The sequence below is a fragment of the Trichomycterus rosablanca genome, chromosome 1, assembly GCF_030014385.1.
Source record: "Trichomycterus rosablanca isolate fTriRos1 chromosome 1, fTriRos1.hap1, whole genome shotgun sequence".
Classification (NCBI taxonomy): domain Eukaryota; kingdom Metazoa; phylum Chordata; class Actinopteri; order Siluriformes; family Trichomycteridae; genus Trichomycterus; species Trichomycterus rosablanca.
In genome coordinates, this window is record NC_085988.1 from 61,907,101 (window position 1) to 61,979,189 (window position 72,089).

Genomic DNA, 72,089 nt, shown 5'->3' on the forward strand with positions numbered 1-72,089 from the left:
TCAAGATGATTTGATGCAGTGCTGTCGGAGAAATCGAATGTTTGAGGTATTTCTTTCTAGTTTTTGGTTTTGCTCTATTTGAATCTTTTGATTATGTTATTGGCTGTAGAAGGTAAAGTATCGATTGCTGGCAATCATGCATTAAGAAAGGTTGTTTTTAAACTGTTGGACTATTGATCTATGCTGTTTTCCTCATACTTACTTGTACACTATTAAGCTTTTCACTAATGTTTCTTTCTTTTTTCCCAAAGCATTTTTAAAAGACAGTTATCAAATGCTTGTATGCATCCAAAGCAACTTACAGTTATGAACAATTAAGGGTTAGGGGTAGGGATGTACACTACGTTTTTTTCCCCCTATTTTTTTAAACAAAATGAAACTGAAGACAAAGTATGTTAAATAAATAGTTTCCTTTTATTATTTCTCTTTTAAAAAATAAAATAAAATACTGCATTTGTGCTTATCTTTCATTTATCTAAATAATGAATGCCCTTTTATTCCTGAGGTAGGTACAAACTATGCAAAACAATGCTGCACATTTCCCTTTTTGTGTAAAAAAACTGAAATTAAATTTTAAAACAAATCCCACATTATATAAATAAATTAATAATACAAATAAAGAAAGTACACTGTTTTTGTTTTGTCCATTATTTTCTCACCTTTTTCATTTTCAGTCTTGAAGAGGCCAAAAAGCTGCCACACTTCTGATTTGAAAGAGGAGGAGGCATCCTCAAGTTCCACATCTTCACCTGCCGTCGCAATTTTACTAAAACAGTGTAGTGACAGGGTTGCCAGATCAGACTGAATTCATTGAATTAAGCCCAATTTGGCTGGAAAACCCCGAACCTGGCAACTCTGTGTAGTGACGTCAACCAGGCGAGGTGGATAGCGCCAGTGCACTCTGCTGTTTAAAATGAATATTGATTCAATATTGAATATATGAATATTTGAGTCGTGGCATATTTGCATCGATTATTGACTGTCTTGTGGTGCATCGTTACATCCCTAGTTAAGGGTCTTGCTTAAGTGCCTGAGGGACTAATCCATTACCTTAAACCACTGAGTTACCACTGCCCTTACTTTTTTGGAATTAAGAAACATAATATTCCACAAAAATATGGTTTGCTTTGATGAGTGTTTCGAGTAAACAGTTGTACCTGCCTGTTTTTGTAATGTTGCACAGCTACAGACATTTGAAAATTGCATCATGCAAACATTATATCAGTAGGGATGTACATGTCAGTGAGACAACTAACTGATTTGTCTTGTTCAACATCAAACTCTTGCCTGTCTTGGAGCCAGGACGCGTGGGGTGCAGAGAGATGCCAAGAGCATGAAGCAAACAGCAAATGCTTGGGCATGTGTTCAAGTGATTCATTACTTTAAAAGAGTGTTTGACTCTCCAGTACATCCCATTATAACATAACATTCTTGGTTTTTACATACCAGTGACAAAAAGACTTGATTTTGATTAAGATGAGTTTTGTAACATTTCTTTTATAGACACTCGTGTAATGTTGTAAATGAAATGTAATCTGTTCTCTATTGTAAAGTGACAATCACAAACATTCCATTGGGTTTGACTTCCTACTAGACGACTTCCAGAACAAATACACAGTGTTTTCTTCTATGCAATAAACCACAATAGCTCGTGTGTTTGTTTATAACCGTCATTATTGAGACTTGGCCACTGGTTGACCTGGCACCTCCGTAATGCCAGCATACATTAATTTTATTGTGTAATTATGTAAATAAGCAAACAGCAGGCATGCAATGTGGCCAAAATGAGCAAACAGTAAAGGAATTCTCTTACCCATACACAACTGATGTAAATTACTAAAATCACTAAAAAAAAAACTAAGGCTCAGATAACCCACGTCTCGCAGCCAAGCATACACCGATTACAGTCAAGTCAGTGACATAAACAGGACACTGTTTACAGCAAATGCTTCCGAGCACTATTCCTGAGCTCACTGTGTGATAGTTGTGCCTGAGCTAGAGCAGATCACATTGTTTAGGTTGAAGAACATAAAAAGATCATTACTAAGTCACAAAGCATCAAGGAGCAAAGTCCTGGAACAAGAGGTGAACAGAAGAATGCATTTAATGGATACTTTCTTTAAACAGCTGCCAGCTGGTGTTTTGAAGTATACTGGAAATAGATGAAGGTGGATAGCAGAATGTTTGGAGTGTCTCCCGAACACATTTTTCATCCACCGTGCCAACACAATGAATTTTATATTTTGCTTTGAAAAAATAAAATAAAAACAAAAGCATAAGAGTGCAGTGTAGCATATCAAGGTGTGGATGCTGGTACATACCGTTCTAAATGTAGAATGTAAGGGTTAGGCAGGGTAATGATATATACAGACAGAGGGAAACTAAGGGAAAACAACAGTCAATCTTAAGGCTTTAGGCTACTATCAGTCCAAAATCTCATTTGCATATTTATCATACTACTAATTAACCACTTATGTTTTGTAGCCATGGCAAATGTAATACTAGCCCAATCAGGACAAAAATCTTTTATGCTTTTATATAAATTACAGTAATTTTGAAATGATTTGCTGTGAACCTTCCATCCAAGGGGACATGTAGGTTCAAGGCATGCAAAAAATTAATACTAAAAATAATTAATAATTATTAATAAGGTAATAAGGTAAAAAATAATTAATAATAAGGTTTGTTTTGTTTATTAGGATTTTAACGTCATGTTTTACACTTTGGTTACATTCATGACAGGAACGGTACTTACTCATTACACAAGGTTCATCAGTTCACACAAGGTTATATCAAACACAGTCTTGGACAATTTAGTATCTCAAATTCACCTCACTTGCATGTATTTGGACTGTGGGAGGAAACCGGAGCACCCGGAGGAAACCCACGCGGACATGGGGAGAACATGCAAACTCCACACAGAAAGGATCCGGACCGCCCCACCTGGGGATCGAACTCAGGACCTTCTTGCTGTGAGGCGACAGTGCTACCCACTTAGCCACCGTGCTGCCCTAATAATAAGAAAATAAGTTGATGAATGGATGTATTAAATATTATAGTGGGTTTTAATTATTGCTGTCAACTTACAAATCAGTTACTGTTGCAGCATTAAGTAGACGTTTTAATTCAAAGCAGCTTATGGTGCATTCACATGAGAAGCAACAAAACCGTCTTTGCATCGGCTGTGCCATTGTTTCCTATGGAGTTGGACTTCTGCAGCATTGGACTCACGAGTTTTGTTCTTGCCGCACCACTCAAAGTTCACCTGATTGAACTTTGACCCAGTTTCAATGCGCCTCCAATGAGACGAGCTGTTTGATATGACGTAGTAAAAGCGAACAACGTTTAACATGAACAAAACATAAAATGACTTATTGTATTTAAACAACTATAAAGAGGAATTCAATTAGTGGAGAGAACTTATGAACAGTAATAATTAAGAGAAGTTTAGTGTTTCTATGTCAGTTTTTTTTGTACATTAAGCCATGTTAAGCATTTTAGACTCTCAAGGAGAAGCTGATTCTCGTAATTTCTCAGCACTGCGAGCTATAACACAAGTTTAAAAGTGAAACTAAGGAAAATACAACTAAATATCGATGTATGTGGATGCCTACAGAGTGGATTTGACGTTTTTTTTTTCCACACAAATGCATATTCTTGTTGTGGTGCACTTTGATGACGTTTTACTGCACCGCTGAAGCCAAGCGGTGGTTTGCACTGAAGGCTCGCGGTTTTGCTGCTTCTCATGTAAATGCGCCCTTACAATTATGACTGAAAACAGTTAAAGCAATGAAAGGTTAAGGGCCTTGCTCAAGGGCAAATTGGTGGTAGTATGGCTTGACCAGACAACCTTCTTATTATTAGTCCAGTTTGTTTATTAGGATTTTAACGTCATGTTTTACACTTTGGTTACATTCATGACAGACATGGTAGTTACTCATCACACAAGGTTCATCAGTTCACAAGGTTATATCAAACACTGTCATGGACAATTTAGTATCTTCAATTCACCTCACTTGCATGTCTTTGGACTGTGGGAGGAAACCCACGCAGACACAGGGAGAACATGCAAACTCCACACAGAAAGGACCCAGACCGCCACACCTAGGGATCGAACCCAGGACCTTCTTGCTGTGAGGCGACAGTGCTACCCACTTAGCCACCGGCCTTAACTGCTGAGCTACCACTGCCCTCATGTACAACCATTATATACTTGGTGGCTGCAGTTTGGAAATCCCCTTTCCTCTCTAGCAGGACTGCCCCCCTCTGCACAAAGCAGGGTCTATTAAGACATGGGTTGATGAGTTTTGTGTGATCTGGACTTCACAAAGCCCTGGCCTCGTCCCAATTGAACACATTTGGGATGAATTGGAACATCAACTGTGAGCCAGGCTTTCCCAAACACAAAGCTTGACAGATGCCTTTTAGAATCTTGTTTTAAGCTTATCAAAGTCTATTTTAGACATGTGGTTATGGTTTTGGAATGGAGGTCAGACAATCTCATGGTCAGGTGTACCATGAGACTACCTGTATCTCAGTACCAAGTAGGAATCTTGTCTTATTATGATGGTTTCAATGAGCTTAAAGTTTTCCTTTGAAGCACAATCAAGAAACTTAGTAGCAACAAGAACAAAGAACACAAAGTCAGTTTTCAGATGCATATCTTACACAGACCTTTATTGTTCCAATAACTGTTTTTACAGACAGATTTACACGTCCACTTCATCCCTCACACATCAACATATTCTTGGCATTTTTTTCTTTTTTTACAAACTGATACAAAGTTTCTTTGACATTCTTTAACCTTCAGTAATTTCATCTCATATTATATTCCACTTGCTTTACCTTCTAAAATCGTGCTCTAAATCCCACATACATGCTTTGTTCAAGGCACTGCAATAAAACAAACATTTGGACCAAATGCTCTGATGATGTGCAGTGCTTAAAACCAAATTCAGTCTACTTAACCATCACAATCTCTATTTCCATCAGTTTCTTGTGTCAACATCTCATAATCCTTCATACAACATTCTAATTCCAGTCTAATCATCAGTGACTGCTGTCACTACACTCCTCCACTTAAACAAGCATTTACATGCAAGGTTATATCCTGCTTACGCAAGATGGGATTTCCAAGTAAAGCTCTATGCAAGATGCTACATTGAAAGATATATCCATTTCCTGTTGGGAGTTCGCTTTCTTTTCTTTAAAAAAAAAAAAAAAGCCAACATGGCTCAGTTTCAATTTTACATGAGTAAAATAAAGTCAAATAAAATAGCACATTCGGTTCTTTCGACAGTGTAATTTCCATCACAAGCTGACTGTGATTTCTTTTGGTTTTTTTAAAAAGAGAACAACGTTGGATTTCAATTATTGCGCTTGACTTACAAATCACATGCAACCATAGAACGGGTTGATGAAACAGCAGATTTGCTAGGAATGTATTCCAGGATTTCAATTGTGGATCTTCCCTTATTGGTTTTTATATTTTACTTAACATTTCTTGAATTTTTAGCTGAAAGCTACAGTGCTGTTTCCACGTTAAACAAAGAGCTACAGTAAACAATTGAGAAGATATTTATATATATGTATATATAAAACCTTTTTCATTACAAACGATCAATAATACACCACCAAACAAACAGTAAACAGGGCTAGATGTGTGATCTGCTGCTCATTCTTACACACAAGCACAGCAGTCACTGATTGAAAGTGTGTAAGAGCACGTAAAACACTTCGGAGGCCGATGCCTCGAGATCCAAGCAGTCTGCCCTTTAAGTACTGCGTCTCTCTGGTTCGATTTGCCCCTGTGGGGTTAGGAAAGGCGTGTCCAGGGGTAAGATAGCTGCCATTAAGGACAGTAACACAAACACTGCTGATGTGCATGGCTCTAACACACTTAAATACAAGAGTCCAGTCGAGTGAGAGAATGACTCTCTACACCATGGTCTCCTTTCGCTTGCCCAGTGAACACAGCATGCGCTTGTCCTTTTTGGTTTTCCTTGGAGAGGTGGATGACGAGGAGGATGACGAGGAGGAGAAGGAGGAGGATGAAGCCGTGGAGGCGGTAGAGGGAGTGGGGCTGGGGGGCTCGCTGCGCTCCGGCTGGTTCTCGTCGGCCTCCTCCATGTGGACGACGCTGGAGGCTGTGGAGGAGCGGCGGATGGAGCTGACTTCGAGGGACGGATCGTTCTGGAAGACGGATATGGCGCTGCGCAGACAGTTGAGCCACTGCTGCTTGTGGAAGATGTCGTTCACTTGTAATGTGTGTGACTGGCCTTGTGACTGGTCCTGGAAGCGCACGCGGAAGATATTCTTGGCTGTGAGAGGAGAGAGAAAAAGTTAAGAAGTGTTTGTGAGGACAAAGGATGGTACAAACAGGTTGAGGATACTAATAATTGCTATGTATTGATTTTGGAGGGGGGGGGGGGGTGGAATTGATTACTTTTGCACACTGACCCAACCTGTGAAATACATTTTGATGACTGCTGAGTAAAAATCTGCACATGGTTCAGTTCTGTGACCATTTTAACTGCACTGCAAATAAATACAGCATCATGGCCCCAAAGCTGTGACACATACCAGTGACAACAGGTGAGGTTTTAGGTCAGGTTTTCCATTAACAGTCCAGTAACCCCATAATATGCACGGATTTCCTTGAATACCTACAACTGAAAAACTGTGTAGGGTGGCTTTTACATAAGGTCTGTTACAAAAACAGTGTGGTCTGCCTCACTTCATAGGAAACAATGGCACAGCCAGGACAAAAGCAGCTTTGATGTGCATTCTGTGAATGCCACCTAAGGCAAATGATGTTTTGAGGCATTAGTAATGTTGCCTATGTGTGCTTCTGGTTCTATCTTACAGCAAACACTATGACAGCTTAACATATGGCATGAATATCATATATGCTGGATTACCTATGATTAAGTATGGTTCTTACCTTTGTCTGAGTTGCTGAAGGCCCCTCTGAATGAGCCACCCATGCGCACGTCTCCATCCTGTAGGTCCTCCAGGACAAGGTCCTGCACTGGGATGGGCTGGCGGAAAACCTGGAAACACTGGCGCTCATTTCGTATCACGGAACGCGTCAGGACGAGGACTTCGGTAAACAGGAAGACGTGCAGCTTCTGCCAAGGGACAAAGAGTAATGAGTTAATGGATTGGTTACATGATTCAATGCTAATTATTTAAGAGTTAGTTACACCATTAAAGAGACTATTAGGCAAAGTGGTGGTTTTGGTTATAGGAACTTCCCAACTGCTTTACAAAATTTCCTTACATTGTTTTCCATAGAGCAAAAACTGAAAACAGAAAAAGCCTTTATAGCTACAAGGCAGGGATTCAGATCAGTGAAAGTACACTGTATATGTACATTATTTCTATTTTATATAGGCTGTGTAAGGTGCTCTATCATGCTAGCCCACCAACAGGTTTGAAGATCAGCAGTGTTACCGGCCGGCCAGGCTTCTACACAGACATGATTGGCTAGTAGAGGGGGAACTGCAATGGATTGGTGCCCTGCCTAGGGTATTCCTGCTTTTATACAACAGGTAGTTCCGACCTTACAATCTGATTGGTTGAGAAGCGTTCTAGCTGTGCTGATATTCGTGATAACAGCACGGTCTTTTCACACCACAATGGTATTACTCCGCTGACGCGTTGCCATTAACGACAAGCTTCATGCACACTAACGCGCACGCAGGCGACACAGACTTTTTTTTCCCGGTCACGTTTTAAATCCGTGATCTGATATACAATCTAGCGCACTGTGTAGGGAACATAACCAATTGTCTAATTCACTATCTAGTGCACTATGTAGGGAACATATATCCGTGATCTGATACACAATCTAGTGCACTATGTAGGGAACATTAATGTGTTTGTAACGCGAACAGTTAGCTTAATAGCCCTGTTAGCAGTATCTAGAAGTTCTGTTCTCACCCATATCCTTTGGTGTTTTTTTGGGAGGTTTTTTTATTTCTTTTTTTTCCCTTCGGAAGTTCTTGACTTTTTCTTGTTCTTGTTCTTACCTCCCTGAAATGAGTTTTTGCAACTTGGGATGTCTGCTTTGTAGTGTTAAACTTTATATTCGTTGTGGAACTACTTTTTGGTGGAAGGTATTGTCAATATTAAAGCATATTTATTATGAAATTCAGGGCTTCTTTGATTTATTTTCTTTCTTTATTTTGTAAAAACTGTTGTATAAAAGCAATAGAACACTCGAGGCCGTGTGTTATCTCGAATAACATCACGGCTGTGATGATCTACGGCACTCGCCTTCGGTTCGTGCCTGCGGCCGTGATGTTATTCGCGATAACACACTCCCTCTCGTGTTCTATTGCTTAATTATAGTGAAACTGGTCCCACTGTTATTATTCAAATCACATTTATATTGTTATATTCTTGTCCATATCACTACTGCTTTTATGTATTATGATTTATTTTTCTGGGTCAGGGAAACACTTCCCCCTATATAACCGTTGAGTCTATGGGTTTGAATATCAGGTGATAGCTGTATTATTGATTTTTACAAAGCGTGAGACTCACTGTGCCACTTTTGTTGCGCAGCTCGCCGTGGCAGAGCAGACTCTTGCACTGCTCTATGCGTGGATCTTTCTGTCTGTCATCCAGGTACTCCAGCTTATCGATGTAGTATTGGCACTCGGACTCGCCCTTCTTCATGTTGATGTCTGCCAAGACTCCCTGAATAATGCCGACCTGCACGAGCACAAACACACACACTATTATTTCAAATTCCATTTGTCATGAAACTCTTGTGTGTGCACACTTAATGCGCATACTCACAGCTTTTTCAAGGTTGGCACTGTCTGGATGGTCGGCAGGTGTGTGCCTCAAGATCTCTCGCAGCAACAGTGGGTATTTGACCAGCCTCGACCGGGGGATGTCCAGGAAGCTCCACAGGTCCAGCTTCCTGCTGAAGGGCGACTCGAGGCAGCGCTGCAGAAAGTCCTGCACTCTGGGGTCTTGCTTTTTCTGGTCTAGCAGAGCCTTGGCGGCTAGCTGGTTGCTGCAGTATGCCCGGTACGCGTTCAGTCTTGGTAGCTAGAGAAGATTGGATGGGTTAATTTTCACTGAATTCTATTTAAATCTGTAATCTTTTTAGCTTTGATTTAAATTTTTTTTTTAATAAATAATAGAGTGGCTGCTCCTTACCCAATCCACTACAATTTGGCCGATCTCTCCGACAGTGCCGTCAGGGCCTGTAGCTTTGGCCAGCTGTTCCAAAAGATCTGGTTTGGTAAAAAGAAAACGATTACGCATTACATGATGATACTTACATCAAACACAAATACAGACATGAGATGCTACTGGAGATTTATGCTGACCTTCATGGAGCGGGATGTAAGCATCCAGATCCCCAAAAATGGCTGTCAGCTCCTCTTCGGACATGATCGATAGCTTTAACATTGGGTCGTGGTACGCCTGTAAGCAAAGAATCAGTTTATAGCAATACATAAGATGTTACCCAGACTTAGAAAAGCTAAAAGGTGCAGTCACTCCATAAATTTGGAGTTCTTGTCAAGGGAGTGTTTAAAATTTGAGAGACCCGTGTACTTTGTGCCAATGATAGGATTGGTGCAACAAATAATGAACAGCTCAAACGTAAAGGCTACACCATCTATTCCAGCTCCCCAATTATTCCCCAATGTTATGGCCTCCTTTATGGACCACCAAGAATCATATGTACAGGAACACAGTGTGTCGCAGTATTGACAAATACTGGTGTGACTGGGGCTTTTGTAAATACTAACCTTGCGAGCAAGCTGAAGGTCTTCGATCAGGTCCTGTTCTCCACGAGACAGCTCAAAGATTGCCTGAATGAAAACCACAAATATGTTCTTTATAAGTCTGATGCATTTTTTATACAAAAGAGCAATATGGACAGAATAACATATGTTGTGTTGTGATAGTTCACTGCTGTGCTGGGTGACTGGAAGGACTGGAAATCTAGTCAACAAAGCCTTTTTAAATTAGGGTTTTCCAGTAGAAAAAAAACTCAGGCAAGACGATCCGGTTCCACTCAGCCAGCACACGCAAGTGAAATAAAAGCAAGGAGGAACAGGAAAGCGTTCAAGCCAGGCCCTTAGGGCTTAATAAGTCAGCACAGCCTGATTCAGTAGTGTCTGGCTAGGAGAATTTACTAGTCTGGGCTATACGTGACCATCTGTTTTCATAAACTCCTGCTGTACTCACCTCTTGCCTCTTGATTTCCTTTGTCGAGAAGGTTCCTTTCTGGTGCACGTCCAACGTCTCGGACCACAGCGTGCTGTTCCGTCGTTTGGGTGGCGTGGGTGCAGCTGTCTTGCTGGTCTTGTGCTGGGGCACGCCCGGTGAGCGCCCCTCGCCCCGCAGCGAGGCCTGCAGGGTCTGACCGAAGCGCCGGACGGCCCCATTCTTCGCGGGGGAGATGAGGTTCGCCAGCGAGGTGACTCGGCCCAACGGCCGCACACGCTTTGTACTGGGTTCCTGCACAGAACAGACGAACAATAGAATGAATACAGTAGACTGGAGATTTTTATTTTCGCTGTTGAATTACACAATAAAGGGCTGAGAAAAACAGCCAGAGGATAGATGAGGAAAAGTCTTTTATGAAAAGAAGGGTAATGCATGACTAGTCACAGGATATGCTCTCGCTTTAGACTCCTCAGGCTGCATGTGAGCAGGTCACGACAGGGGAGCGTGATGGAAGTATTGGATAGAGGGGAGAAAAGAGGGAAAAGTGCTGCTGGAGGGATTTTGGCTCAGGCATTTCCAGGGCTGCAGACATCCAGGCAGACGTTGGAGTCTCTAAAGGCAGCAGCTGTTGGACACATCACACGAGGAAAACCCCTCAGCATGATAGTGGAATAACATGTGCTCAGTGGCCTCCTTCTGCCCTCAGCCAAATAGTTTAGGGGGTCTACAGGCATTTTAAGTAGGTCTACAGGCGTTCTCAGCTGCCCCTTGTACATTCAGTGCACTTTATAAATCACTTCATTTTCTGGCTTGATTCACTTTTTGAGTGATTGGACTGTGAGTGGGTTCACTACTCATTCAGGACAAGGAAAAGACCTGGGTCTGCAAAAAAAGAGAAAAAAAAAAAAGCACGTCCCACCCCACCCCCCACATCGACCTCCTAACTTTTCTCAGCTTCTCTCTTGCAAACCTCGAGCGAGGCTCACAGGCTCGTGTTCAGACAAGCCCTGGAGGCCTCTTGCGTGAGAGGGAGAAGCACACCTGACCTCCTCTACAAACAACTTTACAGCCCCAAAGCCATAACGACTGGGCACTGAGCCAAGCTTAACAAATCAGCAAGGGGAGGACAAAAAAAAATCAAAGCAAAACAAACCAGGACATGATGATTTCAAATTGCTGTGCACAGCAGGATTACATTGCGCTATAATCACAGTCCTCAGCCGGCCAGACTGTTTAAAAAGCAACACTGTCCGACTGAAAAATTACTGTGTATACTCTTTGAAGGGCGCTATTAAATATGTATACTTGGCGTGCTTTCGGTGACAGGGAGACAGGCGCACTGTGTTCAGCTTGCCAGAGCGAGGCAGCCGGACAGACCCGCTATTCAGGCTTGGACCGGTTCAAACAGCTGCAGAGCAGACCGGCACGTTTACATTAGCAGGAACAAATTGAGGTTCATCTGGATTTAGTATGTAGGATGTCTAAAGAATGGGGATCTGGATAAGACTAGCTAACTGACCCTGATTTCACTTACTAATGAACACTGTAAATCAAACACTGAACACAGATGGTCCTGTTCTTTTAGATAGCATCACCATAACACTGAACAGTTAAAACAGTCTAGCATTTAATAAAAAAGCAACATTTAAGTTAGTGCAGAATGTTGAGTAGGACAGAACTCCCAACAGAGGGAGCTTAACCAGTCTCAGGACACCCCCCCCTCCCCTCCCCTCCAAAAGATTTACACCACTGTGTGATTGTGGGGGCTGGAGCTGAATGATGGGGGTATCTTGAGTGTCCCCTGCTGACAGACCATTGACTTGCAATGTAGACCATACAAACCTATCATAGTGATCAAACAAGAAGTGGGGGTCACTGGTTCCTTACTGTTGCTAAACTCATTCACAATTCCTGTTAACTTCTTGTTCTGTTTTCCACAAAGCCCGAGCACTTCTGCATTTCAACTTCCCAATCTATAAAACTTTAACCACAAATAGGAAATGGACTCTTAAAGTGCGGTCAGTCTTCAATTGACCATTTCTTTCTGACAAAGTTGGCCTGGGGCTAGCACACCTTGGCTTTAGGCTGCAATATTCTATCATTGCTGTGCAGTTAATGGAATGCTTTGAATTGAAATAGGGGTTCATCCCTGCAGCCCTGGAAGCTGGAAAGGCTGGATTTGTTTGACCTGATTTTCAGGTCTACAGTCATTCATAAGTAAGTGCCTGTTCAGACACATCTAGTTTGTCAATACTGACCATTAAATCTTAACGCTCAAACACCTCAGCTCAAGTCTTATAACTAGGCATCAAATCCTTAAACTGTGTGATTGCAGGTAGACGTCTGTTGGAAGCCTGACTCAGTGATACACACACCTTAGAATAACAGGAGTAGCACTGATGTCTTAAGGAGATAAGACCAGGGCAAAGTCCTGACTTTAGTGCTAATATTAAAAAATAAATAAATGAAGCATTATCGTTCTTAAGATCAAACCTCACCTCAAGTTCTTTACAAGCTTGGTTCTGGTAGTCTATGTTCTGTAGAGTCCGTTTGATAGGCACCAAACCAGGTTCATCGTAAGCCACCATTTCTTTCAATAAATTCCACTAATAAGGTTCTGCTATTCCCAGGAGTAAGTGATAATCCACGGATAATAAATAATAAATAAATACATATATATATATATAAAAATAAAGAAAGTAAAAGGGGGTATAAAAACAATCCTGTGTCCCCCTGATTCTTCTTTGTCCGCCTCAGCGGAACAGACTGACTTCTACAGGCGCACACGTAGTGTGCTTTGACAGTCTCAAACTTTGTTCTGTAGAGGTGGGAGGGGGGAAAAACTCAAATACTCAGAGTTTGGATGAGGGAGGGACCTGAGAGTTAACCTCGCCCATTTTTGCAGCAAGAGGTGGGAATACGCAAAACACCCTGAAACAGATCGGCCCTTCTGTATCCACAGTTTTACAGAGCCTGGTAAGAGAACTACCTGGTTAATAGGAATTTTTAAAGACACTTTGATGTCTGGCAGGCACCAGAAGTTCAGACACTACAAAGCCTACAGATGGCTTTCTATTATCAGCATTTAACAGCAAATTACTTTTCTATACATATTAATAAAAAATAAAAGACTCTCTTCATTTAGTGCAATTAGGAGCATACGGTTAGCTTTGTGGGCAATTTCCTTTCATTTTCAGGTTTTGCTAATGCTTTGAACTGGTCAGGATTACAGTGGGTCCAGCTTCCCTGGAATCACTGGGAGCAATGCAAACACGCAGAACAGAATGCCAAACCATGTCGGACCCTGGCACCCTTCTGCCTCAGACATAGTCAATCATGTTTGCACTTAGATTTTCGACCGGCTGATAGCACCACTTCGAACCCTGGATCCCAGCAGTAGTGGGCTAGAGTAAGTTACTGCTGTGCCCTACAGACAATCTGTTATTTTAATAATCATAATAATAATACATTTTGTTATAGAATCTAGAGTAAAACTGACCTAATTTACAATGTGGCCCTTTTTTGTGGTCCAAAATGCCTTTATGTCTACTTACTGTGATAAAAAATAAATAGAATATATAAATAATTGTTGGAGAAATGGGGTGAAAAGCAGAGCACTCAACACATAAATAACTTAACTAAAGTTTAGTGGAATTTTCTTATCTGTCTGCACAGACATGAAAAAATGTAGTTGCTTAGATATACGTACATAGTACTATATACAAAATATGCAAGTACTTCATCATCTCTTAGAACATATGTAAAATAATGACAATAATATTTCCGTTCCATCATCTGCCTTAATAAGGTAAGGGTCACAGCAGGTTCGGCTCCATCAAGAAACACTAGGCACACAGCAAAAATACTCTGGTCAGGGTGCCAATCCATCACAGGGCTTTGGCACTAACACCTCCCAAACCCACTATAAAGCTATTCTTGTCTGTGTAGATGCTTGGCTGGCTGATAGCACCAGTGAGATTCAAACCATGGTAATAATATAATTTAACTAAATAAATGCATGCTTTTAAAATACTATAGCAAATTGTTTTTTAACAATACTTAGCTAAACGTCTATAAACATTGTGTGCATGAACAGGACAGGTGTGCAAACCACAATAAAAGGCAACGCCAAGAAGTTATGCCCCAACATTTTTGAGCACATTTTTATTATTGCTAAGAACGATTTACTTATGTTTTATCTGCTATATAATCAGGGCTGGTTTATGTTTTCTATTTTGAGGGTTACAGGGTATTCACAATGATGTCAAAATCTAGATCACTGGGTATCGCACCATTATTGACTTTAATATGGGTACACCTCCCACCCTAACTTAAGGAGCGTTTAGCTTTTAGATCAAAACTAATTTAAATAAGAGCAATCAAAACTTTTCTAAGCCGACAGCAAAAACCGAGGGTTTCAATCACCACACCCTCTAATACACCATCTGGTACGTACGACCTATTACTTTCTCAATAAAATCATTACTCTGTTAGCACTTTTATCAAGATCCTAATAACACCTCCACATCAACAGGTTTTACCACAGCTTTTATTTTGCAGACTAGTGAGACCCGAGAAGTGCTAAAGCATTATAGTGAAAGTGTGGCCGGGGAGGGGGGGGGGGGGGGGGTTGAGAGTCATTATCATCGGAGTGTGTGGGGGAGTGGGGGGTGGTTCGGTCTAAGATGATCAATAGAAATACCAAACAAAGGCAAGGGCTCCAGCGTGCCAGCTCATTGGTCTTTGTATACTGATTAAAGGAGGGGGATTCAGGTCCAAAGGTAACAATGAGTTTCACGCTACAGAAACAAGAAGTTAATGCGACTTTTCTTTTTAAACTAAATGGTGTACGCGAAACTACACAAGCAGTTAATCTACATCTGTATGGAGGATGAAAATGACCCCTGAGGTGTTCGGCATGTGTAAAGTTGGAGTATTTACTGCTGCTTTCCCAAAATAAGAACTTCAGCTGTGCAAATGGACTGGTGTGTCGTGTGGGTAAATGCAAGGTGTAAAATGGTGTAAATAAGGCTTGGGAGTGTGTGCTAGGCAAATGGAGAGTAGTTTAGTGGCTGTCTGCTCACCCTGCTGAGTAAATAGTGAAGTGTTTGCAAGGGAATTTGCCCCATGTTTTAGTACCTTCAATGGAGAGCAGTTATTAGGACATTTTTGGCTCGGTTTGCTTTTGTTTGTTTAAATCACACCTCCAGTACTCCCTCACTGCTTAGTTTTCAAGCTTACCTTGCTTCCAAAATGCCAGTTTTAGCTCATGAACTAACTCTTAAGCCTTTAATAAGATAGATCAGGTGGGTTAGAAGCATAAAAACTCTGTAGAGCAAAAAACCCATAAGACAGGAGTGATTAAGATCAATGGAAACTGTTCCACCAAAACAGTTTTACTCTACATGTCACATGGACGCTACACCCACTTTACTCATCGCATGGAAAAAAATATAATGCCATGCTTTGTTTTGATTAGGCTGTTAAAGGCATTTTTGACGTCCATGCTGACTTTCCTAAGTCTCCACCAGGGTAACTCCCAGACAGCTGGATTAATAGGTGTGAAAGACAAACATGTAGACTCTGTGTACGTCTTACCCACACTAAAATGACAGAAACAGGCTAAATTGTTGGATGAATTTAAATGGTACATGTGACGATGTGTTACATAAGAGCGGTGAAAGAACAGTGGACAGACATCTGGGCTGCTAATTAGAAAGTTGAGGGGACCGTTTTCTAGGTGTGCTATTATCTGTGGAAGGGACTGTATATTTATATAAAATGTCTAACAGTTGGATACTTTGGTGGGCTAGTGCGTTAGTTCTGTTACACCACCACTATCAAGATCCTGAGCTCGAATTTCGGCCAGCTGGGTGCCTACACAGATGTGATTATGAACCTCACCACTGTTGGGCCCTTGAGCAAGGCCCTTAACCCTTAATTGCTTAGACTGCATACTGTCACGACTGTAAGTTGCTTTGGATAAAAGCGACTGCTAAATGCCAAAATGTACATGTAAATGAATAATGAAGAGCAGTGCTTGAGTCTCTATATGAGTGTTGGGTAAAGGTGGGGTGTTGGGTATGGCCCTTCTCGCTCATGAAAGGGATTTGTGTCAGTGAATAGTTTGGGAGAGAAAGTCAAAAATACTTTAACAGAATAAATAAATGAATCACAAGTGGCTCAGTTGCTGTGTTTAAGCTACACTATTGTTAAGCTCCCACTGTTGGTCAGTTGAGCAAGGCTCTTAGCCATCAGTTGCTTGGATTGTATTCCATGCCAGTTGTAAGGCCCTTTGGGTAAAAGCAACTGCCAAATGCTTTAAATGTAATATGAGTTGAAATCGGAATAGAAGCCACAATAGTTTTAACAAAGAGCTAGAATTGTTAGATGTAAAATATTATTTTTAAAAAATCTAAGCAGAGAAACTGAGTGGCACATCTTGTTTAGCAGTCAGTTGCAATTGTTTGTTTATTTAATTCTTTCCACCTATAACATCCGGTCACAAACTAAAAGAAACATGAACACACCTTACACAATAAGGACGTTTTCGTTTCCTGTACTCGCCTAAAAAAAAAAAGAGTGTATGAAATCAAAAGGAAAATGATAACTGATAGCAGGAGAGAGAGATTCAAGTATTTATTTTACAATTAATGCACAGTCAGCCTTTACCAAAATCAAGACAATATTTAACAGATAAATATAGGCATAAGCGTCAACTGTGGTTATCATAATATCATGACTTCATAATGATAAAGACTTCTGACCTGTGCCAATGGGTAATATGCTCCAGTGCAGGGGTGGTAGGAGTGGCAGGAGAATTGCAAAATAGGAATTGGCAACGTTGATAGATGCACGTAGATGAAGTATGTTAACAGTTAACAGAGTATATTATTTCACACTTTAGAACATGCACTTTGCAAGAAGGTCCTGGGTCCAATCCCCAGGTGGGGCGGTCCAGGTCCTTTCTGTGTGGAGTTTGCATGTTCTGCTCGTGTCTGTGTGGGTTTCCTCCGGGTGCTCCGGTTTCCTCCCACATGCCAAAGACATACAAGTGAGGTGAATTGGAGATACAAAATTGTCCATGACTGTGTTTGATATAACCTTGAGAAGTGATGAATCTTGTGTAATAAGTAAGTACCGTTCCTGCCATGAATGTAACCAAAGTGTAAAACATGACATTAAAATCCTAATAAACAAACAAACAGCATGCACTTTAAAGCTGCAACAATAAAATAATAAAATTATTCTTTTAAAACATGTCTAGCGTTAAAGGATGATACACTATTAGGCAAAACTCTTCGACACACTTCTTCACCCAAGTAAATATCATTCATTAAAAATTACAATGTTTAGTCAAGCTGATTCTGTTCTAAACCAAACAATTCTGTTAAATGAATCTAGACGACAGCTTCAAGATTTTAGAGGAGCCAAGAGCCTAACCTCAGCTCAGTCAAACTCACCACCCCCCTCTTCTGGAGGCTTAGGCACAGAAGGCCTATTATGTCATTATAATGCTGATTATTATTAATATTCTTAGTGGATATTAATATGCAACTACTGTGCTTAGTTTTGCTTTACCCACACAGACCTTCCGAACAATCAGAATGTTTAGAATGTGGAGGTGGAATAATTGCATCATACCCACACACCCCCAACGCAAACTGTGAACAACAAGCTAGTCATCACTCTCCAGTACTCATAAGGGAGTGGAGCTTCACGTTTGCATCACGTAGACCTAACAGGTGGTGTGCGTTCAAAAATTGGATTACTTCATGCAAGGAGTTCCCTGAGTGCACAGACAGACAGAAAGGCCACAACTGTGTTGTGTCATTCTGGGGAAGCCAGACCCATTTTGACCCTGACAGAGGCCCTGTGTTGTGGCCTACATTTATAACTACATGTATGCAGACCTCTACTTAAGATACATTTTTCCAGCCTGGATAGTGAACAGTGATGGAACGTTTTCACTGAATACATTAAAACCAACAATGACACTGTGTTCATAGATTAGACAGATCGTGTTCATTTTTATAGCCGACGTTCGTGGAATTGAGAAGTTCTTTATATTTTTAACCAATAGACACTTCTTGTTGTGGATAAGATCAGATAAAAGGAGAGAAAATTGAGCTCCAATCCAATTTTCCAATTTCCAAACCATGGTATTTTAAAAATGTTACCATTTTTAGTTGGTTTGGCTTGCAACTGTACATTTCAAAACCGAGGCTTTAATTAAACAGAATGCACAACATCAAATGAACGAAAGAGATGTCAACGATTACTCAGTCAATCGACAAAAAAGTCAGTTTGATTAATGCTGTCAGCTGGAGCTCTTTAAATTATTATTTAAAATATTTTGTTTATGCATTTTCTCCCCTTTTTCTCCCTTTTAGAGTGTCCAATTGCCCGATTGTGTCATGCTTCCTCCTCACCAATGCCGATCCCCGCTCTGATTGAGGAGAACGAAGCTAACCCGCGCCCTCTCCGACACGTGGGCAGCAGCCGTATGCATCTCATCACCTACACTTTGATGAGTGCAGTGCAGCTCAGTACTGTGTACGGAGAGACACACCCTGAGAGCACTCTTTTCTCATCTCTGTGCAGGCGCCATCAATCAGCCAGCAGAGGTCGTAATTGCATTAGTTATGAGAGAGAGACCGTATCCGGCTTAATCCCACCCATATCTGAACAACAGGCCAATCGTTGTTCATGTGGCTGCTCAGCCTAGCCGGCAGGCAGAGCTAAGATTCGATGTATTCGAGATCCCAGCTCTGGTTCCAGCATGTGTTTTTACCGCTGCGCCATTTTCAATGGCTAATCCTTGATTTGAACTGAGAGTAGAGGAACAGATCTTTACTCAGTACTCAAGAGCTCAGTTGAGACCCTCCATCGGGGCACGTTGTGCTGTTCTAATCCAGCAGAGAAAAACTTATTTTATGCGTTTATACTACTTAAAACATGAACGCCACCAATGATTACACTTAGAATCATATGGGAGCTGTGTAGTGTCAGTATGGAGTCAGAATGCATGTTAGACTCTGCACATGTTGTGCTTTTTTGCATTATGCTCCAACATAAAGGCACAACTATGATCGTCAGCTTTAATAAAGTGAGTTAGCATGTTTAGTTAATACTTGTAATGAAGTGTTTACTACTGACTATAAAATCTTCATTCTGAAACCCGTACTGGTTTTGCTCACAGTGTTTATGTTCCTCTTACCGTTCTACATTACCGCCATGTTCACTATATTACACTGTATTAAGGAAAGCATAAAGACTTGATATGAAAATGAGTAATGTGTTTTAAATTGACACCAGTCGGTATAAGCTTGTCGGTTAAAACAATTTATTTACCTGTGATCTTAAAGGTACAAGTTATTTTCATGTTGGTTATTTGTTTTGTGGCTACATGTAATCCCTGGATTCACGCCTGTAGGAGAGAGTTTGCTTTATTGTCTAAATCTGTTTTTGTCTTTCACTTATAAAACCTTTACAGTTGTTCGATTTATTTCTTAATAGTTTCCATGCAGTGAATAAGAGAGCACACCCTCCAACAGAGCTGGTTGCCACAAAACAGAACAGGTAACCAACACCATCACACCTGACTACATAAGCACACACAAAAAACCCCCAAAGACATTTCAGAACAGTCTCTTACAGATATTCTTACTAATGTCAACACTTGAAAGACTAATGGCACTTGGCAGTCATGTACTCAACTGTATAAAAAAAAAAAAAAAGAAGAAAAAAAAAAAAAAAAAAAAAAAAAAAATTAAGTGCACCAGATTGAAAAGAGAATTGCTCTGTGACTGCGTAAATGTATATGAATTACCAGGATGATGATTACTTTAAAACTGACGTACACGTACCCCCTGGGATACGCCAAAGGATTTAAAGATATAGTGATGGAACAGACGGATGGATGGGCATGCTGGCACCTGCACAGTTTCATTATGTTTCCGACACATATTCAAATACAAAAAAAGACAAAATGATATGGACATCTATCTAATTTCGAAATTCAGATTTTCAGCCACAGCAATTGCTGACAGAAGTAAAAAATAAACTGCACGAAACAAAAATGGCTGTAGCTGCGTGGCCTCTTTTCCATCATGACTAATCCATTGTGTACAGACTTAATGGTAATTGCCCATAATTTTAATATGAAATGTCCAACAGGAGTACACTCACAGAGCACTTTATTATACACACCTATCTGGCTTATTTTATAAGCTACATCTATTATATAGATAGACTTTTTGGGTTTCATAAGGTACATCAATTACATAGATAGACTTTGTGGGTTTACAACTATTGACTGTAGCCCATCTGTTGCTCTGTACTTCTTGTCACCTGTCTATAGTCCATTTATCAATCAAAAGGGACCGACTGACCAGGTGATGTGAGCGGTGGAACATTTTCAGTACTGCAATGTTGGGATTTTGAAATACGCTTTAAACCTACAGGCTTCTTAATTAGGACCACATACCCTGTTAGCACTCATTATGGGTGTACAGTTTAAGACTAGAGCTATTCACTTTTTTATGCTCTGTCTTTAATCAGTGGACACTGTTGGCTTTATAGTTATTGACACTAAGGTGTTTAAAAATCCCAACAACACTGCTGCACCATGTACAATTATACAACACAAACTACCAGGTCATTACCATGTTAGTGTCATTGCTAGGCTAAAAGGGTCCACCGCCCAAATCTGATCAGTGGGGGTCTTATGAAAGTTCCTTTCATGTGGGTGGGGTTGGGGTGGAGGTGTAGCTTATAAATGAATTAACGGATATATGTAGGTGTACATATTAAAGAGCTCAGTGTGTGTATATGCCAATAAAAGTATAACTGTTGATCTCAGTTTAGAGATTTTCATAAAAAGTATGTATTTTCATGAGGTAATCTCTATTATTTAGAGGTCAACTACGGGGAATTTTATTTATGCCAATTTCTGACCCATTTATTTATGTTTTGCAGCAGGAGTTATTCAGTTGAGCTTAGCTTGTGGCCACTTCGAATGTGGCACCAAAAACACGGCACGGTCAGTCAAATTTTTTCTATGCTGATGTGCACATACAGTGCCTTGCAAAAGTATTCAGCCCCCTTGAACTTTTCAACCTTTTGCCCAGTTCAGGCTTCAAACATAACGATATGAAATTGTAATTTTTTGTGAAGAATCAACAACAAGTGGGACACAATCGTGAAGTGGAACGAAATTTATTGGATATTTTAAACTTTTTTTAGAAATAAAAAACTGAAAAGTGGGGCGTGCAATATTATTCAGCCCCCTTGCGTTAATACTTTGTAGCGCCACCTTTTGCTGCGATTACAGCTGCAAGTCGCTTGGGGTATGTCTCTATTAGTTTTGCACATCGAGAGACAGAAATTTTTGCCCATTCTTCCTTGCAAAACAGCTCGAGCTCAGTGAGGTTGGATGGAGAGCGTTTGTGAACAGCAGTTTTCAGCTCTTTCCACAGATTCTCGATGGGATTCAGGTCTGGACTTTGACTTGGCCATTCTAACACCTGGATACGTTTATTTGTGAACCATTCCATTGTAGATTTTGCTTTATGTTTTGGATCATTGTCTTGTTGGAAGATAAATCTCCGTCCCAGTCTCAGGTCTTTTGCAGACTGCAACAGGTTTTCTTCCAGAATGGTCCTGTATTTGGCTCCATCCATCTTCCCATCAATTTTAACCATCTTCCCTGTCCCTGTTGAAGAAAAGCAGGCCCAAACCATGATGCTGCCACCACCATGTTTGACAGTGGGGATGGTGTGTTCAGGGTGATGAGCTGTGTTGCTTTTATGCGAAACATAACGTTTTGCGTTGTGGCCAAAAAGTTCGATTTTGGTTTCATCTGACCAGAGCACCTTCTTCCACATGTTTGGTGTGTCTCCCAGGTGACTTTTTATAGATATCTTTGAGAAATGGCTTTCTTCTTGCCACTCTTCCATAAAGGCCAGATTTGTGCAGTGTACGACTGATTGTTGTCCTATGGACAGATTCTCCCACCTCAGCTGTAGATCTCTGCAGTTCATTCAGAGTGATCATGGGCCTCTTGGCTGCATCTCTGATCAGTCTTCTCCTTGTTTGAGCTGAAAGTTTAGAGGGACGGCCGGGTCTTGGTAGATTTGCAGTGGTCTGATACTCCCTTCATTTCAATATGATCGCTTGCACAGTGCTCCTTGAGATGTTTAAAGCTTGGGAAATCTCTTTGTATCCAAATTCGGCTTTAAACTTCTCCACAACAGTATCTCGGACCTGCCTGGTGTGTTTCTTGGTCTTCATGATGCTCTCTGCGCTTTAAACAGAACTCTGAGACTATCACAGAGCAGGTGCATTTATACGGAGACTTGATTACACACAGGTGGATTCTATTTATCACCATCAGTCATTTAGGTCAACATTGGATCATTCAGAGATCCTCACTGAACTTCTGGAGTGAGTTTGCTGCACTGAAAGTAAAGGGGCTGAATAATATTGCACGCCCCACTTTTCAGGTTTTTATTTCTAAAAAAAAGTTTAAAATATCCAATAAATTTCGTTCCACTTCACGATTGTGTCCCACTTGTTATTGATTCTTCACAAAAAATTACAATTTCATATCTTTATGTTTAAAGCCTGAAATGTGGCAAAAGGTTGAAAAGTTCAAGGGGGCTGAATACTTTTGCAAGGCACTGTAATAGCTCGTGACACACTTTCTAAGGGTAACCAGTATTACAAAAACAAAATATGTTGCTTTTTGATACATTAACAGCAGTACAACAAACAGTACAATGAGAATGGTCCATCACAATATTTATTAATGTAAAATGACCACATATTAGAGTTGTGAACAGAGCAACAAACAACCTACACTCAGTAACTGTCTACCCACAAAGTGCATCTATATGGTGGGAGTAGTTCATAAAATGCACATAATAAAGTGCTCCGTGAGCATATGTGTGTGCTTTGAAGCAATACTGCAAATTAGTCACACGGTTATTGCTTTACAGCAATACTGCAGAAGAGATGTCTGAGTCATTCTGCTTCGAACATGAAAAAGCAAATGTATCTTTTAGAATCAGAGTTACAACAGTGAAAAAGATATTCTGACATCTTCAAGCATGTACTTGAGTAGGAAATGATAAAACATGACCAGAAGCTGTTGGATTATTCATTCTTATGAGTTTTGGGTAGACAAGATATTCATTTAATGTCTGTGCAGGATTTTTATTCATAGGAGAGCTAAAATGGCAAAATTAGATGTATAAGAAGGTATGGTATTAAAACAGTAAATGATGTTGCATTACTTTTTGCATCACTGTGTTTTGGGGATTCTTAAGTGATGCAGCGGTAAATCACTTCTGCTGGGCTCTAGGGTCTAAATCCCCAGCAGTTGGGTGTCTACATACAGACATGATTGGCTTTGTTAAAGGGGCTGACAGAGGCCCTGCATTGTTACTGTGTTGTCATTCTGGGGAAGCCAGACCCATTTTGACCAAGATAAAGCATTGGCAAAACATGTTAATGAAATGTTAATGAGTGAGGCTGCATTTCAAACCACATACTGAAAGTATATCAGGATTATATAGGAATTCTGTTCTCTGAACTCTTATTCTCTAGATTATGGATCTTACATAACCACTTTAATACAGTGCCTGGTGAAATCTTGGTGGTTAGATGATTGTGAACACAAATGTACTGAAAGAGCTAAAAACAATAACAAATCTTATGACTCATTTAATTAAGTGAGACTTTGGTGGCATTAGTAGTGTAGCTCCTGCCAAGTTTGAATAACTACTGGTAGAAGTTCACCATGCTTAAAAAAATTCCAATACCTTTACATTTCATTTTAACACCAATCAAGTGAAGATGGAAGAACACAATGCTGCCCCAAACCCCTGACATGATTGTTTCTCTGTTCTAGACAGGCAGCAATTTGGCGCTGGAACCAAAATAATTTTTCATTGGAAAAATCTAAAAAGGTTCCAGATTCCAGGAATATCTTAGTGAGAACTTTATCTACTGTAGATTAACTGCAATATAATAAATCTAATCTTGTGTAAATAAATAAGTTAAAACCGAGTGTGAGGCATAGTACGATGAAGTCGGCTTGGAACAAAAAAAGCAAAACATGAAAGAATGTCAAAGCTCATAATCCTGAAGGACAAATATGCCAATCAAATAAGGAACATACGCCATTGAAAACTGACATCACTGTGTAGTGTGTTGGTGTCGATGTGATAAAGAGATAATGCTGTTTTGCTGCTGTCTGTATGACTGGGTGTGCTGATAGCACCCGCGTCTAAACCAACCACAACACTTATGGTTGCTATGGGAGGGGAAAAGCCAATCCACCCTCCCACACCAAAATGCTGAGAAAAAGAAAAAAGTAAGTAAGTAAGTACATTTTATTTATAAAGCACTCTTAAAACAACTTACGTTGACCAAAGTGCTGTACATCGAACAAGCATACATAAGACAACATTATGTTAAAAAAGTAAAACCAAATAAAAATACAGAGTAAGAGACAAAATAAAACAGATAAAAATAGACTAAACAATTATAATTACCACGGCTCCTCACTGTTCAAATGCCAGCTTATAAACGTATGTTTTTAGGAGTGATTTTAAAAATAGATGACAGACTGAAATTAAAAACAAAGTGCAGGATCGTTCTAAAAATAGAGCAATGGCTGCTGGTAAACTGGTGATAGTTCTGCTCCGGTGAAGTCAGAACTAAATATAGAAAATCTACAGACTAAAAGTCAAAATGTTTAGAATGGCTTGCCCTGATTGCTGCTTTAATATTATCACGCACTTATAGGCCATTTCCTCTGGGCTTCTTCTGGGGAACTGGCCTCTGTGGCATGCTCTTTGTTGTTTGTTTTGATAGGAAGCTGAGAGTTAACCACATGCTGCACTCACCTTAAATTCAAAGCTGCACAGACTGACCACATCATCGTCCTTGCTTCTGCGCTTCCGTTTCTGTAGAGAGACAGAAGGCTGTTATAGTTCCATACAATTTAATCACAGCATACACTTTAAGAGTCATTAGAAATAATCAATAGAGATGGGGATTGGTCTGTAAATGTCAGGATTGTTTTAAGTTTTAGTGCTGACTGAATACATTTTTAATAAACAGTATTTGGCCCGGCGTCTTATCCAGAACAACAGCTATGTTTTTGTTATGATTGAATTTTCATCATACAATTCTCTTGTACAAACTATTTTCTTATTAATTTCATTCACTTATCTGTGACGTGCACATTATAGCCCATGACTAGAGATGTACCGATCGGGGTTTTTGGCACCGATTCCGATCTCCTTTCAGGGATATCGGCCGATAGCCGATTCCGATGGTGTTGCAAATTTAGCAGTAAATAAAGTACATCAAACAATTATTTTTTTTACCCACAGGAGACATATTTCATTAGTCTAACTGACCACACACACACGCAGGTTTAATGTTATCCAGTTCAGTCTGAAAAAACCTTAAAAAGAGCCTCACAGTGAAGATAAACCGGAGCAGCGTGTGTGTGTGTGTGTGTGTGTGTTTGTTTGTGCCTTTAAGAGAAATGATCTGTTCACTGTATCGCTTAAAGTGATTCACGAGTCGATTCATTTTTCGCGAAGCGTAAGTTTCTTTTCTCAGTTATCTCTTCGTGTTTACTGTTATTAATTTAATGTTGTGGTTTTAAATAAACACCAACTAATACAGAACATTTTGTTTGACTCTCTTACATTAAAAAGCTTAATTAAAAAGCTTAATTAAACAGACTCGTTCCGTCTAAGCAGCTAAAAGTTTTCTGATGATCCTAAAAGTTCAGCAGATGATCCTGAACTAATGAATTTGGTAATGAATTAATTTTTTCCTCTGATTGGCTCTGTAACGTTTTCTGTTCTCATCTACATCACAAGTAAGAACCGCTTACGATTTACCAAAGTGAACCAGGAGTTTATATAACGTGCTGATAGAATCGACTCAGATGTGACCGTGTTGAATTATCTTTTTAAAGTAAATATTACAATCAGCAAAATTACATCGTATGTATGATGCACAACATTAATGATGTTATTTTAGGTCATGAAGAGCTTTCACGATGGTTTCTGTACGATTGTTGATGAATGGTGATGTGATGGTTGGTGCTTCGTAGCTCAAAGTCTGGATCAATCCACTGAGCTGTTAAGCTTAACGTGATCTTTATATATCACACGATCGGATTGGCTACATTTGGGAAATATCGGCCGATCGCCGATAGCATATTTTGATTAAAAATCGGCCGATACCGATTCATAGCCGATCGATCGTTCCATCTCTACCCATGACCCACTTTGAAAGGGTAAACAGTATTATACAAAAGGGCTGTTTTTCGATACAATAATAGCAGTATAACAAACAGTACACCGAGAATGGTCCATCACAATAATATTGGTGCATCAACCGCTTTATTCTAAACAGGTTACATGACAGGTTTGGTTCCATCAAGAAACACTAACATTTTCAGCATTTAGCAGATGCTTTAATCTCAAGCAATCTACAATTGTGGCTGTATACTGTACAATCCAAGCATTGAGGTTAAGGACTTTGCTCAAGGGCCCAACAGTGCTATTTGTTTGATTGATTCTTAAAGCATGTCAGCTGCTATGGCTATTATCATGGCTGAATAAAAGGTTCCATCTTTAAAAAGACAAAGTGGGGGTCGATATGTTTCTTCATAGGAATTCATTAAAAGACTTTACATGGATTAGGGGGTTGTTTGAGTAACTGTAAGGGGGCAGAGTTTAATTGATTTTTTTTTTTTCATATCTTATATGGTGTCCTATTGCTTTAAGAATTTTACCAGTTTTTTGGGGGGGGGGAGGCTGAGGTGTAGATGTAGAAGTATGTATTTGTTTGTATTGTAAAATTCTGTTCTGGTGTTATTCATTTTTTGGCATGTGTATAGAATGTGTTTAACAGAGGTTCTTGCTCCACAGAGGGGGTGAGTATGGACCTGGTCTCCCTTTAGCAGGTAGTTATGAGTAAGTTTGGTGTGTCCAATATGGCATCTTGTGGATTTAAGGCATAAAACGGCAACCTTCTGATTATTAGTCCCTATACTGAACACAAACAGCGGTACCGTTTTACCCTATAGTAAAACAAAAGAACAGTCACTGTTGATGCATGCTCAATAATCCAGGTACACAAATCCACAAAGTTGAATCAGTTCATCTGGACACAAGTTTGTTGTAGAGATACGTTTCGTCACTCAATCCGAATGACTTCTTCGGTCATTGGGCCATTCAGACTGAAGAAGTTATTCGGATTGAGTGACGAAACATATCTCTACAACAGTGTCCAGATGAACTGATTCAACTTTGTGGAATAGAACAGTCAACGCAAAGCAATTTTGTCTCCTTTTTTCTATAGGCATTCACATTTACAGCCACTTTTATTTAAAGTTTATTTACATTTTTTTTTAATTTAGTTTGTGCCATCAAGTTATTGTATGATAACCTAACAGAAGTTACATACAAACTGGAAGACATCCTTGAAGACAAGATGCTGATGCTGGATATCTACATAATCTTTTTGCATTTTATATCATATATGAGACACACACGTTGATTTATCGTATTGTGATTAGCGCCCGGCTCATCATTATAGACAGGCGGGGGTGTTCCCCCTGCTTGTGTCATGTGCCCATGGCTGGAACATTAATAAGGGTTAAAATGGGTTTTATAGTTGGAATTGTGTGGGGGAGCGTTTATGTAAATAGTTGTGTTTGTTATTATGTGATTAATGGCAAAATTTGTGGAAATGGTGAGTTAACATTTTCTTTAAGTGTGTTGTGTTTCGTGACCTGTCTGTTCTGTTTAAAATAAAGAATGCTGCCTCCAACAGTTAAAAGAGCAAAAATGTTTCCTAATGTCCCCAGACACCACAGTATCTAATATGCATTGCTGATTTCTTTTAATCCCATTTATTGTAAAATTAACTTATAAGAAGATTTCAGTGGCAAATGTAAGTCAAATTATAAGTATGATCTGATTCATTTAAGATTCACATAATTAGTTAATAACTGTTAACCATTCTTAGTAAAAAAAAAAAAAAAGCAATCTTACAAGAGTCTCACTAGACACCAAACAACATTCTTCTAATACACAACTACTGTTGAGAGAAAAAAATGTTCCCATTAATTTGCTGCCTGCTGCTGCAGACGCTGTGGCCTGAAGGTTGGGTGGCTGTTAAAAGCACACATTCTAGTGTTTTACAATGTACCCCAAGGTGGGCCCATCAAATCCAGGAAGGCCATCATTACCCCCAGGAGATTTTAACATTGTGTGTGTGCATGTGTGTTTGGAGAAGGGGAGGGGGGCTGTGTGTGTTGAAAGCCTTAGCAGGTAAAATGCGTAATCTGAAATGTAAGCGCAATCCTGGATCACAACAGGAAATCCCTACACACACCTGTGAGGACAAAGGTGGCCCAATTAAAACTTTATAATCCTACAAAGCAGGCAGGAGCTCATCTTCAAGTTGGGTCGTAACACAGATGGACAGGCGTATAACGTGCACATTTGCCATGGTAGGTAACACTGAGCCACATGTCTGTCCGGGCTAGCAGAAAACAGGTCTGGCATCTATAGTTCACTTTTAAAAATGATATAAGGTCACACAAACAGATTTGTGATCAATCATCCACTCCACACTTCATATGTGTAATTTAGTCACTGCCTTCACAAAGCAGTGTCCCTTTATTTTTAGTACAAATGCAATGAGCACTACAAAGTAAAACAGAGGTCATCAGTTCTGATTACTGTAGGAAACACCACAGTTTATATTCACAGAACATGAACTGCTTCAGTAAAATGCATTGTTCTGATTAAATACCCTGAATGCGTCTGTAAGCAGAGCTGGAGTGGGTGGGGTATGTTTTGGTGTTTTTTCTTTGCAGAGATCTTGACTCTGGTAAGACATGTTTAACCGACCGTAGTAATTGAACAATGTCTGTCAGTTAACTGGTTAATTGTAACCATCCCTAATTACCATTACCATTTCTGACCACCACCCAATTTTAACTCATCTTAACATCTAATCTGAATAGATTAGAAGCCCCCACACAACTTTCTGATTCATGTACCACTCATCCAACCCTACACTCTCTTCAATTGCTCATTCCACCCTGCTCATAATCCGGTCCAGATTTAGAGACAAATAACGACATGTTACATGACTGATTCAAGGGCAAATTTTTGAAAAAAATGTAAAACACCATGCTATTATTCTATATAGAAATTACACTGACCAGGCATAACATTATGACCACTGACAGGTGAAGTGAATAACACTGATTATCTCTTCATCACGGCGTCTGTTAGTGGGTGGGATATATTAGGCAGCAAGTGAACATTTTATCCTCAAAGTTGATGTGTTAGGTGCAGAAAAATGGGCAAGCGTAAGGATTTGAGTGAGTTTGACAAGGGACAAACTGTGATGGCTAGACGACTGGGTCAGAGCATCTCCTAAACTGCAGCTTTTGTGAGGTGTTCCCGGTCTGCAGTGGTCAGTATCTATCAAAAGTGGTTTAAATAAGGAACAGTGGTAAACCGGTGACAGGGTCATGGGCGGCCAAGGCTCATCGATGCACGTGGGGAGTGAAGGCTGGCCCGTGTGGTCTGATCCAACAGACGAGCTACTGTAGCTCAAATTGCAGAAGACGTTAATGCTGGTTCTGATAGAAAGGTGTCAGAATACACAGTGCATCACAGTTTGTTGCGTATGGGGCAGCAAAAGGAAGGTGGTCATAATGTTATGCCTAATCGGTGTATATGCCACTGTTTTTGCAACCTAACATACACTGTATGCTGCTGCGACAAAATAATTTCTATCAGGTATCAATTAGGGATGTCCCGATCACATTTTTTTGTTCCCGATCATTAATTGTCCCGATACCGATTCTTTAACCGATACTTGTATTTTCTAGATAAGAACTAGATAATACTGTTCACACAGTGCACACTTCAAGTACATTACAGTTATTCTAATTAATCCAGTGTATATGTTTAACAACTGAATAGGAAAAGAATTTCCTGCATCCAAGCTATTGCTTAATGTTCTTTTATTTTTACAAAATAGAAGTAAACAAACTTAGTGCAGCATTGTAGTAGTAAAACTAGAACACTCAAAATGAGTGAGATAATACCAGTTTCACTTTAAACTTTACATTCAAAGAACATAATTCTGTTTAATGCAGTGATACACTAAAATGAACAGAAATCTCCACTCACAAGTGGTGTAGCAGCTTAACTTGAATATAAAAAAAAAACAAATAAGTTACTTAACAGCATTACAGTAAAACCTGAATACCAAAATAAAATGGAAAGTCACTCTTTTGTTATGAAGGAAAGCCAGTTCTTAAAGTGCTTGTATTGTGACAATGGTTTGATGGACGTTTCTATGCGAAGTGAGTGTGTTTTGACCCTTTGGGGCTTCCATAGTGCAAAATAGCCTGCTTGGCTCTAGCTGTCCGCTATTCGGTACCGTAACAGAAGAAGTTAATAAAGTGTTTTGCTCCCGACAATTTGTGAATATAGCGTGTATTTATTTCTTTATTAAGCAAGTGCATCACTACCAGGCTCGGTTACATAACTAAGCCAATCAGAGTGCTTGATACGGAGATGTCGTTCAGTCTTGTAACACATGAACTCGTAAAAGCTGTATGTTATGGTCCTAAAGTTTTCATACTCGGATTAAGAGTTATTGTTTTGTAAACCGGAGTGATCCTCGACTCACACACCATATAAACAGTAAAATTCTACAGTAATGAACGCAGCTCTGCCTATCCTCCATCCAATCCATACACACATGCATCCTTCCACCCATCAATCCGTCCCTCTTACAGTTGTAAGCATATATTAGCAATAACATTTGGCTGTGCTGAGATCAGTGAAAATCAGCAAATCCAGACACTGGTCCTGCAATCTCACTTGTTTCTACATGTGACCAGCGTCAGACTAGGAGTCAGCAAACTGACTAGTGATAAAAGGATTAGTCCCAAATTGCATAATGTACTAAACCACTGGTTCACTACTCAGATAAAGGTAAAGAGCAGCTTCCGGGATAAGGTAATTAAATCTAGGTAAGTCTTTCAAGTACAACAAGCAAAATGTATTTTATTAGGATTTTAGAAGAGCATTTAATACGCAGCTTTAAAGATTGTCATGGCAAACAAGATTAAAAAATTAAGGACTTTAAATATAACTAAGAATAAACATAGTTTATATAATAATATATGAAAAGCTAGACTGCCTGCTATTGGAGGATCTCAAATGGGCATGGCGATACATAGTAACTGGTATTTTAATCAAAATAAACAGATGCCGAGAACCTAATCATGACAGAAACCAGAGGCAGTTCATCGTTATGAGCCGCCAGACTAAAATGGAAAGAAAAACAGTAATGCAAAGCACTCAGAAACCTGAATACACAACCTGCCTGATAGGCATTTTCACAGGAACATCTGCCGATAACTATTTCCATTTCACAACTGCTGTATTTTCCAAAGTGGAAAAGGCACTGGTTTGTTTATAACTGTCCACACTGTTAAACTTAACAAAATATGTAAAATACATTAAACGCTGGAACTGATGAGAACAAGCAGACAGCAAGCAAACAGACCCACCATTGCCCTGAGCAAAATAAAGCGGTTAATAAAAAAAAAAATACATGGTGCTATCAACTAGTCATATGATTCTAGCATGGTAAATTACAAGATTAGCGACTCAACTAATAATGTTATGTCCAAGATATCAATAATGTATTTATTTATTAGTATTTATTTATTAATGTCATGTTTTACACACTTTGGTTACATTCATGGCAGGACAGGTAGTTACTGGTTACTCAGGATCACATCAGTTTATCAGTTCATGGACAATTTTGTATCTCCAGTTTACTTGACTGCATGTCTTTGGACTGTGGGAGGAAACCGAGCTTCCAGAGAAAACCCATGCAGACACAAAGAGAACATGCAAACTCCATACAGAAAGGACCCCATGCTGGACCCTTACCCACTGAGCCACCAAGAGATCAATAGATCATTTAGCAAGCCCCATCAAAAGGCTGAATCATCTCCATGTATATATCTTTTTTTTGTCTGTATGTGTATATTGTACAGCTGGCATGCTTTTCTAGACCATTTACACAAATACCCAAACAAATAAACAGCCGAGAGTTAATTAATAACCGTTTCATCCGGAGCATGGTGGGTTCCATCCACTGCAGTTCACCGCATTCAAACATTTACTCATTTATTCAAACACACACTAACAACTTGCCCTAACTTACACCATAAGATTACACCTGCATCAAAGACTCTTTCACCTTGAAGGACTTTGGCACAGACATAAAAAAAGCAGTGAATGGGGCATATGAGAAAGATCCTTTATTTACCCAAACATGATTTAGAAATGGTGATAGCATAATTGGATGCTTAATGAGTTCCATGTGTTCCAGTGATGAGAAAAAAACACACATATCAAAGCAATCATTTGGCACAGGATAAAGAATGCCTTTTCTCTTCCTCCATCATTTACCTCAGAGCTACAATAGCTAGAGTTTCATTTGGCCTTCATCCACTGCGGAACTCTCCAGGCCTTTTATTCCCTCTTTAATGGAGCCTGTTGCTCTCTGTTCTTAATCAAGCAGCAGTTCAGATTTACTTTAAATGGCATTGAACTGAGGGGGTTAGGGGGTGTTGTACTCTGCTCCGAGACAGAGGGGTGGACAAGGGCAGACTTGACGTATCGGAGATTCAGATGTTTATCAGCACCAGCTGAGCGAGTCACGCAAGGCAAAATGAGAACCTATTTAAGTATTAAACTTGCCTATGGTCATTATCATCATCATTTCAGGCCAGAACAATCGTCTAGCATAGAACTGAGACAGATCAGTTCTGATTTTTTATTTTCCTAATTTTCAACCACTTTATCCTAGTCAGGGTTGTGGCAGGTCTGGTCTCACTGGGAAACAATGGGCGCAAAGGTAGGAATACACTACACATGGCGCTAATGCATTACAAAAAGCCCACCACAGCTAAGATCAGGTTTTTGAATTTCAGCTGTGCTATCAACTAACCAGAGAACTAACCGGACACACGTGTATCAGCCTACATGGACACACGATTGGCTGTGTGCCTGCTACAATTATGGCCGGTCAAGGCTTCTACACAAGGGGTGTTTGATCACAGATGGCAATACGTGGCTCTCCATACGTCTCAAGCAAGTGAAAAGAAGCGGTCAGTGGCAGCATACATGACAGTGTACAGCCCTAATGGCAGCAGCAAGGTTGTAATTAGATTTGATTGACTGGACTGAGTAAAAAAAAAGGGGAAAAATGGAAAAATAACAAAAAAACCTCACTGGATTTAGCCCAGCATGTAGCTCTGATGTAAAATATACACATAATTAAGCCAAGTTTGTCATTTTGTATCGACAAACTTTTAAAAACAAAGCTATTCAAGAACTTTAAAAGCTTTTATTTTTTATTGGTCATTCAATGCCCCAATTACCAGCTTATAGGCAGTTAAATTTAACTGGTGAATAAACAGTGGAGGATTAGCAACTCAAGTCAAAGTCTTTAAATCTTTAAATAAATGAATAAATAGAAAAACATTGCTAAACACAAATCTAATTATTACCACAGCAGACTAGGGGAAACCTATCAGTTGATAAACGTGGTGTGTGTTTTTTGGTCACCGCTGCTGTCCGGCTGATACGCACCACAGTTAGCAGTGGACATAGCCGGAAAGAAAACCATGTGAACGAGTTAGAAACTAAACAAAACAATGACGTTATCAGCACTGAAGTTAATGAAGTACCAGAGCGAACACAGAACAGGCTTGTACTATGGGTGTGCTCAAGGTGAAACCTTACGAACAGGGAAAGCACTTTGAGCTCATGACACCCTCCCAAGTGCACCTACAGGCACACAATGACAATGTTTACATTATTTAAACATGACTGGGTACTCAGTCAGGTTTTGCTATTGCCTAAAAAAAACAAGATAACCAATAAAACAGATATGGTTAATTTAACCCACAAAACTGACATTAGTTTGTCCATTATGATCAGTTAATGGCTGAATGAACTATTCCACTGAGGCTGTACTGTAATTTGGTACAGTTTTTATGCCAAACATCCTTCCTGATGCAACCCTCCTGATGCACCCCTCCTATTTATTCGGTTTAAAGTATTTATTTAGATGTTTTACGCCATGCTTACACAATGGATATATTCTAAAGCTGATATGATAAAGCTGAGTCTGAGTCTGATATTCACAGCAGGAAGGGTGGGTAATGTTTATATCAGTCTATTGCCCTTGTCCAGTGTTGTTTTAGTATCTTGTTTTTGAGATGCATTCTTTTAGACCAGTTTTTTTTCCTAGAAATTGAGGATTGTTTCTATTTTGGTTTGGTTTGACATTCAGTCAGTATATGTTTAATAGAAATAGGTATTTGGCAGATATCACAGAGTAGCTTCCCCCCTTACGAGATATGAGTGTGTTAAATGTTTGTGGTCCAATGCAGTATCTGGTATAGACCACCTGATCAATGCGTTTCTCTAGTTGTATTCTTACTTAGGTAAAAATGTCAGAATGAAACACATACAACTACATGAAACCTGTCCTGTTTCCTAATTATTCAGGCCTGGGACTAATGGTGCATTGATATGTGTTTTACTGGCTAGGTTCACGTAATGCAATGCACCTTTTGTATTTGTGACCCCAACCTGGGATTCGAACCCCAGAACTCAGGCACTTCCAGAGCTCTTATCATTAAGTCACACTAGATCACATTTACAACCACTAGACTAAACTAAATTCCTGGCTAAAGGTGAAAATGAAAATCAATGGAGGGACAGTGTTTGAAATGTAGGATTCATGTTCCTGACATGTTGATGCAGAGCATGTCTCTGAGGAAAAAAAAATAATAATAAAAATGAAGGTGCATAGTACTCACCAAAGTGAAGTCCCACTGAGGACCAGGTGTACGAAAGCTGAAAGAACTTCCTCTTCTCAAAGAAGGCCTACAAGAGAAAATGTGAGACCACAAGAGGCATGAATTTAAATAATTAAAACAAACCCCCACTGAGGTGAGAAACTTGGATATGCAAGCGAAAGTACAAAGACTGAAAATGTTTCACAGTTTAGAGAATCATTTGAATGCCACAGCTTCACAATTTAGCACTATTTACTGGCTGCTCCCAGCATGGTAATGCACCATATCACAAAGCACAAGTCATCTTCAACTGATTCTATAAACATGGCAACAATTTTCATGTACTTCACTAGCCTTACCAGTAGCTAGATCTAAATCCTAAAGATCTTTGAGATGTGGTTAAACAAATGATTTGCAGCATAAACGTGGTCATGTTAAAATATAAAAAAATGTCATTAACACCTTGTGAAACCAATGCAACGAATAACTGATGCTGTCTTAAAGTGGGGGTCCTTATATTCGTATTAATTGGCCAGTGGGTCTGTATACTCTTCACATGTATAGAAAATCGTATAGAATTGTGGTGCAAACAAAACCATAGATCAAACTATGAAGTTATGTAGTGTTCCACTGATAGTACAATATTATATATAGTACAAAGTAATATATTGTACTTATTTATTTAGGTTTTAACACCACATCCAACACGTGTCATTTAATGGCAAAAATAGGTATTATGTTTCTGTTTATATTATCTTATCTTGATATTTTGGTCCATTTGATATTTTCATTTGAAAAGCTTATTGTACAAATAAAAACAACAAGTAAAATTGCTCTGCTGTGATTAAAGATTAAAGAGTAGTGTGTTTGTGTGAAACTCTCCAGATGAAATGGAGCCCTGTCCAGTTAACTGTCGATAACTTCCGTAACAATGTGACCCTGCGTTAGGACCCTATAAAATGGATAACATAAATAGACAGACTGATTTCAATTATGGATGTCAATGATTACAAAGTTAACTGAAAGAAGTTGTTGTTTGATCACTGCTGTTGATTAAAAATGCTGATGCTTGATTTCAATTTAGAGCATAGCTCCAAAAAAAACTGATTTGAAACACAGCCCGATCTACCTTCGGTGTGCATGCGCCAGTTCTGTGTACATACTGCATTCACAGATCCCAATCTGAATAGGAAAACTTTTTCATGCATTTATATTACTTAACTAATAAACAGCAGAACCATAAAGCATTACAATCGAAAGTAATGAAGGGATTTTGTGTCAGTGTAGATACTGACTGCATGTTAAACTGTTTTTAGACTAAACTGTTTTAAGTATAAAGAAAGAGTTGTTTTTAATTATATAATAACTACACTAATGTCAGAAAGAGATTTAATACAGCAACTAATTAGCATGTTTAGTTACTGCTTGTAATGAAGTGTTCACTACTGATGGTATAAAATCTAAATTTTGAAAGCTGAACTGATTTTGCTGTTCATTTGAACAGTTCTACATCACTGCCATGTTCACTATATTACACTGTTTGTTAATAAATAATGCATAAACATGATTTGATATTAAACTCTGTAATGTGTTTCATACTGTAACATCACTCTATACACTTGCTGGTCTAAAGAAATGAGCAAAATTTGCATCCATAATTTAAATGCCAGAAATATCGCCATAGAAATGTCTATATATGTTCACATTTTTTGAGGATGTGTATTGATGTGCTGTGATTTTAGATGACCACCACAACTACTAGTTAGTGAAATTCAGAGAATATCAACCAAAGAACTAATCTTTTTTAATACAGGTGACAGACCGAAAGAGGGATTTCAGACAATTAGGTCATATAATTAAAAACCTAACAGTGGCCCTAAAACGCTGTTCTAATGTCCTCTATTAAAGTACTGATAAAAGTAAAGAAACAAAAATGAAGACAATAGTCAAACCTTAGAAATGCAAACAGCAAAATGCAAATCCTTTTTACAAATAATTGCTTTACCACACAAGTTCTGCGTACTGTACACCGCACCCGTTGTTTTATCCTGTTCTCTTATAGTCTTACGTAAACAAAAAAACAGAATAAGTGTCTTTGTTTACCTTATATCTATTTACTGAAGAACAGTGATAAGCATGTGTGTATATAAAAGTACGTTTGTCTATATATAATGTGCACACACAAATACACATATATACACAAACTATATAAGTCATACATAAAAAAAAATACATCTCAGGGCTGCTTCTAAAAGCCTAAAATTTGTAATTAAAAGAACAAATTTTTTTTTTAAAGCCTGCTGTAAAGTTATACATTTCTGGGGTAAAGGAAACACTAGCAGTGCCATGGGCACAATTTAAACATCATCAGAATGTAAGGGGCCTGTAAGTGTAAAAACATATACACAAAATACATACCAGACTCCAAGCCTGGTGTAGCACTGCTTTCTATGATGCTGCATCTCACCGTAGGGGACAAAACCTAAACCCAGTTTCAATCCTCAGTTCTTTCTTTTGCCTCTTCACTTCTCACTCCTCCTAAATTCCTCTCTCTCAGACTCCCAATAAACCCTTCCACTTCTTTCTTTATTTGGGGGCCTTGTAACAACTGGGCTGCAGGGTCACGTGTGCACAGCCAACAAAAAGCATTTTACGGGGGCACAGGTGGGAACCCCCGTCCCAACACAGTAAACATTCTCGCATTCATCAGCTAATCTGGGTCCGGGGATTAGCTCACCACTGACCGATAATCTGAGTGGATCATTAAAAGACACAATGCAAGAACTGATTTTTATCATGGATCATATGACAGCAAGAGCTTGAGACCTGTCTCAGATGTTCCCTGATCTGTTTGGCTCCAAAGTGATAAATAAAGAAAAAGATCTGATTAAGGTCAGGAATGTGTCTGCTTACAAATTAGGCTAGCCAGAATAAAGTTCAATCTTTAAATCTTGTGTAGGTTTTAAAACAATGTATGTATTTCATAAAATATAACTTTCATCTATCTTAACGCCAGTCTATTAAAACATTTTGGGTTATTTTACCCCTCACATATTGGTGAAAGGACCCTTGATAGGGATGTAACGAAACACCCTACCAAAGATGTGATACGATTCACAATACTGGGTTAACGATACGATTTTTTAAACAAAATGAAATTGAAGACAAATTATGACAAAGTTTCCTTTTATTATTTATCTTTAAAATAAAATTATATATTGTATTTGTGCTTATCTTTTATTGATTTAAATAATGAATGCCCTTTTATTTTTGAGGTAGGTGCAAACTATGCCAAACAATGCTGGTTTTACTCTTTGTGTTAAAAAATAAAAAAATAGCGCCAGTGGTATAGCTGTTTAAAGTGAATATTGATTCATCTTAAATAAATAACCGATTCAAATCATCTTGTGGTGCATCGTTACATCCCTAACCCTTGATGTCTGATGTCTACCCATTAGCCCACTCTCCAGTATGACCTTGAATCTCAGTGGTGCTATCGACCTGGCCAGGCATCTGACTGTCATGACTGGCGATGTCTGGAGGTGAAAGGTCAACAGGGTTCTTCTTTGCTCAAGGTGCCTCCATAAGTGGTGGCAGATTCACAAAAGGGAAATGGCTCTCCATGTAGATTCCAGCCTAGACCGGAAAGAAAAGCAGCCAGCAACTTGACACATTTTGGAGGGGGCATGTGATAGTCTGAAGCTCTGCTAGGTAGGCACAAGGGTGGTGCAAGTGGCCAAGGAGTTGCAATCAAAAATAGGAAAGGACTAGAGCAGGACTAGAATAAGGGAGGTATTTAAAAGAAGGATAAACATATATTTAGTGCTGTGAAGAAATTTGCATATTGGTCATAATTTACTACCAATTATTAGGTTTGGGCGGCAATTACGTTTTCCACACAGGTGATATAAGGTTTAATAAATATTCAGGAATGAGTAGAGCTACAACTGAGCAAAACACAGAAAATGCACTCACTGAGCACCTATGGAGTACAAAAACATATTGATTATGTTATAGGCCTATATTGATTATGTTAAAACTTTTTTCCAAGCGATTCACATTTTGCCCATGATTTTTACCGCAACTCAGGCAACACAAGCAATGCATCAGAACAAAACACAAAACCAAATATACTTATATACTAATATAATTGGTGCCAATCTGGTCCCACTGTGGTTTACAAGGTCTAACATAATGCCTCAACAAGGGGGGCGTTCGTGCAAGTTTATTTCCTATTTACGAACATGGTACTGTATACAAAGCAACAGGTTGGCTGCAGTTAGGGCTGGGCGATTTTGCAAAAAAAAAAAAAAATCTCGATTATTTTAAAATTATACCCGATTGTTGATTACGATTTCGATTTTTTTTGTTCTTGTATAATGCAATTAAAATAAGACTCAAATTTATTTTTTTGCATTGTAATTAAAGGCTGCAGAAGTGCAAAAATAGTAACAACACCACCTATAATTATCCTTTTAAGGGACTCAAACTTTATAACAATAACGATATCACAATAAGTAACAATAATTAAAACAAAATAGATCTAAATTATCTATATCCTTATCTATCTATATCTAAGAATAGCTCACAAACAACTTTTATTTTAAATAATGTTCAGCAGAACCTCCTTACATTAGGAAAAAACTACAAAAAGTTCTTTACAGGTTTCTTAAAAGGAACACGAGCCTGTACTGTGCTGTTTCCACCACTGAATCATCAGTATCAGTACACTGGGGGGCATCAAGTAATCACTCAGCTCAGCTTTGATTTTGTCCTCTTGTGATTTGGGGGGTGGATACAACATTTTAAACATTTAAGGATGTGTAATGTGTCATTTTAGTCCCATAAAACTTTCAAACTGTATTAACCACTATTATGTGTCGTAGAATGATTCGATTCTATTGAACGGCCCTTTAAGCCAAAATAAAGGAACCGATTCGCGCATTTGGGAGTCGTTACATACATACGGCTCTTTAAAAGGAACCGAGACAAAAGATCCGACTCCCTATCGCAGAATTCACTGCAGCAGTTTCCCAGACGCGATTTTTTTACTCAGTAACGGATGTGATTTAAAATGTAGCGAATTACAATTCTTAGTACAAAACTTACTTAAGTAAAAGTACAATTACAGGCTGTAAAATCTACTTTAAAAAGTACAAGTACACAAAAAAAACGACTCAATTACAGTAACGCGAGTAAATGTAATTCGTTACTTTCCAGCCAATCCTGATCACGCTCATCGGCTCCGTATTTTGATTCAGTGAATCTTAATTAAACTCTTCTGTTTGTGTTTTGTTTTGCAGATCGTGTTTGCGCTCCTTATTTCTGAATCTAACCGTTACCGTGTATAATCCTTGTTGTCTTCCGTTTACTGTTTTGGTTTTCGCTGGTTTTGGACTCTACCTGATTTTGTACACTGTTTTCGCCCTTTTTATATTAAACTTTACTTGATTTATATTCCGCGAGCGTCTGCTCAGTTTTTGCTTCGTGACATGTTGGTATTTTAATTAAAATATAAAGTATGTAAACAATCGCGATTGTCACATTCTAACATCGGGTGAAAACGTTAATTCGAATTAACCGAATTAATCGTGAAAATCGCCCAGCCCTAGCTGCAGTCAATAATTGTATACCCACAAGTACATTTATATGGAAGGTCCATAAATGTGGAGTCCAGTATATTAAAAATGATGGAACAGGCAGGTAAAAAAAAAAAAAAGGATGGCTTTGCACTAGTGCCACAATCAGCCTGGGAACTTTGTTGCAAACTTCCTGCCTATGATAAAGGGAACTGTTACTGTAATCCACACGATCCAAACAAGCACCAAAAAAGAAAATCAGATTTAATTACATATTACTAATGTGAGTGGGATTAGAGGATGCCCTAAAGGTGTCCTCCGACAGTTAAAGATTGCATCATTGTGCGTGTGATACTAGTATAATGAAAAAGGTGAGACACCCTACCACAAAACAATCCATCTAGTGAGTGCTCAAGAAAGTATGTCAAAGAAAATACTGAGGACCAAAATACACTGAGACATGCGAGTAGAGGAATTTTGGACATTCCTGACTACTGTAGCTTCAGCCTAAACTGCAGAGGAGTGACTACCTGTCTTATAATTTCCAGCGAATAAACATCTTAGACCTAAACCTTGTTTAGCTGAAAATCTAAGCGGGTGGTTGAGAAATGCAGGTGTGATGTGAAGATCATGTCGCCATAGCAGAATAGCAAATCTGTAATGTAGAACATGATAGGGGTGAGAAAAACTAAAGACTGAATGGTAATTGCCTTAAGGCTCAGAGGAATTCGAACATGATCGTTGGATTCCGCCTTCTGATCACGAAAAAAAGGCAAGCAAGCAAAACTTTGGTTCGGACTGCTTATTATCAAAGAACTGTTCACCTGTTCACCTAACTTAGCACCACAATTGTTTATTAGGATTTTAACGTCATGTTTTAAACACTTTTGTTACATTCAGAACAGAAACGGTAGCTACTCATTACACAAGGTTCATCAGTTCACAAGTTTAATGTCAAGCACAGTCATGGACAATTTTGTATCTCCAATTCACCTCACTTGCATGTCTTTGGACTGTGGAAAGAAACCGGAACTCCCGGAGGAAACCCACGCAGAAGCTCGGACTGGCCCACCTGGGGATCGCACCCAGTACCTTCTTGCTGTGAGGCGACAGTGCTACCCACTCAGTCACCGTGCAGCCCAACTTAGCACTACAAAGTGTAACGGCAGTTTAGCGTTGGCTATTTTTATTTACCTTGCTTATGTAAAGTTGGGGTAAAGTTGATGTGAGACAATGTTCATAGTAAGAAGCGTTATATAAATGAGTCTGACCTAACTTGACTGATACACATAACTTGTGTATAATCTACCTCACCATTATTTACTTAGTACCATGTACTAACCAACACTTGTCTCTAGTCTTGTCTTCCTTTATTTATTTTAAGCATTCTCGTATTATTGTAATGTTGTCTACCTGCACTGCACTGTACTGTCTTACTGTGTTGCACCTTGGGCCTGGAGGAACGTTGTTTCGTTTCAATATGTACTTGTATATAGCTGAAATGACAATAAACCTCTCTTGACTCTTATGTCTGAACAAAAATATAGTCCAACTACACTAACTGTGATTTTCTCTGTTATTCAGTTCACACCCTTTTACTGCCTTCTATATCGATGTTGCTACAACCTGCTAACTATGTAACGAAGCTATGTAACAAGACATAAGAGAACTCAAAAATCCCTAACACCATATCACTTTTCTTAACAGTTGTCAAGAGGAGGATCATATAGACATCATCCTAGATAAATTATCCCTAAGCGTGTTAAAATGAGTGCTTGTATTTCACGTTCTGAGCTGCTGTTCACTTTATTTTGAACTGATTTTAGGCCTATATTTTATACGTGTTTTTGTGTGTTTGTTTGTTTATTAGGATTGTAACGTCACGTTTTACACTTTGGTTACATTCATGACAGGAACGGTAGTTACTCATTACACAAGATTCATCAGTGTACACAAGGTTATATCGAACACAGTCATGGACAATTTTTGTATCTCCAATTCACCTCACTTGCATGTCTTTGGACTGCGGGAGGAAACCGGAGCACCCGGAGTAAACCCACGCAGACACGGGAGAACATGCAAACCACACACAGAAAAGACCTGGACCGCCCCACCTGGGGATCGAACCCAGGACCTTCTTGCCGTGAGGTGTGTGTTTTTGTGTGTAAAATTACAAAATAGCCACTCCTAAGGGTACCAAAGAAGCGGCCAGAATGGATACATTTTACTGCTTCCATTTCTGAGGGTGTAAGCTGCCAGTTGGTGTTTCTAACCTGGGAAAGAAACCACTGTTTTATGTACTGTGGTAGCCTAGTGGGTAGAGCTTTGGGCTATCAACTGAAAGGTTGAGAGTTCGAATCCCAGCTCTGCCATGTAGCCACTTTTGAGCCCTTGAGCAAGGCCCTTAACCCTCTCTGTTCCAGGGGCACCTTACGATGGCTGACCCTGCACTCTGACCCCAGCTTCCAAACAAGCTGGTATGTGAGGAAAGAATTTTGTTGTGCTCTACACCTGTATATGTATATATGACAAATAAAGATATTCTATTCTATTAATCGTAATTACTTTCAATAATTTAGGAGGACATGTTGTAAAATTAACTGTAAAATGTCATCCCCAGTAAAAAGAAAGGGTACATGGCCGTACTTTCATGTAAAGTCTTTGTCAGTAAAATACCTATTTGAATCTAGGTTTATAACAAAATGACGTTTTGGAGTTTAGTTGACCAAATGTTTGGTCTTATCAAAACGTACTGAACTGAAGCGCTTCCTTAATGGCAAAGTATCGGTATGAACTGAGTGCCACCGTGTGGTTACAGGAAGAACTTTTCTTTGTGATTACCCAATGTTGTATGTAACCAGTATATTGTAGTTTGCGAATTGCTTCGTTTAAACTTTTTTAATTGTTGTTCATTTTTGCGTGATTTCATTTACTTTATTTTGGTTTTTTTCTCAAAGGAATGTGCACATAAAAAAAATAAAAAATTAGTGGATCACAACTTGTGAGCTTCTAAAAAGAATACATTCAAATATATGATTTAAACTACATGATTTAAAATTGCACATTTTAATGTCCCAGTACTGAATGAGAGTATGTTTACACTTTTTAAACTTCTATTTCTGTTAACAGCATGAAGATCTGAAGTATCCTAAAGAAATGTTATATTATTATGAACATACTAAGGAGGTGAAGAAAGTATGTGGTATTCATTAGGGTTGGGCGATATTGCCGATTTTCATACCGTTATACCGTCTTCAGGAAATACCGCGGTATACGGTATTACCGCGGCGGGAGGGGAGGGTTGGGGTTTTGTTGTGTCGGCGGACAAACTTTACAGTGTACACACTTGAGTGTAATTACAATATTTCAATGTTTTATTATAAAAAGATTTAACAATCTGAACGTCAAACATTGCTTATCTTATCTGATCTATAATAAATACGCATAAGTATTGTAGCGTCACCGCTAGGGGGCCGCCACGGGCTTTACCCAGAAGCCCTTGCGGCCATGCTGTCCGTACTTACCGTGGCCGTGTAGCCCAGTGTTGGGGCTGGGGTGGCTACGGTGAGGGCTGGATAGGCAGCTTTTATGTTTGTCTGTTGTATGAATGTCTGTGTGTATGAATGAGTGTCTGTCCTAATCCACTGAGTGAACTGCCAAGGGCAGCTCACTCGCAGCCCCGACGCTCGCCTTCCTACTCGCCGGCGCCACAGTATAAATGCATGTGTATCAATTACACTTTAACACAAACATTAACACATAACATTTTGGCATTGTAATCTCTCTCTGCCCACACAAAACAGAATAATAGCAGGCTACACACTTCAATATATTTCAAAAGTTAACTGCTTACTTTATAGTTACAGATAAAAGTGTATGAACGTGTACGATTAGTTATGCCTGTAATCCAGAATTAAGTTCTATACCGTAACAAAAAATATGAATGTAAATGTTCATGTTGCGATGACGGTGATGTAAAATAATGTAAAAATAATTCAAAGTCCAAACATTTGAGTGGTTAACGAGAACGCTACTTTACATGTCACACAAGCTCAGTGCAAAACACGAGCACAGAAACGGTACAAATCCGATCTCTTCCCTACACACTCGCTCCCTACGCCCTATAGTGCGCTTCACTTTCTTAAAGGGCCAGACAATATATTTTATAATTCAAATTACACGACAGGTGAGACATTCTTTTTTCTTAATATAGCGCTTTTATTTAGGAAAAAATAGTTCTTACATAGGCAGGAAAATCTATGGCAGACAAGAGTCAGAACAGCGGATTGGGCGTAACGTTATTATTACTGTTTGCTCCTTTTTCTCAACACTTGTACTTATTTACTAAATATATCTTCAGTGTAAATCGAGCACATGTCCGCGCATGCACGCGCTTGTGTTCATTTCCGGTTGAACTGATAAAAAATTTTGATTTTGAAAAATTTAAAGACGAGCCGTTATTCAGTTTCTGCTTGTTAGCTCACAGCTAATGCTAGCCAGTGTGGCTCTTCACTCATCTCTCTGTGTGAGCACCCCACAGCCAATCAGCGAGCTCCAACCGCCTACCCCTCCCACCCCTCCCTCACTGTCGATGCGCGCATGTCCTAAAGTCTCAGTTTTCAAGGTAAACCTGAAGCAGAAATTCGGCGCTTCACATTTAAAAAATACCGTCACCATTTTTGAATACCGCGGTATACGGTAATATCGTCATACCGCCCAACCCTAGTATTCATGTTACATTTTTTATCCAAAGATAGCTGTAAGTAACTGTTAGTAAAGTAAGTAGAGAAGTGAAAGGCTTTAGGCAAGGTATTTTATAGATGCACAAATATATATTAAAGTCTTTCAAAGTCAGTGGCCAATTGACACCGCTTGTGTGTGTAAAAACTATAAGTCATAATACGTATATGAACAATATAATATCTTAAGCAGATGACCTGTCACTATTGCGTAAAGGGAAAAAGAACAAGACAGCCAAGGGAACACAGAGTGAAGCTGGCTCAACATGTCTCACCAGTGTCTGGGTAATGTATTAGTAAAAACACAAAACACAACTGTTTTGGGGTTTTTTTGCACTGAGAGCTCAGCCAGATGTTGGTAGAGGGCAGGATGAGCTGTCCAAATTCACATGGACTGTGGGTGTCAGTGGTCAATGTTAAACAGCAGCTGAACATCAGATGTACTGTACAATTTTGATAATACAAGTCTTACATTTTGTCTTGTAGTGTCACTGCATAACAAATATATGTAAAACAATCAGGCTTCATATTAAACAGGTGTACAAGGTCAAAAGCAATGGTGCAGTTTAACAACGGTCAATTCAACAATACTGTTACTGTTTTAACTGTCTATTTATAGCCCTTGTTATGCCAACTCCAATTAAAGAAATTATTAAAGAGAATTTTCATAGAAATATTGATAGAACCTTTATCCTAATCAACATGACTCTAAATTTAGATCCAGTGTGACCACTGTGACAAGTGGAACCACCATGAGTGTATTGGGAGACCAGACAGAGAGAAGTTCTACAGCTGTCCTGCATACACAAATCACTAAGTATCCAGCCTTGTTGCTATGCAACATTAATGATTAATTGTAAATAGTTTATTGAGAAATTCTGTCCTATACATATTGTTTTATATTTCAGTTAGCCCTAATATTTTGGTGTTCTTTGGTTTACTTGACTGTTTTTGATGTTTGGCATTTGTGCCATTTTTTGGAAAGATTAAAACACATGTTTTCGAGTGTTTTCTGTCAAATGTTCTGACAACAGCTGTCAAAACTGCTGGCTCTCTGCTGATCAGAGACACGAATACCCATGTGAAAATGAATGAGATGTTTGTTTGGATTTTAACGCCATGCTTAACACATTTGTGTCATTTAATGGCATGAACGGTATTATGTTAGAGTCTTCTTATTGTATCTTGTCTTAATATTATGGGTCCATTTTATATTTTCATTTATATTTTATGGCTGCGAGATAGGTTAAAACTGTTCTTGTTTTAGGCATGTGTATTTGGGGCATTCTATTAGGATGTGCTTTTTTGTAATAGGATCTCCAATTCACCTCACTTGCATGTCTTTGGACTGTGGGAGGAAACCAGAACACCCGGATGAAAACCACGCAGACACGGGGAGAACATGCAAACTTCACACAGAAAGGACCTGGACCGCATGGGGATCAATCCCAGGACCTTCTTTCTGTGAGGCGACTTAGCCACCAAGCGGGCTACCCCACTGTGTAAATAATTGTGATGACACAAAACAGAAAAACAATTTGTTTTGTGTTTGACTCTATTCTGGAGAAGGTACAATGGGGTCACATATTCTGATGACTGCATATGGGTGCTTGTGTAGGTTAACAGTTTAAGAGCAGGTTAATGTAGGCCTATTCTAAAAGATTAAGCCATGCAAAGGTCACTCATGCATGCAGGCACAAATAAACATATATATATTTTTTGAACAGTTTATAGTTAATTTCATAAAAATAATTTAAAAAAAACTCTTTTATCTTAAATAAAGTAATAAAACTTTTTTTTTTTAATTGATGTAATTTCTACTGAAAGAGATTATGCCTGGGGTGGTAAGTATGATCGACCAACGCTGCATCACACAGCACACAACACACAGGTCCAGTGTGCAACAGCAACCTCTGCAGTCACAGACTGCGGTGCAACACTAAGAATGTGTAGCTGCAGTTATTGCTGCACAAGGAGGTCACACCAGATAATAAAAAGCAAGGGTTCACAAACTTACCCCTCACCGATATGGAATATTAGACTATGCTTCTCAATAAAATAAAAAGCAAGTACAATATTTGGTCTTATTTGTTTAACTTGTCTTTCTTTATCTACATGAGAAAAAGACAATTCACATTTGCACTGTTGGGAGCATGAGGGAGGTTGTTTACATCTGACAAGTATGCGTATGCAAAATTACCCCATTATAAAAAAGTTTGAATATATTAATGGAGGGAAAATAGGACAAGTAAAAGATGATTCAGGCTAATGGCAAGTTTAATGGTAAAGGCAAATTTATTTAAATCGTAAGTCAATGACAATGCAGTGGAGATTCATTTTTATAGTGTACAAATATCTTGTATGAATCACAGGTTCTACATTCTGTGAGGAGTGTGTTTGGTCAGGAGCTCATACATCACCCATTGTTTGTTGTGTGTGTACAACTTCAAAACAGAAAATTCAAGAAGGGTTAAAAATTATTTTAGTACATAAGCACTCATGGGTACTAAATGCAGACTGGAATCTTCTGTACAATTACCTCAGTATGTGCAACAATAAGACATCTAAAGTGTAAAGGTTCAAGCCCCACCACTACCAAGATGCCACTGTTAGGCCCTTGAGCACGGCCCTTAACCTTCAATTGCTTAAATTATATTCAGTCATAATTGTAAGTCACTTTGGATAAAAGTGTCTGCTAAATGCTGCAAATGTAAATATTTATTAATAGAATAATAAAACAAAGGTTTATATAGAAAGCAGTTAATTATATTTTTATACCATGTCTGTGTAACGATAAGATATCTAATGTGTACTACTACTGCACACCACTAAAGCTAAACTGCAGTGGTAACTCAGCAGTTACTGCACTAGTAATCACAAGGTTGCCGGTTTGAGTCCCACCACAGCCAAGTTGCTGCTGTTGGGCCTCTGAGCAAGGCCGTTATCCTCATTTGCGTGAATTGTACTCAGTCATAATTGTAAGTCACTTTGGATAAAAGTGTCTGCTAAATGCTGCAAATGTAAATATTTATTAATAACATAATAAAACAATGGTTTATATAGAAAGCTTTTAATTATATTATTTATACCACGTCTGTGCAACAATAAAATATCTAAAGTGTACTGCACCTCACTAAAGCTTAACTGCAGTGGTAACTCAGTGCAGCAGGAACTGCACTAGTAATCACAAGGTTGCCGATTCGAGTCCCACCACAGCCAACTTGCTGCTGATAGGCCCTTGAGCAAGACCTTTAACCTCATTTGCTTAAATTGTACTCAGACATAATTGTAAGTCACTTTGGATAAAAGTGTCTCAGTACTCAGTACCATGTACTGACCAACACTACTCTTCTCTAGTCTTGTCTCCCTCAATTACTTTAGATTAAAAATGTCTTCTGTACTTATTGTACTGTTCTTTTAATCTGCAGTGTAGTTTTCAATATTTAAAATCTGTGCAATACACGTTATACTTTGTGAAATACATTTTATAAAACAGTGCAATATTTATTCTGCTTTTTTTAATATCATATATGCTAACATTTCTATTTTTAATATATGTATAAACACTTTTATATCTTTATATTCTTGAAAGCTGCTGTAACGTTACAAATGTCCCTCTGTGGGATAATAAAATCCTCTCTTAACAACAAATCCTCTCTTAAACTCTGCTAATGCAACAAATGTTAATAAAGCAATAAGCCACGAGAGGCCGTGCATTACTGTGATTTTAGCACGGGGATGACGTTTATGGCACGACGCGAAGCGGAGTCTCGAGTGGCTTATTGCTTTTATAAAACGGCGGTCAACATAAAATATAATAAATACAACAATGTTTAATTCATAAATGTATTTATTGTGTATAAACTTACAATAAAGCATTCTTCCGCAACGCAAAATAGTTCGATTAACAGTGTTGCTAGGCAACATGAGGGCGAAAATAACATTAAATTTTTATTTTCAGTGGCGTATTAATATGGAATGATGTGAGGTGGTCCTAGGTGTGCGTTTATCGGGGATTTTACAACGGCTTCGAACGCGGCCAATCAGATTTTAGGACCGGAACTATCCGTTTTATAATATCCGTTTTATAATAGTTATTAATAACGTATTATAAAACGGATAGTTCCGGTCCTAAAATCTGATTGGCTGAGCCGCGTTCGAAGCCGTTGTAAAATCCCCGATAAACGCACACCTATGACCACCTCACATCATTCCATATTAATACGCCACTGAAAAGAAAAAGTGAATGTTATGTTCGCCCTCATGTTGCCTAGCAACACTGTTAACGGACTACCTGATTTCGCGGAAGAATGCTTTTTGTAAGTGTTTTTGTAAATAAAAACATTTATTTATTGAACATTGTTGTATTTTATTATATTTTATGTTGACCGCCGTTTTATAAAAGCAATAAGCCACTCGAGACCGTGCGTTACTGCTATGATTTGATCACGGGGAAAGACGTTTTAGGGGACCTTCCCCGTGATAAAATCTCAGTAACGCACAGTCTCTCGTGGCTTATTGCTTTAATAAATCAACTGTTCATAGAGAAAGCAGTTAATTATATTCATTATTATAGCATGTCAGTGTCGCGATACATTTACATTTGCCACAATTAGCAAAGGCAAAACAGTGACAGTCTGGCAGATGTGGGACTTGAACCAGCGACGTTCCAATTACTACTACAGTGACTTGGGTAGAGCTACAATTGCCCAAGGACGTTTATATTAAAACCTCTGGTACTTCGGAAATAAACATGCAAGCTGGAAAACGGGCTAGCACTCTGGCTAGCGGGTTAGCCAGCAGGCTGTTTTAATGCAGTGCACAACACTTTTACTACTAATTGCGCCATTATGTTAATTCGTAGCCAGAAGTCATAATGACTTAACTCACACGTCAAATAAATTCTAAAGGAATACAGGTAAATAATGTGAATATAACGCTGCCTGAATGTTACAGAAACTAGCTGTGTAATATCAATACGAGCGTAGTGAGCTGTGCTAGCGCTGGCTAGCCGCCATTGTGTTGTTTCTTACCGTCGTGAGTCGTTCTCTGGAGAAGAAGCGTCCACTCTACACTTTCTCCTGCAGCTCAGTCTTCTCTTCGGTTTCTCCTCTGTACATTCCTCCTTCTCTGCCTGTTTCTGCTCAGGTTCCTCCATTTGAAAACTATGAACTATATAAACTAAAGCGGGTTGTTTAGTTAGTAATAAACGATATATGATATTAGTGAGATGTAAACGGGGGGAGGTGAATGAATTCAAACGGACAGAGACGGGTTTGAATATGGCGGAAACTTGAATTGTAACCAATAGAAGAGCAGAGATTGGGGCACGGTTGATAAGAATAGGGTAGAACAGGCGGGGTTATGTAAGGACTTGTGTAGAACGCTGTTGTTTTAACCGTCTGTTTAGCTGTTTGTGGCTCATAGTTGGTTGTATTTACATGGTGCCAGTTTCTGTAATTGTATGTTAAATGAAAGAACTTTTGTTTAGAAAAGCTCGGTGATTCCACCTTCTGGTTAAAAACGCAACTTACTAGCTTGCTCAGCCTTTACCGAGTTGATATATGCATCATATCCTGAACATTCAATTAGAACTTTAAACGTTTTATCGCAGAAACATCACCTACATGTTTTATTTATTGTTATAAATTTGTGAAAGTCCTTACAGTGACTGGAGACTGCGGTAAAGAGAGTTTAATATTCAACAATTGACATTCGGCATTTCTGTTTACCTCAGCGGTAGAAATAACACATAATACCTATTTATTTTACAATTTCATAGGCAAATAAAATAGACAACGAACTAAAATTACAATGCTGTGTTAAGTTAAGGATTACATTTTAAAATTCAAGATTTATTTAAAGCAAAATCAAAACTGCTTAGGCTCCCACTGCCCCTAACAAGTTAGGGACCGTCATAAAACTAACGGACGTAAACGTAGAAGTATAACATTTACAGTGCACTTAAATGACATAAATAAGCATATTTAATCTCGTATGATTTTATTCATCTATAATACTTTTATAATTAAGATAAAATGTATAATAATTTTATAATGCAGATGAAGCAATTAAAATCTCTTATACAACAGGTAGTTCCGACCTTACAATCTGATTGGTTGAGAAGCGTTCTAGCTGTGCTGATATTCGTGATAACAGCACGGTCTTTTCACACCACAATGGTATTACTCCGCTGACGCGTTGCCATTAACGACAAGCTTCATGCACACAAACGCGCACGCAGGCGACACAGCCTTTTTTCCCGATCGCGTTTTAAATCCGTTATCTGATATACAATCTAGCGCACTGTGTAGGGAACATAAATCAATTGTCTAATTCACTATCTAGTGCACTATGTAGGGAACATATATCCGTGATCTGATACACAATCTAGTGCACTATGTAGGGAACATTAATGTGTTTGTAAAGCGAACAGTTAGCTTAATAGCCCAGTTAGCAGCTCCTAGAAGTTCTGTTATCATCCATATATTTTGGTGTGTGCGAGAGGTTTTTTATTTCTTTTTTTCCCTTTGGTGGTTCTTGCCCTCTTCTTCTTGTTCTTACCTCCCTGAAATGAGTTTTTGCAACTTGGGATGTCTGCTTTGTAGTGTTAAACTTTATATTCGTTGTGGAACTACTTTTTGGTGGAAGGTATTGTCAATATTAAAGCATATTTATTATGAAATTCAGGGCTTCTTTGATTTATTTTCTTTCTTCATTTTGTAAAAACTGTTGTATAAAAGCAATAGAACACTCGAGGCCGTGTGTTATCGCGAATAACATCACAGCTGTAATGATCTATGGCACTCGCCTTCGGTTCGTGTCTGCGACCAAATCACAGCTGTGATGTTATTCGCGATAACACACTCCCTCTTGTGTTCTATTGCTTAAATATAATTTAATTTATTGATGTAAAACCAACCTTTATATGCACACATCACACTACAAACCTTATTCTTGAAAGTTATTGTTGTATTCACTTTATAACAATTTTATTGTCTGGACACATAAATCTTTTAAAGCCTCATTTCTATCTTCTATTTGATGGTGCCAACCCAGATAAAAATACACTGTATGTCTTACATGCTTTTTGGTTGAAAAATATTTCTTTAACACCCCAAATTTTACCATTACCCATGGTCATGGCCCATTTCAATAACAGCAAAGACTCAAAGTCATAAAAATCTTGGTTCTATGCAAAAATGTGTTAATTTTACTGTCATTTAAAATTGTTCTTTCATTAAAAACCTGTTGCTTGGCCCCCTGAAAATACTGTATATAGCTGGACCCAGAGTGGTAGAGAGAACAGAGTGGCGACACTTCCATAGGGAACCGTTGTAACGGGGGCGGGACATTTTTCTGTGCAGCTTCCGGTTTGTGGGGCTAGTGAATAGTTCCAAACATTCATTTTCAACTCATAGAGCCACATTCATTTCCACTACTTAGCAAGCATTTTCAGTGATTTCATGACAAATCTTCAGTTATTTAATCCGCAACATAACATTATTAAATGAGGAATATTTCACTTTTCAGTTTAAGCACCACAAACATGACATGAGGTAATATTTAGCAAAGATAAATAGCACAACACTCCCTTTCACTATTTTTGTGACTGTTATCCTGATGACCTGTATGAATCTCATGAATAACTGATGACATTTGTACCTTAATTACTAAAATAATTAATATATTGCTCCTGCATTAAGGCATACATTAGCAGTGGTGGACAGTAACTAAGTAAATGTAATTAAATACTATACTTAAGTAGTTTTTTTGTGTATCTGTATTTCCATTTTGGGTGAGTTTTTACTTTAACTCCACCACATTTGGTAGTCAAATGTCTTACTTTTTTCTCCACTACATTATGAACAATCTGAGGTTCCTTTTGGCTTATGTGTGAATAAAAACGTAACATTGTCAAAATTAAAGAAGCGTGAAGTGATCACACCAATAAGTGTTTTGTTCTTTTTTGTTCTGTTGATAATTTTAATAAACATTAGAGTCTTTTCACCTAAAATGAGTTGATTAATCAAGAGTCTTGTTACAGAAATGGTAATAAAACATTAGAGCCATAATAAATCATGCTACTTTTACTTTCATACTTAAGTACATTTGAAGGTAAATACTTTAGTACTTTTACTCAAGTGGAGGTAAAGAGTATTTTTACTTTTACTACTACTTTTACTGGAGTAATATTTTACCTTGGATATCTCTACGTTAATTCCACTACATGGTTTGTGTACCTTGTCCATCACTCACATTAGACAAAATGAACTGCATATTCATAATTAATTCATTAATGTATTACATGTAGGAATCAATGATTAATCACTCATGAAATAAGACATGAATGAAGCTATTTCATGTACCTGCACTATAATGTAAAAGGTACAGTATGTTTATGAAAATGTTCATTCAGTGCAGGTAAACCTTATGAATCCAGCCACATGGCTTAGTGTTTAACCAAAATGATTATTATTATGAATCCTCAGGAAAGTGAAGGGAGGTTAGTTTATGTAAAAAACAAAACATAAAAAACTCTTTAATCTCTGTACTATATATTGTCTCTACTACTTAATGATATCACATTATGTAATGTATGGTAATATTATGTACTGTGTGTTAACAAGAACGACCTATTAACAAGTCATTATAAACATCAATCTTCCACTTCATATACCAAACTGACATAAAAGCAGATGCAGTAAATGTAAAGGCAGTTGAAAATACCCAGAAATTGTACAAATGTTTATTATTTACCATTTAATATTTCATTCACTGCTGCCTGTCCCATATGAGAACATGACAGCGCCTGGGTGTACCCAGAGCCGTAGATAGAGTTCTCTCTACCACTCTGGGTCCAGCTATACATGAATAAGTGAGTGTGTGATAACCTATAATGGACTGGCGCACTGTCCATGATATACTCCCACCTGCAGCCAGAGTTTCTGGCGAGTTCACTGCCAATCTGCTCAGGATAAAGCGGCTTCTGAGAGTAAACGACACAGCTTCTATATAAAGATAGGCGTTAACAAGATGTTATGTCTGTCCTAATCCAGCAGAGGGAATTACAACCTAAATAATGCCCGATTATGGTGCCCAAAATTACCATTGGTAATGAAATACATAGCTACAGCACTTACCTTCAGAAAATCTTACAATCCTTTAGCTGTGGGTAAAAGCTTAGCACGGTTGTGACTTTGTGGAAATGAAAAAAGATCGAACACACCTGACTGAACTAATTCATTTCGAGGTTTGGCACTATCATTTAAATTACTATGAATAGATGTTTTTTCTTTCCTTTTTATATCATCCTAATTTGTTTGTAAGAACTTTGTGTTCATCTGTGAGAATAATAATTAAATACAAAAAATCATGTAGGTAGCACGGTGGCTCAGTGGGTAGCACAGCCTCACAGCAAGCAGGTCCTGGGTTCAATTCCCAGGTTAACTGAAGCACACATGCTTTGTGTGTCTGTGTGTTTGCCATGCGATGGACTGGTGACCTGTCCGGGGTGTTTCCTACCTTTTGCCCAGTGAACTGGACCCACCTCAACACTAAATAGCATATAGCAACAGGCAATCAATGAATGAAAAACATAATGGTCATTTACATTACATTTTCAGCATTTAGCAAAGCGACTTACAGTTATGACTGAACACAATTTTGAGCAATTGAGGGTCAAGGGCCTCGCTCAGGGACCCAACAGTGGCAACTTGGCGGTGGTGGGGTTTGAACCGGCAACCTTTTGATTACTAGTCCAGTACCTTAACCACTGAGCTATTACTGCCCTGTTGTTACTGGTCAGTTGTTGGTCAAGCAGTAAAATAGGTTAGAAGAAGAACATCACAATGGTAAAAGCATTTTTGATCAAAGATAGTTTCAAAAATAGTATTTTGATGTCACAATAAAGTTTAACATGTCTTTAAACAATGATTTTCATTCACATCAATTAAGACTACAAAAGTACCTGCAACTGAACACCACTGTTTAATGGTCTAAATAATATGTTAATTACCATAGCACTATCTTTAAACTATTTAAAACAGACTGTTTTAAACCATTGAACCTATAAGAATTGACAGTTTAAAAAAGTAAATGTATTTAAAAACAGCAGCCACAGGGCAGTTGAACTCTGTCCAAGGGCCGCAGGTCAGATTTTGGACATGGCTGCTGTATTCTAATGATGCAAGGTCCACTTATGGGTCCACTTAAGTTTTCTGTTCAGAATATGCCAAATGTGTTTGCCAGAAGCAGCAAAAAGCTCATGTTCCTGGGCTCTTTTACTAAGATTCGATGTTTGGCACTGTTGCCATCCAGAATTCCCTTATATACATGTTGATTCAGGGTAGACATGTTGACTTTCGGGCTTTATGTCCACACAGAGGACATCGTGCAGACTACAGGTTTTACAGTAACACATGTATCATGTTGTATCAGCATCTGTGTATGACTGGTTCAGCAAGAGTGATAGAATGACCAGACCTTAATCCCATCAAATACTTGTAAGATCGTTTGTTTATATGAAATGCCGAAGTAGACACCCTCAGATTCTAGCTGAATTGCACACCCAGTTAGTGATGGGAACTATGTTTGCAGACTGGTGAAATCCTTCAGTATTAAGAAAGAAATCAAACATTTAGATTGAGGAGCTCATGACACAGTACATGGCAGAATGCAGTAATACACACAATTAATTTATTACCAACATGATATAAACAAGAACATGCAGACTGGATGAAACAATTCACAGAAAAATGACACCACTGCTTTGGTTGTATGGGAAACTGAAGAATAGATCCCCAGGCATTATAACCGATTTCAAATGGTGCTAGAAGAATGGACGAACTCTAAGCACCAGAGGAAATCAGTCATCCTTTAGTGGGGAGAGAGTGGACAGCAGTAGCTTGGGTCCATGTTTCTATGAGAGCAAAGTGTCCCATCACTTGTCCATGCAGTAAACTTGAGGGAAATCAAAGATACTTTTGACAGTTGAGTTTTACACACAGATAACAACAGTTTGGCTGGTTTTATTAGGGAATAATGTTGTATAATCCATGAGCTTAAAAACGAATGTAAGTCATCATGTAAGGAACCTGAGCCGTTGACCTCATGCTATCGGTGGCCTCATGCTTTCTCCAGTTAATGCCTTATGCTACCACAGCAAGCAACAAGTCTATCTGACAGCCTGTCTATTCCTCTAGCTCACACTACACGATTTTTGCCCTGATTTTCGCTCTGCGGCTGGTCGGCGCTAGATTTGCCGGCTCGGGAGCAACTCGGCGTTTGCTCGGCGATCGAAACTCTGCTCTTGATCGCTATGTGTGAACTACTTAACAACTCGATCCGAGCGGCTCGCCGACTGAATCAAGATTTCTAGCATGTCAGATATCTGATCTAAGTTGGCCGACTGGCAATGAGTGCTATGTCGAACAGCCAATGAGAACACAAGATACGGTGTGAGGGTAAACGCAGGGGAGGAGTGTAAAAGGTGGTACAGGGGCTTAATATAGTTAATATAGAATACACTGGCACACACACAAGTTTTACAGTATTTCTGACCTTATCGTTCTCTACACAACACCAACGCTGCATTGCAAAAAATATTTATTAACCTCCAACTTACTACAGAACAATCCAAGCAAAATCCACTCAGATTCATTTATTTTTCCTCATTGTTTTTACGCTGCACATCAGTGCACTACTTGTTGATGTGCATTCTAGGAGGTGGTATCATTAAACCTTTCATCACTTCTAGCGTTTGTTTTCGTGACAAAACGTAGTTTGGGAGACCAGAGAAGCTCGCCTGCGATTCCAGTTGGTGATAGATGGTGTAGTGTGAAACCCCCTATCGCTGATCAGTCGTGTAGTGTGAAACACACCGACTTGAAAGACTCCCGATTACAAGAGATCCAGTCGTGTAGTGTGAACTGTACAGCGACCTGACGACTTGGAAAGTTGTGTAGTGTGAACTGTACAGCGACCTGACTTTGAACTTGGCATAAGCTGTTTTAAAGACCTTATCAAATAAATAGATGCCCCAAACCATCTCGACACAAAAAACATTTGAAACATTAGTAGTTACTGGGCACTCGGGTGGTGCAGCAGTCAGTTAGCTGTGACTGAGGGAGAGGAAAAGGTCTAATTCACTGCCGCTGTCTGGCTGAGGTGTCTGCGTTACTGATGGGTGATCTGGAGGGCATAGCCTGTCTCAATATGTGATATGGCTCGTTGTGAGACCCCACCACTGTCAGGTGAAAAGCTGCAGTCAGCGACTGTGTGCGTTTGTGTGTATATGTGTTTTTATGTGTGTATGGGTAAAGGGTTAGGGGTTGAGCAAGATTCAAAAGGAGGGACGATTACATTGGAAGCAAAAGAGTCTAAGCCGAGACTCATTGACGCCAATGGTACATACCAATAAAAGGGCTACTGTGGCTGAAATTGCAGATATTTTTAATAACGTTGATGAACCGTGCATCGAACCGTTCTTTGTATAGATTTGCATGGTCGAAGATCAGAGTGCCTGTCCATTGTCAAAAGCACACATGCATCACAAATGGACATCAGAGCAATGGTAAAATGGTCAGACAAATCCTGTTTTCTCCAAGATCCTGTGGACAGACAGCAAGTGTGCATCGTTTACACATGGAACATGGCTCCAGGATGCATTGTAAGACAATACACCTCACAAACTACAGAAGTTAAAGAACCTGCTGGTGATGTCCGGGTATCAGATAACCACAGGACTGCTTCAGATGTCAGCATATTAGGTGTGTGGTCCTAATGATTTGGCTCATCAGTGAAGCACTGGTATTTGTTCAGCTTGCTAACAATACAAACATGTTTATGCTGGTAACATATTTTGAACATCTGTTTACACTGGTGACAGAGTGACACATGTTTAGGTTGACTTTTATGTGTAGGTCCTGATTTAAACAATATTATACTCTGTTCTCATAGCCCATATGGTCAGTCGTGTTGCTTATTTGTTCAGGATGCTAACAATACAAACGTGTTTATGCTGGTAACATATTTTGAGCATCTGTTTACACTGGTGACATAGTACAGACACATGTTTGGGGTTGATTTTATGAGTCTGTCTGAAACCTAGTGAGCTCTCTACGTAGACAGAATTTTACATCATCCTAAGTGTGCTCCGGAGAAGAAGATTGTTCAAATTCTGAAATGCCTTAAAATGCTGCCTACTATGGTGCCTTACACTGATCAGCCATAACATTAAAACCACCTATTTGTTTCTGCACTCACTGTCCATTTTATCAGCTCCACTTACCATATTGGAGCACATTGTAGTTTTACAATTACTGACTGTAGTCCATCTGTTTCTCTGCATGCTTTGTTACCCCCCTTTCATGCTGTTCTTTAATGGTCAGGACCCCCACAGTACCACCACAGAACAGGTATTATTTGGGTGGTGGATCATTCTCAGCACTGCAGTGACACTGACATGGTGGTGGTGTGTTAGTGTGTGTTGTGTGAGAGGATCAGACACAGCAGCGCTACTGGAGTTTTTAAATACTGTGTCCACTCTTTTAGACACTCGTACCTAGTTGGTCCCACTTGTAGGTGTAAAGTCAGAGACGATCGCCCATCTATTGCTGCTGTTTGAGTTGGTCATCTTCTAGAACTTCATCAGTGGTCACAGGACGCTGCCCACGGGGTGCTGTTGGCTGGATATTTTTGGTTAGTGGACTATTCTCAGTCCAGCAGTGACAGTGAGGTGTTTAAAAACTCCATCAGCATTGCTGTGTCTGATCCACTCATACCAGCACAACACACACTAACACACCACCACCATGTCAGTGTCACTGCAGTGCTGAGAATGATCCACCGCCCAAATAATACCTGCTCTGTGGTGGTCCTGGGAGAGTCCTGACTATTGAAGAACAGCATGAAAGGGGGCTAACTAAGCATGCAGAGAATCAGATGGACTACAGTCAGTAATTGTAGAACTACAAAGTGATTCTATATGGCAAGTGGAGAAGATAAAATAGACAATGTGTGTAGAAACAAGGAGGAGGTTTTAATGTTATGGCTGATCAAAGTATTTCAAAGCTACAAACTGACTGAATAATGAGGGAGCATCCGATGCTTCCTTAGCAGTGAAGGTAAACCAGCATTCAGTGCGGCACAACTTTTCTCACAAAAAAATTACAAATATGGCGGACGAATGCGGAGCAACAAAGTTCTTTTCAAATGTAAATGAATTCTCATTGATTTTTAATTTGCATAAAGGTGCACAAGTGTCATTTATTTGCAAATTCGGATTTTTCAGTGACAGTAACATTCCCGTTTTCGGGTATGTTAGCTGGCATGCTAGAAGGTTGTGCGGCCTCAGCCCATTGGTTTGAATGGCTTGAGGCAAACTGTGCTACAGTGTATCACAAAAGTGAGTACACCCCTCACATTTCTGCAGATATTTAAGTATATCTTTTCATGGGACAACACTGACAAAATGACACTTTGACACAATGAAAAGTAGTCTGTGTGCAGCTTATATAACAGTGTAAATTTATTCTTCCCTCAAAATAACTCAATATACAGCCATTAATGTCTAAACCACCGGCAACAAAAGTGAGTACACCCCTAAGAGACTACACCCCTAAATGTCCAAATTGAGCACTGCTTGTCATTTTCCCTCCAAAATGTCATGTGATTTGTTAGTGTTACTAGGTCTCAGGTGTGCATAGGGAGCAGGTGTGTTCAATTTAGTAGTACAGCTCTCACACTCTCTCATACTGGTCACTGAAAGTTCCAACATGGCACCTCATGGCAAAGAACTCTCTGAGGATCTTAAAAGACGAATTGTTGCGCTACATGAAGATGGCCAAGGCTACAAGAAGATTGCCAACACCCTGAAACTGAGCTGCAGCACAGTGGCCAAGATCATCCAGCGTTTTAAAAGAGCAGGGTCCACTCAGCACAGACCTCGCGTTGGTCGTCCAAAGAAGCTGAGTGCACGTGCTCAGCGTCACATCCAACTGCTGTCTTTGAAAGATAGGCGCAGGAGTGCTGTCAGCATTGCTGCAGAGATTGAAAAGGTGGGGGGTCAGCCTGTCAGTGCTCAGACCATACGCCGCACACTACATCAAATTGGTCTGCATGGCTGTCACCCCAGAAGGAAGCCTCTTCTGAAGTCTCTACACAAGAAAGCCCGCAAACAGTTTGCTGAAGACATGTCAACAAAGGACATGGATTACTGGAACCATGTCCTATGGTCTGATGAGACCAAGATTAATTTGTTTGGTTCAGATGGTCTCAAGCATGTGTGGCGGCAATCAGGTGAGGAGTACAAAGATAAGTGTGTCATGCCTACAGTCAAGCATGGTGGTGGGAATGCCATGGTCTGGGGCTGCATGAGTGCAGCAGGTGTTGGGGAGTTACATTTCATTGAGAGACACATGAACTCCAATATGTACTGTGAAATACTGAAGCAGAGCATGATCCCCTCCCTCCGGAAACTGGGTCGCAGGGCAGTGTTCCAGCATGATAATGACCCCAAACACACCTCTAAGACGACCACTGCTTTATTGAAGAGGCTGAGGGTAAAGATGATGGACTGGCCAAGCATGTCTCCAGACCTAAACCCAATAGAACATCTTTGGGGCATCCTCAAGCGGAAGGTGGAGGAGCGCAAAGTCTCGAATATCCGCCAGCTCCGTGATGTCGTCATGGAGGAGTGGAAAAGCATTCCAGTGGCAACCTGTGAAGCTCTGGTAAACTCCATGCCCAGGAGAGTTAAGGCAGTTCTGGGAAATAATTGTGGCCACACAAAATATTGACACTTCAGGAACTTTCACTAAGGGGTGTACTCACTTTTGTTGCCGGTGGTTTAGACATTATTGGCTGTATATTGAGTTATTTTGAGGGAAGAATAAATTTACACTGTTATATAAGCTGCACACAGACTACTTTTCATTGTGTCAAAGTGTCATTTTGTCAGTGTTGTCCCATGAAAAGATATACTTAAATATCTGCAGAAATGTGAGGGGTGTACTCACTTTTGTGATACACTGTAGCTTAGTAAGCAAAACCACGATGACATAATCGCTGTTGTGTAGTGAGTCTGAATAACCTGCCTTATAGGTTCGATGTCTTATTAAAATTATCTCTACTTAGGCAGCTGCCTAGTTAGCCAGTAGGCAGCAAGGCAGCTCACTAGATTTTCAAACAGACCCTATATGTACAGTAGGTCATAATTTAAACAATAGTGTACTCTGTTCTCACAGCCCATGTGGTCAGTCGTGTTGCTCAGTTTCTTCCGTCTCTCTTTGCTGCTCCACAGCTGTAAGCTGGCTGTCATTCTTCTTCAGGAACACTGATTTCATATGGTGCTAGACACTGGGTAGAACACATCTAAACCACCATGTGAAACCAGCATCCGGAACAAGACTCGTCACCAGTCGTGCTGTATTGTTCAAGCGTCCAGCTTGAAAAGGAGCACAACAGGAAAGGGAGAAAGGTTAAGATAGCAGGTGGCTCAATTTAACAGGAAATGGCTGTATCTGATAAAACAAATGTCTCCATCCCAGTGACCATGGCAGCAAGCCCGTCGGTGCTTACAACCACCAAACAGGTTTTAGTTTCCGACGGAATGACGGGTCAGTTCAGTAACAATGATGCAGAGGCGCTTTATCTTTAATATGCTTGATTAGCCGACGGGCACCCTCCGCCAGCGGTGGGTTTATCTGCGTCCAAGCTTATCATCGCTCTGATGATTTGCTGCATGAGTTACAGTCGGGGGAGGTTGACGTCAACATCTGTTAGAGTGCTGGAGTCGGAAAATATGCACCACAGATTCTTTACACAATGGCATTATTTAAAATGCAAACATGTTTGAGTACTTACCTCAACACTGGTCAGCACCAGGCAGATCACAACCTCTTAACTGTGACTTGACCGACCAGATTCCAGTGTCTGTATCATTTTTTACATGATAAGCCATCATGCTTGTTTACAGAAATCCTCCAAAACCAGGTTATTAAATAACAAAAAGGGTAAAATATTAAAAATAAAATGCTTTTTTAATGCATTTTCTCCCCGTTTTCCTCCCGATTTAGCGCACTCAATTTTTCAGTCTTCCGCTGCTGAGGGATACCCGATTGCATCTGAGGAGAGCACGTCGCTGTACACCCTCCTCTTCTCACCCCTGCACTCTGCACAGGCATCTCTTCCACCAATCAGGGTCCTTACACAGCGTATGAACACCCACCCACCCACCCACACAGTCTGGCCAATTAGTATCTGCTGCAGGCACTGCCAATTATGCCCGCCAGATGGCGCCCTGCCGACCGGTGGCAATGCCGAGTTTCGAACCGAGGAGTTCAGAATCTCTGTGCTGGTGTGCTAGCGGAATGTCTGGGCGCAAAAATGAAATGCTTTTTAAACAAATATATACATTCATGGTTGTATAACATGAACAGCTGGTCATCTCTAAGCTCTGTAGCATTGTGAATGGACATTTGTTTGAGTTTATACTTGACTAAGGTTAATGTCGGACCTTTCCATTAGTGTAAAAACATGTTACACTATGACAATGTGCATGCATGGCCAGATGATACCCACATGGGCCCATGGGCATAGGCGCTGACATAGGAGTCAGTGACTAATAACATCCTCCTTGAAGGATATTACAGTATACACAATATGCTTAAAAGTATGTGGGCAAGGGGCACCCAGGTGGCGCAGAGGGATAATCCGCTAGCACAGAGGTCCCCAACCACCGGGCCGGGGACCGGTACTGGTCCATGGGTCATTTATTACCAGGCCACACAGAAAGAATAAATACTTAGAGATCGCTACATCAGCCATGCAAACACTGCTTTTATTTCCAACTCATGGGTGTTTATCATCTCATATCACCCCCATGTGGAAGCAGTGTCTCGTTGCAGAGATTCTATTTTAAGTCCGTCCACCTCCGCCGGTCAGTGGAACTATATTTTATATGAAACTGGTCTGTGGTGCAAAAAAGGTTGGGAAGTGCTGCGTTGCACACCAGAGCCGAAATTCTGAGCACCCTTCAAATCTCGGCTCTGCTAACAGTTGGCTAGGCACCCTTTAGCAGGCACAATCCACATGCAAATCCACTGAGGTATGAGTAAATAAAAGGGGATTGGTGGACTGTGCAGATGTCGAACAGAGTATATGTCAGGCGAATATACACCCTCTTTGGACGCCGTTGGGGTCCCCAGCAGTGGATTGGCTACACTAAATTGTGAGAAAAAGGGGGTAACATTTATAAAAAGATGATAAGTATGTGGACGCCCCTCCTAATTATTAAGTTTAGGTGTTTCAGTCACACACATTCTAGCAAGTGTAATCAATTATATAAATAAATGATATGCTTTCAACTTTAAGGTAACAGTTTGGGAATGACCCTTTTTCTCCAGCATGTCTATGCCTCTGTGCAGAGCACAAGGTGCATAGAGACATGATTTGACAAGTCTGGTGTCAACAACCTACACAGAGCTATGACCTCAACCCCACACCTTGAGGAAGAATTGGAATGCTGATTGCAAACTAGGCCTTCTCATCCAACATGATGTTATTAAAAGTTAATAAACTCAATATCTATTATTTATTAAAAACCTGAAAGTCAATTAAAAACACAGTGGTAAAACACACTCGCTCTCTGAGTACTACTGCTGAGATACAGGGTCCAAATCTCAGTGGTGCTATCAGCCGGATGGGCATCTACACAGACATTATTGGCTATGTCTAAGGATGGGGCCAACAGCCTAGCCATTGGGAGGTACACTTGTAGTTCACCCTTAGTGCCAGTCCCAACCCAAATGAAACTAAGGAGGGCTGTGTCAGGAAGGGCATCTAGAGTAAAAACTGAGCCAAATCAGGTATGCACACCAGGACAATCCACTGTGCCAATCCTTAAATACAGGAGCAGCCAAACGTAGAAAGGAATAATGGTTAACGTTTTGACTGACTAACTTCACTGTATTTTGTAAATATATGCAAATTTCAAATTTGATGCCTGCCAGAAAAAAAAGTTGGCATGGGGCAAAATAAGATTGAAAATTTGATACACTATTTTAAAACATTCCACAATAAGCAGGTGAGTTAGTACCAGGTGAGGGTAACACAGGGTATGTACTAGGTGTACAGGGAGAACCCACTAAATGCTCAGTCTTTGCAAGCAAAGATGAGTTGTGGCCTTACCGCTTTGTGATCTTTCACCATCTACTGTACTTAACATTGTGAAAAGAATCAGGGAATCCAAATCTCAATCCATGTAGGGCAAGCTTAGATACCATTGTTGAATCAGCATGACGTTCAAGCCCTCAGCTGGTGTTGCATGAGAATCCGACAAAGGCCCGTGTGATCAGGAGTCGTCACCACTGCATCAAGAAATGCAACCTGCAACTCAAGGAAAAAACAGTTTCAATTCTATGCATAAATTCTTTTGAGTTCTCATGTCAGGTAGACTAAAATACAATGGAAAGTGAAAACATCTAAGCTTATTTTCAGGAAAACAAACGTTCCAAAGATGAAAAGGACCATCCAGACTGTAATCAGCAAACTGTACAAAAGCCAACGTCTGAGTAAGCACAATTTTCCATTTCTCAGAACAAGTGCTAGAATGACGAGGCACTCAGAGGATCTTGCCTGGTTTTCTTTGTGCTTTTACACTGAAAATGTTGGACGCTAGAACATGGCCTACTTACTGAAATGACAGGCACCAGGGATCTATAAATGATTTAGTTTGGTAATTTAAATGAAACGTTTCATCATTTTGCTGAAATCAGTTTTCAGGTGGCTCAGAAGCTGGAGGAACAGGTTTTAGAAAAAAAAATGGTTGTGGTTTATTTATTAGGATTTTAACGTCATGTTTTACACTTTGGTTACATTCATGACAGGAACGGTAGTTACTCATCACACAAGGTTCATCAGTTCACAAGGTTATATTAAACACAGTCATGGACAATTTAGCATCTCCAATTCACCTGACTACAACCCAGGACCTTCTTGCTGTGAGGCGACAGTGCTACCCACTCAGCCACCGTGCCGCCCAATGGTTGTGGTAAAATAATGTTACGGTCAATTGTCCAACAACCAAATATTCTGGTCAAATGTCTGGTAATTTTAATAATAATAATAATAATAATAATAATAATAATAATAATTCAGAGATGTCCGATTTCCCACTACTGTATTAACAAACACTGCCTCATTCATGCACAACATCCATGCTGACTGAGGACAACAGACTAGCACACACCCCATTTTGAAATATAAAACAAATAAACAAACTAAGTAAAAGGTTATGGCCTGTTCCATTAATTAATGTTTATGCCGTCACATTATCACCAGCCGTGTCTTCCGTAACAAGGATCTGACCCATCGAACAAAACTTATGGTCTACAATGGCGTCATCGCACCCACTCTTTCTGTATGGATGTGAAACCTGGACCCTCTACCAAGCAGATCGGAAGAAGCTGGAGCAGTTCCACCAACAGAAGCTGCGAGCCATCCTCAACATCAACTGGGATGTACAACAATGTTTGCGCCTCAAGAACTGGCCTCACCAGCCATCAGAGAGCCAAACACTGACGGAGAACCAAGCATCGCACTGGAGATCTATCCTCGGATGATGAGGGGATGCCATCATCAGCATCATCATCATCATTAAAACTCTAGCTTACCCCAACAGTCTCTTCAAAATAAAAACTGGCAAATGTGACAGCTCCTCTTCAAGAGACATTAACTGGGTAGAAGACTTAAGTTTCAGGATCTGTACAGTAGTAGTCAGATGCTTATTGTGCTAGAGAGGTGTTCTCTATTTGAAACAGATAGATGTTAAATAAAAAGAAGGACATATATTAATAGAGAGTATTATTAAATAGTCTATGTTGGCGGCTCGGTGGGTAGCACTGTCGCCTCACAGCAAGAAGGTCCTGTGTTCGATCCCCAGGTGGGGAGGTCCGGCTCCTTTCTGTGTGGAGTTTGCATGTTCTCTTCGTGTCTGTGTGGGTTTCCTCCGGGAGCTCTGGTTTCCTCCCACAGTCCAAAGACATGCAAGTGAGGTGAATTGGAGATACCAGATTGTCCAGGATTGTGTTTGATATAACCTTGTGAACTGATGAACCTTAAGTAATGAGTGACTACCGTTCCTGTCATGAATGTAACCAAATATTAAAACATGACGGTAAAATCCTAATAAACAAACAAACAAACAAACAAATTTCCATATAAAAGACAAATCAGGGTAAAAAGGATGTGCTTACCAGAGAATAGGAAGCATTAGTTACTCAACACTACAGGTAGTTGAGTTAAACACAGAAACCCACAAACTTACTGCTACAAAGCCAATTACCCACCTGCAAGGTAGTTTTCCTACTGCAGTAAGAAAAAGTGAGTCATCCGATTGTTCTGTGTGGCTGAATAAATTACATTAGCCACCGAATTCTGGTCTTACCCTGAACACTTACCTTTTTATAATGCCGCTTATTGCTCCCCCACACACAGTAGCACAAAACAATGAATCACACCTCATTTCAGAAAAACATCCTGACATAAAAATGCCACCGAGCTGCAAAGCTAAATCTTTTACACCAATAAAATAAAGAAGGTGAAGTGAACTGGATTTTTCAATTATTATTTAACAAGGAACTCATTAGCCTTTAGCTGACAGTGAGATATGAGAGTGTGACGCACAGCAGTACTGAGCCTGTTTTTCCTTTCTACCACACCACCATGATCCCTATGCATTCTGTTATTACTGTAAATGATGGTAATGTGAGAAGTCATTAAACACATAGGCTCCAGTGAAGCAGGCATGACTAAAGGTTTACGGCAAAGCAGCCGGGTTAGCAGGTTATGCTTAATAAAATCCAGCACCACTCAGCCATTGCCTCTGTACATTATCTGTGTTTTTATAAAGCACACACACACACACACACACACACACACACACACACACACACACACAGACAGAACTCTTTAAGCATGATATAACACTGTTTCCAGTGATACACAATGACTCATCTGAAATGACCGGAGCAAAATACACCATATTGCCAAAAGTATTCGCTCGTCTGCCTTCACACGCATATGAACTTAAGTGACATCCCATTCTTGCTTTGTGTACTGGTGCGCAGTCATGTTGAAACAGGAAGGGGCCAACCCCAAACTGTTCCCACAAAGAGCATGAAATTGTCCAAGATCTCTTGGTATGCTGAAGCATCAAGAGTTCCTTTCACTGGAACTAAAGGGTCGAGCCCAACTCCTGACAAACAACCCACACCATAATCCCCCCCTCACCAAACTTTACACCTGGCACATAAGTGGCCATCAGATTGCCAGACGGAAAAGCATGGTTCGTCACTCCAGAGTCCAGTGGCGGCGTGCTTTACACCACTGCATCCGACGCTTTGCATTGCGCTTGGTGATGTAAGGCTTGGATGCAGCTGCTCAGCCATGGAAACCCATTCCATGAAGCTCCCTACACACTGTTCTTGAGCTAATCTGAAGGCCACATGAAGCTTGGTTTTATACACCTGTGGCCATGGAAGTGATTGGAACACCTGAATTTAATGATTTGAATAAAACAAATAACAGAATAAAATAAAAACAAACTCACTATTACAAATAGAACTAGTAAAAGCAAACCACAGGCTACATGTCCAGAACAGATGCCTTAAGCAGGTATATCTAAGTCTAATAGTTCTCCTACAGCAGTGTTTTTGAAAATGAATCTGTCAGCCTGCTAAATGAAAATGAAACGTATGAGTGCACAAATGACATGCATGTAACAAGTCCTGTCCCTGCGGTGCTTTACTTTAAATCAAAACTGAGCTGTAAACCAAGAGACATCATTTTTATTATCAACCTTTTCAATCACTTTTGTGGTATTATAAAGATAATGTACAACCCCAAATCAGAAAAAGTTGGGACAATATGCAACATGCAAATAAAATAAAAATGCAGTGTTCCTTACGTTTACTTTGACTTTTATTTGATTGCAGACAGTTCGAACCCGAAATATTTCATGTTTCATCTGCTCAACTTCATTTCATTTATTGGGACGGGTGCAATTTAGGGATTAGGGATAGTAATGAGGTGAAAAAACTAAATAATGATGCGATTCCAAACAGGTGATTGTAATCATGGTTTGGTACAAAAGCAGCATCCAGGAAAGGCTGAGTCTTTGATGAGCAAAGATGATCAGAGGATCTCCAGTTTGTCAACAAATGTGTAAGAAAATGATTGAAATGTTTAAAACCAATGTACCTCAAAGAAAGATGGGAAGGGATTTGCATATTTCTCCCCCTACAGTGCAGAATAGCATTAAAGGATTCAAGGAATTGGGAGGAATTTCAGTGTGTGTAAAGGCCAAGGGTGCAAGCTTAAGCTCAATGCCCGTGATCTTCGATCCCTCAGACAGCACTGCATCAAGAACCGCCACTCAACAATAGCTGATATAACCACATGGGTGAGGGATTACTTTGGCAAACCTTTGTCAAGCACTACAATACAGAGTTACATGCACAAATACCACTTAAAACTTTACTGTGCAAAAAAAAGAAGCCTTGTGTTAACCATGTCCAGAAGCGGCGTCGACTTCTCTGGGCTCGGAGGCATCTAGGATGGACAATCATACAGTGGAAATGTGTATTGTGGTCAGATGAATCAGCATTCCAGGTCTTTTTTGGAAAAAATGGACGCCGTGTGCTCCGGACCAAAGACAAAAAGGACCATCCAGACTGTTAACAGCAACAAGTCCAAAAGCCAGGGTCTGTCATGGTATGGGGCTGTGTCAGTGCCCTTGGCAAAGGTCATTTACACTTCTGTGATGGCAGCATTAATGCTGAAAAGTACATTGAGATCTTAGAGCAACATATGCTGCCTTCAAGACACCAACTTTTCCAGGGACATCCATGCATTTTTCTACAAGATGATGCAAAACCACATGCTGCACACATTACAAAGGCATGGCTGCGGAAGAAGAGGGTACGGGTACTGGACTGGCCTGCCTGCAGTCCTGATCTGTCCCCAATAGAGAATGTGTGGAGAATTTTAAACCGAAAAATGTGACAGCGACGACCCCGTACTGTTGCACATCTTAAGACGTGTTTGCAGGAAGAATAGGACAAAATAAAAGCTGAAACACTAAATCACTTGGTATCCTCAGTGCCAAAACGTCTTTTAAGTGTGGTGAAAAGGAATGGCAACACAAAGTGGTAAATGCTTTACTGTGCCAAATTTTTTTGGAATGTGTTGCAGACCTGAAATGCTGGAATGGATGTTTATTAATAAATGAAATGAAGTTGAACAAACAAACATGAAATATATCAGGTTCATCCTGTCTGCAATGAAATAAAAGTCAAAGTAAATGTAAGAAATTCTGTGTTTTTTTTTTTATTATTTGCATTTTCCATACTGTCTCAACTTTTTCTGATTTGGGGTTGTACGTTTATACAACAAGCACCCTAACAGATTACTAGCTATATTTTCCAGGCTCACTTGCCCTGCTATGTTTTATTACAGAATGGCAGAGATTTATAACAACACAACATCTTTTTTCCTCAACTGAAAGGGTGTGGATCTTGATCTTGTGTAAATAATGAGTTTACTGTTCTGTAAGGGGTGACTGAGTTTAAAAATGACCAGAAACAATATGTTTGTAAAAGTTTGGGGATCTGCAATGTCACTTGTAAAATTTGTCATCACATTTATAAGTCACTTTTATCCAAAATGACAATTTTATACAATTGTATACGCAACCTGCTGGTGGTGGGGCTTAAACCAGCAACCTTCTAATCACTATTTCAGTACCCTAACCACAGAGCTACCACTGCCTATTAACTACAAGCCTGACTATAACCTTCAAACCCAAAGATTCAAAAATGACTTACAGGCACCAGCATCCTCTAGACATGTTTGTGGATTTTTAGCAACATTATGGGCAGAGACCTCAGCACTACGTTAAGAATCCTGAGTTGAGGTAAGTCTGCAGTAATTCTGTACCAAGCAAACATGAACTGTTCCTCACTACAGTAGAATAACTCTTGCTAATCTATGAAGCAGATGAAAACACCATTTTACTTTCCAGCTGCTTGGAGGCAATGTTTCCATTAAATCTGCAATTAACTAATTGATTATTCATAACATTTCAGATTAGCAAAGCACAAAAACCTAATTGCATGCTTCTTCTCCTTTACATTAGATATTTAAAGACAACTTGTAAAATAGGCTGCCACATCAGCTCAGCAGGTGGTCTAGTTCATTGTTTATGATAATGTGACAGTTCCTGGATGAATGAGGCTGGAGTAGCCTTGAAACAGAAATCATGACATCACAGGCTTGCATTCCTTGGAAATAGCTTAGGTGGTAAACAGTGGCTTTTTCCAAAAGCTCTGGCATTTAACAACTATTTGTTGTTGTATAATTACTCCTGCCAGTAGCTGTCACTGTGTATCAGACAGAGGGGACAGTGAGTGAGAGAGAAGAAGGAAATCGCCTGAGTGAAGTATTCTTTCTTTCGTGCAATTACACCTACAAGATACAACACTATTGAAATAAATTTAGGAAATAATAGAGAAATATGAGTTATTGTTGTTTCTGGTAGATACATTTTATTAAAAAAGAGAAGGAAATTTATTGTTGTGTATGGTACAGCACACGTACTGTTCTGAAATGTGATGTGTGTTGTTTTATGTACAGTACTACTGTGTATTGTTGTTTATTATTGTTTATTACAGGAATGTCTATTCTATAATTTAAGATTTAGAGAAAATATACTTGAATTTATAACAAAAAAAAGACCATTTAAGACATTAGAAATGTTAGGTAAGGGGGTGGTTTGGGAATTAATTCGTAGCTAATAAATGTAAAAATTTACATTATTTCTTATGGGAAAAATAGGTTTAACTAACAAACATTTTGACTTAAGAACAGCCCTTCAGAACCAATAAAATTCATAAGTCATGGGTCTACTGTATTCAGTTCCTTTAATGTACCTGATTTGACCGGAGAGTAGTTCCAGGTTTTTTTCAATATGAAAGGTATGACAATTTAGGTATTTTTTCACTCCAAACTTTTCATTATCCTATTTATTATTTTTAATTGTACACTAGAGTGAGAAGCTTGTAGATAGTCCACAGATGATGTTTTTTTCTGTCTCTCCATTTAACGCTCGTCATGGTCAGGCAGATTATGTGTCCTGGTTATCAGTTTATTATTCAACACTGCAGACACTCAGTGACTCAGTATTGGTTTTTTTTTTCTGACGTCTTGTTTGATGTCACTACCATTATTTTCAGCCACCCATCAACCCTGCTACTTTATTGGCTTTTCTGCCTAACAAACCATTATTTGGCATGAATAAGTCTATGATTATGATCCATTTTCCAAGTTCCCATTTATCCAACTTCTTTGACATGGTGCCATTTGGACGTACTTTAACAGTGAATGATTTTGCCTGTATAGCCCCAAGACTTGCAATTTCAAAGGACTGTCAATTTCAAAGAAATGTAATTAAACAATGTTAAATGCTTATACAGAGACTCATCAACAACAGGTGTAAGAACTTCAAGCTTGCATGGCAGCTATTAATTGCTTCATATATTAATA

General features: G+C 39.3%; 1 protein-coding gene across 2 annotated transcripts; it reads right to left on the bottom strand.

The window, feature by feature from the left end:
- Nucleotides 1–4,648: 4,648 nt before the first annotated feature.
- net1 (neuroepithelial cell transforming 1) lies at nucleotides 4,649–50,686 on the bottom strand. 2 transcript variants are annotated; one of them, XM_062994720.1, is made up of 11 exons: nucleotides 50,519–50,686; nucleotides 35,189–35,255; nucleotides 25,116–25,175; nucleotides 10,219–10,491; nucleotides 9,777–9,839; nucleotides 9,351–9,447; nucleotides 9,178–9,254; nucleotides 8,809–9,066; nucleotides 8,551–8,721; nucleotides 6,944–7,130; nucleotides 4,649–6,320 (listed from the first exon to the last, which is right to left on the bottom strand). In XM_062994720.1, the coding sequence occupies exons 1-11, from the start codon at nucleotides 50,641–50,643 to the stop codon at nucleotides 5,938–5,940; spliced, it is 1,761 nt and encodes a 586-aa protein (XP_062850790.1). In that variant the 5' UTR covers nucleotides 50,644–50,686; the 3' UTR covers nucleotides 4,649–5,937. The 2 variants fall into 2 exon arrangements, with proteins under 2 accessions (XP_062850790.1, XP_062850791.1); XM_062994721.1 differs by lacking the exons at nucleotides 25,116–25,175; nucleotides 35,189–35,255; nucleotides 50,519–50,686 and adding an exon at nucleotides 12,699–13,001.
- Nucleotides 50,687–72,089: the final 21,403 nt, after the last annotated feature.

Coding starts and splice junctions, on each gene's coding strand:
- net1 (XM_062994720.1), bottom strand. CDS start 50,643: ATGGAGGAACCTGAGCAGAAACAGGCAGAGAAGGAGGAATGTACAGAG. Junction 9,255..9,350: donor TTACATCCCGCTCCATGAAG/GTCAGCATAAAT, acceptor TTACCAAACCAG/ATCTTTTGGAACAGCTGGCC. Junction 6,321..6,943: donor CTTCAGCAACTCAGACAAAG/GTAAGAACCATA, acceptor CTCCTCTCACAG/CCAAGAATATCTTCCGCGTG.